Consider the following 69,767-nt stretch of genomic DNA (forward strand, 5'->3'; position numbering starts at 1 on the left):
GATCCGATTCCAATTGCATAGATCCATGAACATCACAATATATTCAACCAACATGCAATATAAAGTGATAAAATGTCAAATAATAGTAATAAGTAAAAAGACTACGTGTCAAGTCATACATGTCATCACTCACGTGATTGGCTTATAGGGCACCTATGGCTAGCACTCATTTACCGTATACCTATAGTCCCTCATCTATCTAATATCTTAAAGACTATATTTCAGGCATGGTATTGTTAGACCCAAATGATTTTTACTCGAGTCTCGCTCTAATCGGATTCTTCCAAAGAACTCTTTCTCCCTCAATCTGAATAACCCTAGTGTTAGGACTCTAGCTAGGAGAATCCTAATTGAGTTTCATTGAAAGGGGCATTCATGTAAAATCTACCTAGCCGACCCATATTAAAGAGGTAAAGAGGCTGGCTAAGGTTAGTATTAGTTTGGAGGTTGCTTCTTAGAGAAGTATTAGGAGTTGGTTAGAAGTAGGAGTCTTGAGTAGGAGTCCTATTAGGAGTTGGTTAGAAGTATGAGTCCTATTAAGAGTTGGAGTTTAGAAGCCTTATAAATAGTCATGTATTCATCCTCTTTTCTCAAGGAATATACGAATCTTTTTAGCAGTCTTTGAGCAGCAACCTGGAGGAAGGAACCCCTATAGAGTTCCAAGAAGGTCGATCCCCTAAAGAGATCAACCCTAAGCTTAGAATCTGCAAGGGTTCTAACACTTGGTATTAGAGCAGCATTCTTGATATCTCGCTGCCCTTCCATAGCCATCCATCAGCCCTCCACAGCCACCCAAACCAATTCCCACAATGGCTTAAAAGATCGTCGTCGAATTCCACCGTCATCTCCACCATCGCGGATCATCCTTTGATCTCCCCATGAATTGCAACAGGTTCTGGTTTCCTACCTTACTACTGATACAATTTAGTTACGCTTATTCGAAAATCTAAAAAATAAATTGTTCCTATATTGCTGCATAAACTTTTCATCGCAAAGTTTTTATCTCTATGACGAAAGATGCACTGCAGAATTCTAACCACATAGCATAGTTTGTTTGATCTTGTTACTGCATTTTTTCTATCCAAATCTCTATGAAATTATTACGACAGTTTTGACACTTCTTAACAGCAGATTTTCCTTTGGTTTCATCAAAAAATTATCAATATAAACCACTAAACTTTTACGTCCAAACTGCTACACTTTAGACGTAAAAATCTACTGCAGTACCTTTCCGTGATCCTTAATTTTTCCGAACCTTCCACCACCCCATGCCATTAACCCGTCAATAGAAAAAAGACAGGGACATCTCTGATCTACAGGCATATACTATGGCTTTTCAAGATCCAATTGATGCCAAATTTAAAGCATTGGAATCTTGGATTGAATCGCGGCTTGAATCACGCTTGGAGGACAAATTGTGCGCTTTGTTTGTATAATTCAGAATTGGACAACCGTCGAGTCAAACCAAATTTCAATGAGGAGAGAGTTCAGAGAGGCCTCCAGAGAAGAAGAGACATCCCTCGAACATGCTTCAACCATGCACGAGGTTGGACTTCCCGCGATGGGAAGAAGGAGACCCAACGAGGTGGATTTCGCACGCCGAACATTACTTTAGCTACTACCGAACATCGGATGATGCTATGGTGGAAATTGTTGTCATCCACCTTGAAGGAGATACTATTCAATGGTATAATTGGCTAAAATACAATCATGGGGCTCCGACGTGGAATCAATTAAAGAACACACTGTTGAATCATTTCGAACCTACGGAGTATGAAAATATCGATGGCCAACTCGCAAAGATTCGACAAACCTCTACGATTCAAGAGTACCAAACTAGGTTTGAGAAGCTATCATACCTTGCTTGTGATTAGATTGACTATCAATTGTTAGAAACATTCATCAAAGGACTCAAGCCAGAGATAAAAGGGGAGGTTAAGGCGCGGCAACCCCGTACCGTGACAGCCACGATTTCTTTCGCCCAAATGCAAGAAGAACGGCTTAACCAAGATGCTTGGATGATAAGAACCTCTCTTAGGCCCATGGCATATAAACCTCCTTCTTCTCCCAGTCATCCTTTGCTGCCAAAAAATTTTACAAGAGAAGAACTACGTGACCGATCAGCAAAGGGTCTTTGTTGTCATTGCGACGAGCCGTGGAACCGCGATCATCGCTGCAAAAGGGACCACCTCCTACTAATTGAACTTCTTGAAGACATGGAGGAGGAGATCCAGGAGCATGAGGAAGAGGTAACAGATGAAGAATAGTAGCCGGTTGATATTACGATGCATGCCCTAGCCGGTTATGCGAACCCGTAAACGATGAAAGTGGGAGGACTTCTGAAGCAATAACCTATCACCGTTCTTATTGACACCGGGAGCCCTAATAATTTTATGAACAGTAAGGTTGCTGTCCGGATGGCTTTACTATTGAGAATTGCAGTAGGTTTGACATTAAAGTCACCGACGGACGAATTTTGAAGTGTGATCATAGGTGCTCGCGGGTGAAACTATTGCTGTAGGACCAAGAGATAATTGCATATTTCTTCCTCCACCCTCTTAATGATTATGAGGTTGTGCTCAACATTGAATGACTGATGACATTAGGTCATGTTTCTTAGAATTTTGTGAAACTAATTATGAAATTTTACAGTAAGGGGAAACAGGTGATACTACACGGGAAACGTGGGGGCAACGTAGCGACGATTTGCACACAACGAATGAAGAAGGTTTTGCACAAAGCATGCAGTGGCTTTTTGGTACAACTTGAGCAGCAAACTAAGGGAGAGCCAACAAAATTTGAAGATCCAAACCTACTTCCTTTTTTTTGCTGAATTTTAAGATATATTTGACGAACCGTGCAACCTACCTCCTACCCGTCGGCATGATCATTATATACCGATTCTTCTGGTTAAACCTGAAGCAAATACTCAGCCATATCAGTATCCACATCTCCAAAAGGAAGAAATAGAAAGGATTGTAAAAGAGATGCTCGAAACATGAGTTATTCAGCCAAGTTGCAGCCCCTACTCTTTACCGGTGCTCCTCGTACGAAAGAAGGACGGAACATGGCAAATGTGCTTAATTACCAAGCTCTCAACGGCATAACTGTCAAGAATAAATACCCTATTCTAGTAGTAGATGAATTTCTTGATGAATTAAAGGGAGCACGAGTCTTCACAAAGTTGGACCTTATTGAATCTCATATTTTGATGATGAAACCAATTGATAAGTGTTTATGATTTAATCTGTGTTTTGAGTGACGCAAGATGCTTCGATCAGAATGAGACAATTAAAGCAAGAAGAATCATGTTGGGCTAGTGGAACATGTCAAAAGATTGGACGTCGAGCCGGAGAATCGGTCGTCGTATCGACAGAAGGCTTCGGGCCATGGATTCGGGCATCGGGCCAAGAAGAGCGGATATTGTGCTAAGGATATCGGAGTTACGGAGTCAACTGGCCAATTGGGCAATAGGCCGCAAGAGAGGACGATGCGCCGAAGAATCGGACGAAGCGCCAATGGACCAATGATATGCTAGACAACATGATTCAAGCTTAATAATAATTGTAGATCGAAGTGTGTTTTTACATGTGCAGGATTAACTAAGATAGCAAGGCATGAAGCAAAATGAAGTCCCGGAGTCAAGAACGTAATTTCATTGGGAGTTCGAGAGTTCGTCGGAAGTCCGGACATTTGTCGGAAGTTCTGTCGAGAAGTCCCGGAGCCTGCCAGAGAAGCTTATCGTAACTCACCAAAGATATCATCGTGAAGTCCAGGAGCTTGTTGGGAGTCCGCTGGAACATTGCTAAGAGATCATCGGAAGTTCATCAGAAGATCGCCAGAAGTTCACCGGATGAAACCAAGACCTAGGGACTTGTTTAGCTTAGTGTATGCCTGAAGTTTCATAGTTAGCACGTAATTGGGGATTTGGGCCAACCCAATTATGGGTCAATTGGGCCCATGTAAGGACTGTGTTGGGCCTAATGAAAGGCCCAAACAATGACCCAAGGGATGGCACCGTCGTGGCATAGTCTTCGAGACTATGTCAGACGGTGGTACTGCCCAGTGGCTCAGTGTCAGGCGGTAGTATCGCCAGACTGGGCGGTGGCACCGCCCAATGCAGTGTCAGTGTCAGATTGACACTAGCGGTGGTACCGCCCGGACCCAGGAAACCTGGGATGAGATGTTTTTAGGCTCCAAGTTTGAATCAACTTGAAGCCTATAAATACCCCTCTCATCCCTAGTTAACATACACAAGCATAAAGAGTTTTAAAGTGAGAAAACACTGTAGAAATCGCTTAAGAAATCCTCCTCTTCTAGTCTAATTGTAAGAATAGTTTGAGAGAGAAGTGAGTGCTTGTAAGGGTTATCTCCTAAACCCGGTAAAAAGAGAAGAGGGGTGTAAGAAGGAGGTTGATCTTCGCCTATTAAAGGAAGATCGATAGTGGATGTCGGTGGCCTCGACGGAAGAGGAATCAACGGAGTGGATGTAGGTCACGATGCCGGAGTCTGACACTAACACTACAATGGGCGGTACCACCGCCTGGGATGCTGTGCTGGGCGGTACCACTGCCGGTAGCCTCTCAAAGGTTGTGTCTGGGCGGTACCACCGCCTAAACCGGCAATACCACCGCCTGACATAGTCTCGGAGACTGTGCCACCTCTTGGGTCACTGTTTGAGCCTTTCATTGGGCCCAACACAGTCCTTATATAGGCCCAACTAGCCCTTAATTGGGTTGGCCCAAATACATTCCCAATTACATACTAACTACGAAATCTAAGGCATACTTAAGCTAAACAAGTCCCTAGGTCTTGGTTTCTTCCGGTGAGCTTCCGACGATCTTCTGGCGAACTTCCGACGATCTCCCGGTAATGTTCCAATGGACTTCCGGCAAGCTCCTAGACTTCTCGGTTGGTTCCTACAGAACTTCCGACGAACTCTCGAACTCCCAATGAAATTGCATCCTTGACTCTGGGATTCCATTTTGCTTTATATCTTGCTATCATAGTTAATTCTGCATGTGTAAAAATACACTTCGATCTAGACAATTAATACTAAGCATGAATCATGTTGTCCGACATGTCATTGGTTCATCGACGCTTTGTCTAATTCTTCGGCGCATCGTTCTCTCTTGCGGCCTATTGCCCAATCGTCCAATTGACTCCGTAACTCCGATATCCTTGGCTCAATATCCGCTCTTCTTGGCCTGATGCCCGAATCCATGGCCCGAAGCCTTGTGTCGATACATCAACCGATTCTCCGACCCGACGTCCAATCTTCTAACATGTTTTCCTCCGTCCCAACATGATTCTTCCTGCTTTAATTGTCTCATCCTGATCGAAGCATCCTGCGTCACTCAAAATACATATCAAATCATAAACATTTATCAATTAGTTTCATCATCAAAATCTGAGATTCAACAATCTCCCTCTTTTTTATGATGACAACCAATTGATGACGGAGTTTAAACAAACTCCCCCTATCAATATATCATATTGATAGAAACTCTTGGATTCAAAAATCCAAGCAACATATTATCATAAAACTTATGCATAACATCATACTTCTCCCCCTTTGTCATCAACAAAAAGAAGAAGTGCATCATCTAAGCAAGTGTTTAGACATACTTTTAAATCATTGCATAACAAACAATTTTATCATCATGCAAGCTAGCAAGTCTTAGTGATGTTCAAGATAGCAAGTTCTACATCATACAAGCTAGTAGTAATTAGAGATGTGCAAGTTTAGCATGTTTGCTTTTCTTTTGCAATGTGCAAGTTGCAAGTTTTTCTCTTTACAATTTGTGAGCTAGCAAATTTTACATATATGAAAGTTGGCAAAGTTTTACAACTTTTAAGATAAGCAAGTTTTTTGCTTCTTTTTATGATGTGCAAACTAGCAACTGTTGCTTTTCTTTGCGATGCTTAAGTTAGCAAATTTTGCTTCATTCTTGAATTGTGCAAGCTAGCATCTTTCTCTTTGAGATGTGCACATTAGCAACTCTTTCTCCCCCTTTGTCATTAGCAAAAAGATGGGAAGAATATAATTTTGTAGTTCTTTTCCCTTTACATCAATTTTCACATTATGAGAATAATAAATTTACATTATAAACATAATATCATGTTTATCATTCAAGCTAGCATATATTTTTTGTTCTCTTTTGCAATGTGCAAGCTAACAATCTCCTTTTTCTTTTACAATAATAATTCAATCATATCATGCGATATACAAATCATAAATATTTCAAATCATGATGGTATCAAAAAGTTAAATTACATTACATCCTACCATACATGATCATAACTTCACATTTGTATGCATCAAAATAATATCAAGAGTGTTTCATGCATAATTTTATATCATCACATGAAAAATATCAAGAGAATTTTGGTGATAAAATGCATAAATAATGAAGATAAATTGTGAATATCAAGAGACATATTATGATTCCTTTTTTAATAACTCAGATAGTGAAAAGAAAGAATCATAGTGGATAATTTTGATTTATAAAAAGAATTTTCAAGTTATAATTCCGAGAAATCAAGATAAAAATCATGGTTAGAAGAAACTCATTCAAATCATCAAAATCACTTTCAAGAGGTTCAAAATGACATAAACAACTTTATCAATCTCTTAGTGAAAAATTGATAAGATAGAGAAAAAGAAATTTTCAAGAAAAATATTTTTCTCTTTTTAGTTGTTTCAATTCATGTGATTTATTTCATTTATGCCAAATAAAAATATGCATCAATGTTTAAAAATCGAAAAAACCACTTTCATTACCGTAAAAATCGATAATTCATAAATCTCAAGAATCATCATGCATAATTTAGAAATTTATTAAGCATGATCATTATACATGACATCAAAGCATGATTTTAAAATATTTAATATTTTCATTACATAATTACATCATTATGCATCATCGAAAGTGATTTCATCAAACATAAAGTATTTCCATCAAGATCATTTTGTTTGTTGTAGTCGTGCATTTTTATTTTTAGGTGAATCTAACTTTTCATGCTTAGTTTTCCATACAAAAGCCATGCATCATCATTAAGCATGATATCAAACCTCTTAATATTTTCATTAAGACATCAAGCATGGTTTCAATCAAAACGGAAATATCAAGATATACTTTATTTCTTTTTGAAAAGCATACATAGGATCATCATTAGATTTAAATCTAACATTTTATTATTTTAACATAAAATATATAATTTTCATTATCATTTTCAAAATTACTAGCATGATCATAATTTTTAAACATGTAATTTTTAAGAAAAATAATTATTCTAAACTAAATTAAAAATAACTCATGAAAAGCATCATGTAATTTCAAAATAAATTAAGGGCATTTTAATTATCTTATCATCGAAAGCTGTTAAGGCGTAGTTTGCCACCTCGCCTTTGTTGATTTTCTCCTCGTCTTCGGAGGAGCTCGATTCATTCCAATTTTTGTTCTTCTTATTGCATTCATAGCAAATAGTTGTATTCTTTTTGTTCTTTAATTTTTGTTTCATAAACTTTTTAAATTTCATAAGTAGTTTAAGTTCATCATCACTTGAGCTTATGCTCGAGTGGTCTTCAATTGTTCTAAGTTCAAAATCCTTCATGTTCTTTGGAAGGTGGTTCTTATGTTCGTCAAGTGCCACATTAGTCATTACGTAGGTCATTAAAGACCCAATTAGTTCTTCAATTGGAAAATAGTTCAAATCTTTTGATTATTGTATTGTCGTTACTTTCGAATTCCAATTTTTAGAAAAAAATCTTAAAATCTTGTTAACGAGTTCAAAATTTGAAAAGCTTTTACCAGGAGCTTTTAAACCATTGACGACATCCGTAAAACGGGTGTACATGTCAACAATGGTTTCGCTAGGCTTCATTCAAAAAAGTTCAAAATCATGCAATAAAAGATTGACTTTAGACTCTTTAACTCTATTCGTGCCTTCGTGTGTGATTTCGAGAATGTGCCAAATATCAAAAGTTGTTTCGCAAAAAGAAACCTGATTGAATTCATTTTTATCTAAGGCACAAAATAGAGCATTAATAGCTCTAGCATTTAAAGAAAATGTCTTCTTCTCCAAATCATTCCAATAGTTCATTGGAAGAGAACACCTTTGAAAACCAAATTCAACTATGTGCCATAAATCGAGATTCAATGAAAGTAAGAAAACTCTTATTCCAGTTTTCCAATAAGTGTAGTCTGTCCCATTGAAAAGGGGAGGACGAATGAGAGAGTGGCCCTCTTGAAAGCTGAAAAGAATCATTTCTCTTTGGGTGTTAAACTAAATGAAAAAACGAGGCTCTAATACCAATTGTTAGGAATAGGGGTCAGCACTAAGAGGGGGGGGTGAATTAGTGCAACGGTCAAATCACGTCGGTTACAAAAATTTCTTCATTTCATACGATAAAATCGATTTTGAAAATGCTTAACTTTGAAAGCAATAAGAGGAGCGTAGCAAGTAATGAGAAGGTAGTTTACAATTTAAAGTAAATTGCTTAAAGTAAAGCAAACCATATTTTTATAGTGATTCGATCGTCGTGACCTACATCCACTCCGCCGATTCCTCTTCCGTCGAGGCCACCGGCATCCACTATCGATCTTCCTTTAATAGGCGAAGATCAACCTCCTTCTTACACCCCTCTTCTTCTTTTACCGGGTTTAGGAGATAACCCTTACTAGCACTCACTCCTCTCTCAAACTATTCTTACACTTAGACTAGAAGAGGAGGATTCTCATAAGAGATTACAATAACGTTTTTCCCTCTTTAAATTCTCTGTGCTTGTGTATGTTAACCAGAGATGAGAGGGGTCTTTATTGGCCTTAAGTTTATTCAAACTTGGAGCCTAAAAATATCTCATCCCGGGTTTCCTAGGTTCGGGTGGTACCACCGCCTGTGCTAGGCAGTACCACCACTAGTGTCAGTCTGACACTGACACTGCATAGGACGGTACCACCTCCCAGTCTAATGGTACCATCGCCTGGGAGGCTGTATTGGGCGGTACCATAGCCTACACTAGTGGTACCACCACCTACAGCCTCTCGGAGGCTATGTTTGGGTTGTACCACCGCCTAGACCGACGGTACCACCGCTTGAGACAATATCGGAGACTATGCCACGACGGTGCCATCTCTTGGGTCACTGTTTGGGCCTTTTATTAGGCCCATCACAGTCCTTACATGGGCCCAACTGGCCCCTAATTGGGTTGGCCCAAATCCATTCCCAATTACGTGCTAACTACGAAATCTAAGGCATACTTAAGCTAAACAAGTCCCTAGGTCTTGGTTTCTTCCGGCAAACTTCTGACAATCTCCCAGCAATGTTCCAATGGACTTTCGACAAGCTCCTGGACTTCACGACAATCTTCTTGGCGAGTTCCAATAAGCTTCTTCTAGCAAGCTCCTAGACTTCTCGGCTGGTTCCTGCAGAACTTCCGATGAACGTTTAGACTTCCGACGAACTCTCGAACTCCCAACAAAATCGCATCCTTGACTTTGGGACTCCATTTTGCTTTATGCCTTGCTATCATAGTTAATCCTACATATGTAAAAACACACTTTGATCTAAACAATTAATACTAAGCATGAATCATGTTGTCCGGCATGTCATTGGTTTATCGACGATTTGTTCGATTCTTCGGTGTATCGTCCTCTCTTGTGGCCTATTGCCCAATTGCCCAATTGACTCCGCAACTCCGATATCCTTGGCTCAATATCCGCTCTTCTTGGCCTGATGCCCGAATCCATGGCCCGAAGTCTTCTGTCGATACATCGACCGATCCTCCGATCGGACGTTTAATCTTCTAACATGTTTTCCTCCGGCCCAACATGATTTTTCCTGCTTTAATTGTCTCATCCTAATCGAAGCATCCTGCGTCACTCAAAACGCAGATCAAATCATAAACACTTATCAATTGGTTTTATCATGAAAATATGAGATTTAACATAAATGTGATAATACAATTAACTTATTACTTTGCTAAAATTTTTCACAACCAAGATAAATGTTTCTCATATTTCATATATTTAATGGTTGCTCATTTTATTTTTTTTCTATCAATTAAAGTCAATGGGATATATAGTTTTTGTTAGGATCAAGAGCACTAAGAGGGGGGTGGTGAATTAGTGCAGCGGAAAACTTTCTGCGATTAAAACGAAACTGCGTTCAAACGATAAAAATGATTTCTGTGTGAAATCCGATTCTAAGATTACTTTAACTTAAGATCAAGCAAGATGATGTTAAAGTCAATCTATGAAGGCAGTTTGCAGTTATGATGAAAACCAGAATATAAGCGCAAACTGAAATACGACGTTCGTACGAAGAAACTGATTTACGTCTAAATGTTGATTCGTAAATCACTTGATTATGTGAGATGCAGTTTAAGCAAGGGTATAAAGGCAGTTTGCAGTTATGGTAAAAATCAAAACGTAAACGCAATCTGAAATATGATGATTGTACGAAAAAGCATATTTACGTCTAAACGCTGATTCGGAAAGTGAAAGGCTTGAAACCCGATTGTATATGCACAGAAAGCAGTAAGCTTCAGAGGAGGTTTGCAGTAAAGATAATATGCTCAAAGTAAATGCAAACCGAGATTTAGAGTGGTTCGGTCAATCTTGACCTACTCCACTTTTGGCTTCCTCCACCGACGAGGTCACCGACGTCAACTAGAGGCCTTCCTTCAATAGGCGAAGGCCAACCACCCTTTTACAGTTTTACTCCTTTTGACGGGCTTAGGAGACAACCCTTACAGAATTTTCTCTCCTCTCTTTACAACTCAGAACTTGGAAGAAAAGAGGGAGAAGAACTTTTGGCCTTTACAACAATTTTGATCTCTAAGAATCACAGAAAAAGATCAAGATTTCGGTGTATGTCTGTGCTCTTTCAATGCTGAATGGGTGGGGTATTTATAGGCCCCAACCCAGTTCAAATTTGGAGCTCAAAACTGTCAATTCTCGGAATTCCGGGATCAGGCGGTTGCACCTCCTGACTGGAGCGGTTGCACCGCCTGGCAGAGCTCGAAGACTGAGCCTCTGGGCGGTGCTACCTCCTGTCAGGGGCGGTTACACCTCCTGCCAGAGCTCGAAGACTAAGCTCAGGCGGTGCAACCTCCTGACTAAGGTGGTTGCAACGCCTGCCAGAGCTCGAATACTGAGCTCAGGCGGTGCCACCTCTTGTCAGGGGCGGTTGCACCGCCTAGTCTCGCTCCGAGACTGAGCCTAGGCGGTGCTACCTCCTGGCTGGGGCGGTTGCACTGCCCAGTCTCGCTCGGAGACTTAGCCTAGGCGGTGCTACCTCCTGGCTTGGGCGGTTGCACCTCCCGCCAGAAATCAGGGTCCGAATGGGTTAATCCATTCGGCCCAATTTGGGTTTTTCAGGGGCCCAATTGCCCCAAGATTAAGTTAATGGGATCACCTCCCATTTCCAACTTAATAATTGTGCTAACTATGATTTTTCCTAAGACATTTACTGCAACTTGCTCTAGTGCGTCAATCGCTTCTTCCGGCGAGCTTCCGGCGAACTTCCGTCGATCATCCAATGAACCCTCGGTGATGCTACTGAGGACTTCCGCAAACTCCTGGACTTGCGACGATCCACTTGGCGAGTTCCGACGAGCTTCTTTGGCAAGCTCATGGACTTCTCGGATTTGTTCCCGCAGAACCTCCGACGACTGTCCGAACTTCCGTCGAACTCTCGAACTCCCAACGTGATCATTGTCTTGACTCCGGCGCAACTCCTATTGCATGTCTTTCTTCCATTGTAGTTAATCCTGCACACTTAAAACAAAACTTCGATCGAGACAATTAATCCTAAGCAATTAACCAAGTTGTCCGGCATGTCATTGGTCCCTCGACGCTTCGTCCGATTCTTTGGCGCATCGTCCTCTCCTGCAGCCTATTGCCCAATCGACCAGTTGACTCTGCAACTCCAATATCCTTGGCACAATACCCGCTCTTCTTGGCCTGATGCCCGAGTCCACGGCCCGAAGCCTTCAGTCGATACGTCGACCGATCCACCGGCCCGACGTCCAATCTTCTGACATGTTCCTCCGGCACAACATGATTTTCCTGCTTTAATTGTCTCATCCTGATCGAAGCATCCTGCGTCACTCAAAACGCAGATTAAATCATAAACATATATCAAGTGGTTTCATCATTAAAATTCTAGATTCAATAATCTCCCCCTTTTTGATGATGACAACTACTTGATGACGGAGTTAACCTTAACTCCCGGAGTTTAAACAAACTCCCCCTATCAATATGCCATATTAATAGAATCTTGAATTCAAACTGAATTCATGTCATTGCAATATTCATCATGAATACTTGCAACACGTCATCATGAACTTATGCATAAACTTATGCATAACATGTCATGTCATCAACATACTTCTCCCCCTTTGTCATCAACAAAAAGGAGAAGTACCACAATGAAGTGTTTGTGATATTGGTTCAACTCATTGCATGAAAAACATAATATCAAGTTTTATCATTATGCAGTTTTGAAGCTAGAAAATTTAGCAAATGTTACATCATGCTTAGAACATTCAAGCTATCAAGTTTTAGATATGCAAGTTTTACAGCATACAAGATAGCACTTTTAAAACATGCAAGCTAGCAATGTTACAATATTTTAGAACTTGCAAGCTAGCAATTTAAAGATGTTCAAGAAGGCAACTCTTGCTTCTTGAAATATGCAAGTTGCAAGCTAGCAAATTTTTACGATATGCAAGTTTTGCTTCTTGAGATAGGCAAGATAGCACTTTTGCAATTTTTGTTTGGCAAGCTTGTGATGTTCAAGATAACAAGCTCTTTTTTCTCTTTTGAGAAGTGTCATTTTTGCTTTCTTCTTGAATTATGTAAGCTAGCTAGTTTGCCTCTTTTCATGATGTCCACACTAGAAATTCTTGCTCCCCCTTTGTCATTGTCAAAAAGAAGGGAAAACCTTTTTTTCAATTTTCATATTATGACAAAGGTAAGTATCAATTTTATTTGTGCATTATTATATATTCAAATTAAAACATACACAATTTCAAAAGCCTTATTTTTTATGCACGATACCGAAAAATAAATCAATCATCATTAATGGGTATATCATACATGATACACAAATATTAAAATTTTTAAGTATTTATCAACATGTTGATCATGATACCAAACATTCATCATTTAAAGCATTCATGATACATAGCATATGCAATACATCATGTACATCATTGTCATAAGTATTGCATGCATCATTTCAGATTCATGAATATTTCATCATTGCATGCATCTTGCCAAATCATAAAATATACGATCATCATTAATGCATGATTCCTAATCATCATTTATTTTGCAACATGATGGTACCAAATTTGTCAAATTACATCCTACCATACATGATCGAAACTTCTTATTTGTATACATCAAAACAAATTAATGAATATTTTATGTATTCTTCTCATCACATAAGGAATATCAAGAAGAATTATTAGGAGATGAGATAAACATTTCATGAATACTAGGAATTGCATAAAAATCATATCATAAGTGTTTCATGTATTCATATTATCACATGAAGCATACAAGACAACAATGCAAAGAAATCATGTCATGAAGAATATCAATGTGAAAATTCAACAAAGATCACATGATACAATCGCAAAGCATGATATAATTATGCGATATGAGATGATAATTTATCATATCAATAAAAGATATCAATGAGGATCAATTCATGAATACCAAAGATATGATTCATGGTTCATTAAAATTCTTCTTAACAAGTTCATGATCAAGATTCATATAATTCTTAATAAAGCAAATTGATGTACAATCATCACACAAGACATACAAGGTAAAGAATTCTTGTTATTTCTATATTATGAAATATATGATATCAAGGCTCATGATTCATTTGAAAAGATATAGTACAAAGAGCAACTTGAAACATTCTTATCAAGATCACATTTTAAAATATTCCAAGTATCAAGATATCAATATGACACTTCATTGAATTCTGAGAAATCAAAAGACAAGTTACATTTCATTTGAAGAACTCCTTTTTTATAAATGTAGGGAGCATAATGAACGATCTTGATTTATAAAGAGCTTCATGTTATAATTATCAAGATCATGATTTTAATAATTATTTTCTTCAGCAAAGAATCACAAAAGCACTTTATTTTTGCATAAGAAATCGCATTGTATTATGATTTATAAATTCTTTCTCTACACATGAATCATAGGAGATATGTATGTGAAACAAATCTTTGCAAGTAAAAACACTATCATTCATATTTCAAGATGGAATTTATAAGCAGGAATCATTTCATCAAATCCATTTCAGAAAAATATTTTTCAAATAATAAGTGTATGAGAAAATCCGATGGTTAGGATACCAATTGTTAAGCGAATCCGAAAATGAAATTAACACTTTCATGCATTCGGACAAGATTTTGCAATAGATTTTCAAGTTCAATCATGAAGATAAAACATGCTCATGATCATAAAAATTTATGTATCCAAAACATATAATTTCCAACATGTTATTAAGGCATGTAATAGTGTAAAATCATCATGGCAATTAAGTGATTTGAACATTAAATCAAGAAAGTCCGAAAAATAATCTTAACAGGTTCATGCATTCGAGCACATTTTTGCCATAGTTTTTCAAATACACTCATGAAAATAACACATGCTTATCATCAGCTTAAAATCTCATGCATAAAATTGTTAATCAAAATATTTAATTTCATCATTATGCATTTCTTCAAATCAAACATGATTTAATATACTCAAAATCGAGAAATAACAATGGACATCAACATGATACACATTATTACTTCTTAACCATGATTTTATATTTTCAATCAAAATCATTTTGTTTGTTTATGCAATATTATCATTTTCGAAATTACTAGCATGATCATAATAATTTTTTTTTAACACATTAATTCTAAACTAAAAAAGAAAATACATCATGAAAGCATCAAGTAATTTCAAAATAAATTAGGGGGATTTCGATTACCTCATCATTGAAAGCGGTTAAGGCGTAGTTTGCCACCTCGTCTTTCTTGATTTTCTCCTCATCTTCGGAGGAGCTCGATTCATCCCACTTTGTTTTCTTTTTCTTTGGCCTCTTCCTTCGTTCAAGTTTATTATTTATTTTAGATTTTTGTTTAATAAACTTATTAAGATTTAGTGTTTGAAGTTCAAGTTCATCATTGTCCCCATCACTTGAGTCATAACTCAAGTGGTATTCATTTGTCAGGAGTTCCAAATCCTTCCTGTTCTTTGGAATGTGATTTTGTTCATCATGTGCATTATGCACCATTTCATATGTTATCAACGAACCAATTAGTTCTTCAAGTGGTAAGTTGTTTAGGTTTTTAGCTTCTTGCATTGTAGTTACTTTTGAATCCCACTTCTTAGAAAGAGAAAGCAAAATCTTGTTTACGAGTTCAAAATCCGAAAAACATTTTTCAAGAGCTCTTAAACTATTGACGACATCCGTAAAACGGGTGTACATGTCACCTATAGTCTCGCTTGGTTGCATTCGAAAAAGCTCAAAATCATGCAATAAAATGTTAACTTTCGAGTCTTTGACTTTACTAGTTCCCTCGTGCGTAATTTCAAGTGTTCGCCAAATGTCAAAAGCCGTTTCGCACGTAGAAATCCGATTGAACTCATTTTTGTCCAAAGCGCAAAATAAGGCATTCATAGCCTTTGCGTTTAAAGAAAAATACTTCTTCTCCAAATCCGACCATTCGTTCATCGGTTTAGAGGGAAGTTGAAAACCGTTTTCAACGATATTCCATAAATCCAAATTCGTAGAAATCAAGAAAACTCTCATTCGAGTTTTCCAATAAGTGTAGTCCAATCCGTTAAACAACGATGGACGAAAGACCGATAAGCCCTCTTGAAAGCCATGAAGAGCCATTTCTCTCGGGTGTAAATCCGAAATGAGAAATACCGGGCTCTGATACCAATTGTTAGGATCAAGAGCACTAAGAGGGGGGGGGGGGGTGAATTAGTGCAGCGGAAAACTTTCTGCGATTAAAACGAAACTGCGTTCAAACGATAAAAACGATTTCTGTGTGAAAGCCGATTCTAAGATTACTTTAACTTAAGATCAAGCAAGATGATGTTAAAGTCAATCTATGAAGGCAGTTTGCAGTTATGATGAAAACTAGAATATAAGCGCAAACTGAAATACGACGTTCGTACGAAGAAACTGATTTACGTCTAAATGCTGATTCGTAAATCACTTGATTAGGCGAGATGCAGTTTATGCAAGGGTATAAAGGCAGTTTGCAGTTATGGTAGAAATCAAAACGTAAACGCAATCTGAAATATGATGATCGTACGAAAAAGCAGATTTACGTCTAAACGCTGATTCGGAAAGTGAAAGGCTTGAAACCCGATCGTATATGCGCAGAAAGCAGTAAGCTTCAGAGGAGGTTTGCAGTAAAGATAATATGCTCAAAGTAAATGCAAACCGAGATTTAGAGTGGTTCGGTCAATCTTGACCTACTCCACTTTTGGCTTCCTCCACCGACAAGGTCACCGACGTCAACTAGAGGCCTTCCTTCAATAGGCGAAGGCCAACCACCCTTTTACAGTTTCACTCCTTTTGACGGGCTTAGGAGACAACCCTTACAGAATTTTCTCTCCTCTCTTTACAACTCAGAACTTGGAAGAAAAGAGGGAGAAGAACTTTTGGCCTTTACAACAATTTTGAGCTCTAAGAATCACAGAAAAAGATCAAGATTTCGGTGTATGTCTGTGCTCTTTCAATGCTGAATGGGTGGGGTATTTATAGGCCCCAACCCAGTTCAAATTTGGAGCTCAAAACTGTCAATTCCCGGAATTCTGGGATCAGGCGGTTGCACCTCCTGACTGGAGCGGTTGCACCGCCTGGCAAAGCTCGAAGACTGAGCCTCTGGGCGGTGCTACCTCCTGTCAGGGGCGGTTGCACCTCCTGCCAGAGCTCGAAGACTAAGCTCAGGCGGTGCAACCTCCTGACTGAGGCGGTTGCACCGCCTGCCAGAGCTCGAAGACCGAGCTCAGGCGGTGCCACCTCTTGTCAGGGGCGGTTGCACCGCCCAGTCTCACTCCGAGACTGAGCCCAAGCGATGCTACCTCCTGGCTGGGGCGGTTGCATCGCCCAGTCTCGCTCGGAGACTTAGCCTAGGCGGTGCTACCTCCTGGCTTGGGCGGTTACACCTCCCGTCAGAAATCAGGGTCCGAATGGGTTGATTCATTCGACCCAATTTGGGTTTTTCAGGGGCCCAATTGCCCCAAGATTAAGTTAATGGGATCACCTCCCATTTCCAACTTAATCATTGTTCTAACTACGATTTTTCCTAAGACATTTATTGCAACTTGCTCCGGTGCGTCAATCGCTTCTTCCGGCGAGCTTCCGGCGAACTTCCGTCGATCATCCGATGAACCATCGGTGATGCTATTGCGGACTTCCGCAAACTCCTGGACTTGCGACGATCCACTTGGCGAGTTCCGACGAGCTTCTTTAGCAAGCTCATGGACTTCTCGGATTTGTTCCCGCAGAACCTCCGATGACTGTCCGAACTTCCGTCGAACTCTCGAACTCCCAACGTGATCATTGTCTTGACTCCGGCGTAACTCCTACTGCATGTCTTTCTTCCATTGTAGTTAATCCTGCACACTTAAAACAAAACTTCGATCGAGACAATTAATCCTAAGCAATTAACCAAGTTGTCCGGCATGTCATTGGTCCCTCGACGCTTCGTCCGATTCTTCGGCGCATCGTCCTCTCCTACAACCTATTGCCCAATCGACCAGTTGACTCCGCAACTCCGATATCCTTGGCACAATACCCGCTCTTCTTGGCCCGATGCCCGAGTCCACGGCCCGAAGCCTTCAGTCAATACGTCGACCGATCCACCGGCCCGACGTCCAATCTTCTGACATGTTCCTCCGGCACAACATGATTTTCCTGCTTTAATTGTCTCATCCTGATCGAAGCATCCTGCGTCACTCAAAACGCAGATTAAATCATAAACATATATCAAGTGGTTTCATCATCAAAATACGAGATTCAACCGTTTTGTTACCTATCTTTTCACTTTAAAGTGATTTATGAAAGTATAATCATCACCCTATGATAATATTATTTGATCCTATTCATAGTGTTTATAAATAGTCAACTTATTTTAAGGCAAAATCAAATTGACTAAAATAGATTTCTTTTAATCTTGATAAACAATAAGACAAACACCTTCAAACAAATAACCTAAAGAAATTCAGTTACTAATATTATGATGATAAAAAAAGATCATTTTTTGAATAGATATATAATTATCAAAACTTTATTAATGAGCTATTTATCCATCACAATGATAGACAACCATTTATAATATTATTTTTTTGTGAGTTTATTAACTTATTTTTAATTATAATCAATAAAAGAAATAAATTGATCAAATGTATATCTCTATTTTATGTTTCAGTATTTGTAAGTGATTTATGGGAGTATAATCACCATTATAACACAATATTATTCTAATACATTTGTATAATTTGTTTCAATCATTTAAAATAATAAATAAATAAGTAAATTTAATATGAAGAATTTTGCGATGAGCAAATGAATATAACGGCCATACAATCTTCATGATAAAGCAAAGAGAACAACATCAATATTTTTTTATTAATGAGTTAATTTCTTTAAGATTTATGTGTTTATTTACTTATATATATATATATATATATATATATATATATATATATATATATATATATATATATATATATATATATATATATATTATGATCAAGCATATCTATCATCCTTCTTTTATAATGAATTCTTTATTAATGGTTGATTTTTTCTATAAACTATCAATATCTATAGTTTTATTTTTATTATTTTATCATAATGCTTTTTGATTGTATGATAATGCAAAAAAAAATATAAATGAATAAAATATAAGACACGACATAAATAAAAAAAGATAATTGAAATTATGACATTGTAAGTAAAGGCAAAAGATGAGAAAATAATCCCATAATTCAGTCCATCAATTGCATGACACTTACTACACTACAAAACACATTAGTATATATTTCACTAAATTATTATTAATCTTTTTAGATACAGACATTCAAAATCAATTCATAAGATGATATTATGTGATAATACAATGAATTTATTAAATTATTATACAGCAAAGGATTGTTACACTTTTAATTCATAAAAGTAGCTTTCTTATTCCTGTTTGATCATGATATTAATTTAAATAAATTATATGGTTGATTAGAATATTAATCCATTGATTCTATCTATTTGAGCTGGAGCTGTTGTTAGCGTGACGACTAAGACAACTTCGGCTGTTAGAAATATGAGGACAAAGGAAAGTTGCCCCTCAAAAGAATCCTATGATACCTTTATACTTTTTTCTAAAAAAAAAAAAAATTGCAATGAGAGGAGGTTGATAAGAGAATATTTCATGTTTGATTATTCACGGTATAAGAAAGCAAAGGTAGCCATCCTCTAATGCGTCTGATTAATCCCATGCTGTCATTGGTCAAAGTATGCATATGTTGTTTCATCTTTCCGAGGATTAATCCTTGATGATTATGTTCTTTTTTTTTATTGTGTTCTCTCATTCATATAAATGAATGCTGATGGATGACCATATGATGAGCCTTCCACTCTTATTGGTATTATAGCTCTATTTTATTTCAGAAGCTATCTAGGAAGACCCTTAAAAGGAAATTTAGCTGGTTCTCGACACCTTTTTACTGAAAAATAATAAAAATAAAATCCATTTATGTACTGTTTCATGCAACTGGCACCCACCTGCACAGAGGCGAAGTTGGGCCCGATAGTATCGATCGATGATCTTTAAATTGACTGTGCCGTGTATCCAAATTCCATATCCATCTTAATTGTGGAAGTGCCAACTTATCTAAAACAGTTTCTCCATATCCAACCAACAAGACTACATTCAATGCGCTTTTTAGTTATTTTTCATAGTGAAACCGGATTTAGTTGCTTCGCTTGTACTTGGAATATTCTTGCATACATCCAAGCCTCCTCCACTAAATAACACCCATTACTTTAGAAGCCACCATCGTATCATGGTGTGCCGGAAACAGAGTAAACCATATGCAACTTATGAAGAACTTTAACAAGTTGTAATGGAAAATTAAGTGAAGAAAATGAACTAAGTCAGATGCCTGGAAGTCTTTTGAGAACCTAACAGCACCTGTGTACCAATTAGAGTCTTCAAGACTTGGAAACCAATGAATGTGCTCAGAAAGTTGGAAGAACCATTTGTCACGTCACAGTCAATTATATACGTTAAAATTAACTTTTGCACATCAAACTACTTTTTTTGTGAAACAACAATCCAGTTTATCCATGAGAAAATTTAACAGTCGATTAAGTTAAATAATTATCTTGGAGCACAAATCAGACGATAATATGTTTTTAGCTATATTATTATGACACCATCTATAGCCAAATAATCAAATACACAAGGATAAATGACAAGATCATACCACTAGAGCACCGAGAATAATGAAAAGAACAAATCAGCAAATGAGCTAAACGAGAAAGAGCAGGTTAATTCGTTTTTCTGCAATATAATAACAAATTCTTCTGTAGTTTGTCTTATGCATCATCTAAATATTTAAATCAACTATTCATAACAAGTTCCGAAAGGGTCATCTATTCTTAGCAACAACAAATAACATCAATTTTGCGGTAAAAGTTGTTCCCTCAAACTTGAGAATCAAGGATAAATACATACATAAAACAGACTTCCCATACATACAGAATGGGACCCGTCGTTTAACACTGTGTTCAAAACACCAAATACTAAATCCTGATCTATAATTTCACACTGCGATGATAAGGTATAATTCAGACTTCAGCTCCACTAGCCATCTTTATTTATTTCTACACACAACTTCACAGTTCCAGTAGTAAAACTTTAGATCCAGCCTCAAAATAAGACGAGAAGAATCTTCTCCAAGAGTCACTCGCTAACAAACTCTCAAATCTGTGTCAGCACATTGCTTTCCATCCCAAGATAATATAGATTCCAGGAGTGTTACAGAAAGAGCCACTCGAGATAACTAAGTATCCTTCACTTTCTAATAAATTTGACCTAACTCCATTACAATGTCCTCGAACATGATGCTCCCAATTGCATATTTCAAAACTTAATATTATAGATGAATGACAATCATCTTTAGTCCTTACGACTCTGTTGTTATCTTATGAGTCTCTTTCTATCAGATATAATGTCTTCATTCTACAACCAAACTTCTAGAGCCATAGTTCACCAAAACTAAAGTCTGAACTTCCTGTTTCAGCTTCTGATTCGACTGATAGTCAAAACATTTCTAGAATGTTGGCAGTTTCAATCGCTTATTGTTCAGGTTTTGCATTTTTAATTTAAACATACTAAATACCTGGATCAAAAACAAAACATAATGGAAAAAAATATTTCGTTGATATACAGACAAATAACAAGGAATATGAATACAAGCTCATCAGATTCAAATAATAATCTTTTATGTTCAATTCAAAAGTTTCTTTCAAGAAATCAAAGATCATATAGATCTTTACTGATTATTAGGACAGAAAAGAGTTATCTAGTTCAGAGATATCCTAGGAATTTACTGTTTGATATTTTCTTTTAATTTAAAAAATGAAGCCTCGGATCTTTGTTAGTGTAGATCTTAGCAAATAATTCAGCAAAACAGGCTACCGACATTTTCTCCACCGGCACCAAATCCTGCTAGGAATATTCTTCGAATCAAGCCTGATACAATAAGTCTTCCATAATCTATATGGTTAGGGCTGTAGCACTACAAGAAGGGACCTCTCCAGGTGACACAGGCACACTCTCCCCCACATTAAATACTAATTTTTCCCCCATTAGGTTAGTCCTAGCTACTGTCTCAAGTGTTGCAAGGGCCTCATTAGTTTCGCGGTAACCCATGACCTAGGGATAATCCACATCAAAAACTCAAATCTCAATCTTACGTATCAGGAAAAATTCAAGTTGGGAGACCACATCAAGCTAAATGCTCAAACTCAACATTCAATCATGACATTTATTTTTAAATTAGACCAGGACAGATCAGTCTCAGCACATCAGGCTGACAATCAAAATTGACATTAAAAACATGGAAGTAAAAGTTAGCTTTTAAAAACATTCACCTCTTCTTTTTCTAATCTTCCTCCTACTTACACTTCTCTAATATATATACTATGTCTTTGTCTGCATAGCTGCTCAAATAGACAGCAGATCAGCAATGAATATATATACAACAGCAAAGAATCCCTTGATAGTTAAAGCAACAACGTGAGGCAACTCATCCTCTAATTCAATGCTTCCAGCTGCAGATTGGATTTAAATACAAGGCAAATATGCTGATCTTGAAAGACATCCTAAAGAATGGTGATAGATGAAATAAACTTGAAGTACAAGAAAAGATTGAAAAGTAAGGGGAAAAAGGCTTTGTAGAGATGAAGCCTTGTAAATGGAAGATATAGCCATCTATATTAGCCCCATGTATCATATCATAGGACGAAAAAAGAGAGAAACACTAAGTTCAAAAGCATCATGTATCTACAACCAGAAAAATAAACATCTAGAGAAGTTAATCAAAGATCAACTCCCACCATCAATTAACTAGTAGATTGCGCAGCAAATGTTTCAATTGTGAATGAAAAAAGTCAAAGATCAACTCACACCATCAATTAACTGATAACTATGACACAATATATCATGTAATAGATTATGAGCAACCAAGGACTGTATGGAGATTTAACCAAACAAACACAGGGCTCCATGTGCAAAGAAATGAAACATGCACTAATTCTTTTGTTGAAAAAGAGACATGGAATAGAATACTCATTAGAGCACCTAATTATACTTTTGGTTGAATTTCATCAAGCAAATTGCAAGAATACATTTAGTAGCTTTGCACAAATAATGGTATATAAAAAGCAAAGGCACCTAAACAGAAGCAGCAGGGCTAGTTCATCAAAACCCATCAAACGTTTAAAGAGCTATAGTAATTCAAACAGATCCAATCAACATTCACTTGTTTGACAACATATTAAAAATCTAAGAAGACACCAGTAATTCACACCCACTAGACCTATACATTATTATAACAACACATTGAGTTATTACGACATCTATATATGATAATTGTTACTATGTATAACCAATACAAGTTCTGCAAAGGGTCATTGCAAGTTCACATTCAGCAATATATCTGAACTCTGCATAAAGGGACCACTAATGAGATTCAGATCATACCTGCGCCCTTCCACGGGCTAAGCTTTTTTTCTCGGAGTGAGTCCAGGCAAGCCTTCGAACAAATCTGAAAGATGGTACTCTAAATCATCTGGCATGTACTTTATATATTTTGTTGCATGTCTTCCGCCCTCAAGTTGACTACCAAACCTCCCCATAAAAGAGCGATAAGCTGGGATAACCTTCTCTGAAATAGAAATCCGCAATTCTTCTCGAAGCTGAGGATCTGGAACCTTCCAAGTTGTCTGAACCCTATAAATTTCTTCGAATGCCAAGTTAAAGTTCTTGAACTTTTCCTTGAGAGCAACCTTTGAAACGCTACTGGAGCTCCCACTCCCATATCCATCATCCTTCAGACAAGACAACACTTTTGTCCAGGAAGTCCTCAGGTAGCTTGTGGCATACTGCCGAATTTGGCTGCGGTGCTTCCTTATCCAGTCATCTCCCAAAAGCTTCCCAAGTTCTGAATCCTTCACTTTATTAACTATGTAGAGTATATTGTTCATCAAAAATATATGCCGCATTGCTCCATCTTCATAAACTTTAGATTTTTCATCCAGGTTAGTTTCTAAATGTGAGATTATCAAAAGCATGCGACGACCTAGTGGAGTCATACTCTCCAAATTCTCTCCGTTGGTATTCCTATTCTCACAACCTTCAGAATGAGACTGATCACTACCACACACTCCATCATCCAAAAGCAAATTTAATGTATCATTGTAAACCACCAGCAATTTCACATAGTTCATCACATAACGTGTCATGGGATGGATCTCACCTCCCTGTGTTGGCTTCCGCGATGGCTCCTTCTGGATTGCATTTCCAAACTCCGTAAGAGTGCCTTTTACAGCATCACCTAACCTCTTCAGAATCCCCTCAGCCTCTTCACATAGGAGGTCCTTTGGGTCTCCGGCATATAAGGCCTGGAGATCTGGCAAAACATCTGCGAGGGCCTCATACATATCCAGAATACGAAAGAGCTTTTCTGAAGACCGCTGACATATCGCAATGGCATCCCCAAAGTTGAGTAGCTGCATGACACACCCTTTGGTGGTCTCTGAAAAGCACTCGTCCCTAAGCTCCTCTGAGGCAGCAAGAATTTGGTCACAGAGCCGTCTCTCTCCCCAGAGCAGAGCCCGAACAACGATCTTCATAGCCTGAATCCACTTCTTCAGCTTGTCATCAAGCATCCGCCACTCAGTTCTCTGTACCTCCTCAATGCTCATTCGATCGATGCCGAGGATGGAGAGGCACTCATCGAGGATGTCCCGTCGGACAGTGCAGTAAACATGGTGGAGCTCTCGATCATACTTGGCCCAGATCATTTTGTCTGCGATGGCCTTCAGATCAGCGATGACTTCGGGATGGATCAGATCTAAACTCCGATCGTCTATCAGACTGCTTCCGGACCTATCCTCAGGACTGCCCTCTTGCTGTTGCGGCGGAAGCTGCAGCTGGTGTTCGTCATCAATGGAGCTCTCAAAGTCCTCCATAGTCTCACCGCCATCAGATGCAAAGGAAAGGGAGAGGCGGCGAATGGAGGAGCAGAGCCCGTTGGAGTCAAGGGGGACTGCATTGCGGACCATCAGGTGGCGAAACTCCTCCTCAAGACGGGACATTGCCATCTGAAGCGCAACCTCCGCACGACTAACTAGGTCTTCCGCAGCCGCGGCGGCACTCGGGGAGGTGCCAGGGTCGGCGAGGAAGATGAGATCATCGACGGCGGCGAGGTACTCCTCGGCCTCCTCGGGGGAAGACTCCCAGAGGAGGGAATCGGAGGCGTCCCAGCGGAGAACGACCTTCTGGGCTACCTCAAGGCGCAGCTCAGCCTCGGACCGGTCGACGTCGACGCCGTCGCCTTCGCCGTCGCCTCCTCTAGCGGACGAGGAGGAGGCAGGGAAGAGGTCGTTGATGGTGGAGAGGCGGTTGTCGAAGCCGGAGAGGATGCGGATCATGTCCTCTGCAGCGTTCTTCGAAGTAGCAAGGCTGCTGACGATGTGCTTCGCTGCGGCAATGACCTTCTCCTGGCCATCGGCCCTCGCCGCCGCCGCCGCCATCACTCGGTCGGAGATCCGGTGGCAGTGGAGTCGGGAGTGTGGTGAGGGGTCGGAAGCGATCTAGGGCTAAGGTCGGGGGATCGGGGTCGAGGATGTCAAGGTTAGGGTTAGGGTTCGGGAGAAAGGGAGGAAGAATGGAAAGGGGCAAGGTTGGAGATGGATTCGGCTTGCTTCTTCGCAACGACAACGGACTCGAGCCACTTTATTCTCTTCTATCTCCTAATCCATTGTCCCTTAACACACATATATATATATAAACCAACAACGGGTCTAAACGTGAAGGTTGGGTGACGCCTGGGATTTCGTCCGACCCTATTAAAATTCAGGTGGGTCCGAGTCCAGGCACCTAATCTAAATCGAACCCATCTTGACTCGATCAAACCAGGTCCAACTTCTTGCTTTGATCATTATAACTCACGGTCCAATTAGGTACGTTACACTTGACCCAACATGCTCACAAGGGAATCACCAAGAATGTGTTTGACGAGGTCTCTCCTATGATTAATCATCCAATTCAGTGTCCAACTCTTGCATGGTGCACGCCAATGATTCTATGAATCATCGACTCAATGAATGTTTTCTGTAGCTGATTGGCTCGTTTTGCCATTTTCTCATATATATATATATATATATATATATATATATATATATATATATACACACACACAACACATTAATGTGCATACATATGTTTGCTGATTCTAGTTGTACTAAAATTGGAGGAGTTTGGTTAACCATAACTCTATCCTAGTTAAAGTATAGTTGAAAACTCTCAACCAATTCTATCCCAAAATAAATCCAGGCAACACAAATAATCCTTTCAACGGGACAACAAGTAAGAAAAAATTTTACAAATATTCAACTAAAATAGTCCTGACCATAATTTGAGTGGAACTAAAATCAAATTGAATTGGAACCGAAACCGACCCTGGATAGTTTTTCGATTCTAAACAAAGCAGACATTGACCCTGGATAATTCGGTTCCAATTCCTTATTTTAAAATATCAGAATCGATTATTCTAGTTTCAGACAAATTACATATTATTAAAAAAATAAAAATATATCATCTACTACTTATGATTTAATGGTTAAATTATTAGATTTAAATTTAATTGAATTGAGTTCAAATCTTCTCATGAAAGAGATATTAAGTTGATTAAAACTTTTATAATTTTTTTTTTTTCAAAAGAGAAATTTAGTTTGATTATAAATTTTATAATTTTAACGTTTCTATACCATCTTTTTTTTTTAATGTCATTTTGCTCATTAGAGTTATACATCCATTTTTTAAAATTTTAAAAATAAAATTCTTATTTTTTATATTTTATATTATTTTAATTAAAAATAAAAAAATTTGACAATTCCAACCGAAATCAGAACCTATGCAGTTTGGTTTCGATTGCTAGTTTTAGCAAATTGAGCCTGATGAATTCGAAACTGAAACTGACGGTTCCATAGCCACGGAACTAAAGTATAAATGCATGCTTATAAACTCTCAATAGCTTCAAGTCTTATCAATATTCTACCGCATGCTAAGGTGAAAAATGTAAATCTAAATCTAGGCAACTGCTTCAACAAAGATCATGAAAGCTCTCAGAATACAAGAAAAGATCGAACAGAAGAAAATATAATACATGCAATTTCATGTTTGTGCTCTAAGATGCAACAGAAAGTATAACCCAAAAAAAAAGTAAAAGAACAGAAAAAGAAGATGAAATTTCCTATTATTTATGACAATAGGCAATTTTAACTGAATAAACAATGCCAAACTAGATACCTTGAATTTAAACTGAATCAAAACACAAAACATGGCTCTCTTATCAGACTAGGAACCTGGAGGAGATCATTCGCCAGCGAGCTAGAATTGTTTGAACTTTCCATGCAGGATCAAAATTTTGGCATGATTTGAGCAGCTAGCAAGTCAGCTTCAAACAGTACGGAATTCAACTTCAACCTGGTTGGTGACACCTTCTCGGAACTTTGTTGATTTTAGCCATAATGACGACATCGAGTCAATCATATGTCTGGGACAATACATAGCATTCCATTTCCAGTGTTTTTCTCCAGAGGATAAGTAGTTGCACCATTCATATATCTCTGATGGTTGATAGCAGCCTCTCTTAGGCCTGAGATACTGGGAGACTTTCCCGTGCTACGTTTCTTTATAATAGAACACGCACTAAGTGGGTCATCCATCCCAGCTCCAATCCTCCTGAGAATAACAGGACGGACCAGGCAATGAGCTTGAGCATAGTACTTAGTTGCAGAATTTAAATGCAGGCTAAAGGGTAAAACCATGAAAAAATTGAATTAATGATAAACTTAAAACAGGGAAATGTTTTCCATTTCCTGGTGACAACAAAAGCATAACAATTTGCTAAAGAGATTTTACATGCATGTGCTACATTTCAAAGTGCCATAATGACTGCTAAAATTATACGATGTAAATACTTAAATTAAGACTTCACCCAAGGATTTATCCCCCAAATAGAACGCAGGCTGATAGCTCATTTAATACAGTACTGAATAATATCAATAAATAATCATCACAAGCTGCACCACTTTACCCTATCTTCACCATTAAACACCATGAACTTATCAGGAATCTCATCTTAGAAGTAAGCCAGCACACCATGTTACTAACATGTATACCAGGAAATATTAATAAATTTGAGCAAGCCCATCATATTCTTCAAATATATTCAACAATCTGATTTCTACCAAACCAAACTATTTTCTCCTCGGTGCATCAAGCAGGCACTCCAATAACTAAACTTGCATAAAGGACAAATGGGTCCAGTGAGGATTAATATATGCAATCTTCTGTTTCAAATAACTAAACTTGCATGTCTTCCAAGTTCTAACAAGACAATTCTGTTCACCAATCAGTGCTGGAATCAGAAAAGGTAGAAAGTCATCGTTGCTATGCACAGTAGAAATAGTGGTTTTTTTATCCAGCTAATCCACTTCACAGGATAATGTTTTCACATTACATTAAGATATTCTTTCTTCTCCAATTGCATAAATAATTGGTAAATCATCATATATGTACTTACAGCCAGTTTTTAGCTAAAATCTTTTTCTAGTTTCATTGCTTTCAAAAAATTCAGAACCACCATCCAATAAGTTCCTCGAGTATTACAACCAATATCCGCTTTTTAGTCTCGTCAACCATGGACATCTTTTTTGCTGGAAAAAGAAAAGAACACAGAAATCTTTCTTTGGTGACCGTCTGGACAGCCATTGTCCTCCAGCAACAAGTCTTGGGTGCAAAGCAAGGCTGACAAGTCATGTCACAGACTCCTCTAAAGTCCATATCCATGAGAAATACAATATATTAGGTCAACCGGTTCAAACAATGAACTGATCTTCCACTTAATACAAGGTTTGAGATTATCATTGATCATTATGGTCCATCCAAGAATTGATATAACTAAAACACACAACATAGTTTGATTGTCCAAGCGTGTCAAAACAAATAAATTAAAGAATAAGATTATAACTTTCACAGAGGGAAGAAGCTTTCTTGAACCAGATGAAGGTAGCCTAGTTGTGGAGGTTTCCACATTCCTGTCTCACGCTATTGAGTACACTATTGTTCAATGTTTGATGGACTGTTACATTCAAGTATATACAATGAAGAAAGAAACTGTGACAACATTGAGTTGTTCAATATAAATTTATAACTAAAAGTTTTTGAAGGTTTCTTCACAGCATTTAGGTCTAATAAGGGCAGCATCCTTCTAATAGTTTTAAGGACATCGGATCCTTTCACATTTTCTGATTACAACATTTTCACTAATGTCATTAAATGAGAGAGAAATTGTCACATACTGCAGAATATTTTGTACCCAGACACATTAAATTTACCTTGCAATATTGTTGAGGAAAGAAATTCAAGATATGTTTGAGTTTGCTAGGAATTAGTGCAAAGAGATGTATTAGCTGTGCCAATTTGGAGACTGAACTAATAATCAAGAGTCAAAGAAATAAATTAAGGCATTGGAAAATAAGAGATACTATTGAGATTAATATAGCACTTGAAGCATCAGCCATTATGTGTAAAGTGAAACTAAACAATAGACAAATCACTGAAACATACTACTGAGTGGAGCAGCAGTTATGAACAAGTATGGACCTGGACAATTTGATTTTCCATGATGATGGTAGTTAATTGGAAATCATGTTAAGCAGTTAGCCCAATGAACCAACATGAACAAATTTTAGCAAATTTTAGACCCAATACTGTACCAACTAAAAGTGATTATCACAGCTTGACATAATTGTCAATGATAAGATTGAAAAAATCAACTTATTTATAGCTATATAACATCATAATTGGTAATTGCATAGGTAAAACCAAGGTCTGCCATACCGAATCATACCACCCGGTATGGGCGGTACGTACCGGTCCGATAGGCTACCGGTACGCGGACCGTCCGCTACCGGACTGTCACGGACAAACTTCTAAACAAGATGTTTGATGTAATGCTTATGTATGTCCGTGTCTTTTGGCATGTTCATGCCTTGTACAGCATGTAGAGGGGCGGCCGAAGACATAATAGTCTCATTTTAGTTGGGTTGGTGGCCTCTTTAGGCTTGTAAGTAAAGGTTGTGTCATGTGGACACGTGCGAGAGATTTTCGGTCTGTAATGAACCATTTTACCCTTTGTTGTGCAACTGTTCAGAGCTGGTAAAGTCTGTTTGTAACTTGCATTGTCTATGAAGTGTTTTTCAGAGATGTTTGCTTGTGGATCCCGATTGAGGCGTTCTCTCTAACCCATTCTCTCCTTTGTTGGTCCTAAGGGACAATGGGAGGCTTCGGGGAGGCTGACCTTTGCGGACGGACACACAAGGGTGCCGCACGACTTAGGCAAAACCAGCTAAGTCCATGACAGATGGTATCAGAGCGGGACAAGCACTCATAGAAACACTTAGCATGCAAACGTGGGGGACCTAGCGGGGCTCCGTTGAGGGCAGTCAGCACACGCGCGACCGTTTGGGGGAAAACGGGCATGGAGATATAGGGAAAAGGAGTCGCTCGGAGGAGCGGGCATTCAGAGGAATGGCCAACCCTTCGCGCAAGAGGCACCACGAGAACAGGCAAGCTTGGAAGAATGCGGAGCGCACAAAGGTTGGGATGGCTGAGTTTGAGCTATGGCTCAACGTTGACAACCATACTTGATGGTGCTCAAGACAAGCGAGGCGCTTGGTAAAGGATGAGACCATGCAAGGTGGAATGAGTTGCTCAGCGATCGAAAGAGCTGTGCAAAGCTTACAGAGGTGAGGGGAATTGCTAACTCAAAGAATTCGGTACTCATGCATGGGCTTGTATGCGGACGATGGAATGTTCGCGGTCATCCCAAGGCGACCGAAACTCGCCGCCATGGAGCATTGAAACTTTCTATTCGGCATGTGAAGGATATGTCCGTAGGAGGCTGAAGTGTGCAACGAGTTCAGCATGTTGCTAGGCCTTGAGTAGTGCAGCGGGGGCTATATTGACATGGAGTAGCAATCTAGCAAGTGCGTTTGCAGGAGGCAAAACAATGCACAGTTTGTTTAGCAGATCGGAGTAGTCCAAGGGGGTGGTGGTCTCCGAAACGAAGAGAGATGTTGCTCCAACGGGATAGTTATCCAGGAGGGATAAGTCCCGGCTCTCCAGAGGGAGAATCATGTGGGACGGACCTCACATGTTGAGGAGGAGTACCTCGACAAACAACAACTCCACGAAGCTCAATGGACTGAGCAAGCGGCGAGGAGTCGTCGCATGATCTCGCTTGAGAGAATGCATTGGTGGATGCATTGCGAGATCAAGTGGGGGAGCGACCCAAAGCAACTTAAATGAAGGCACACTTGGAGTCGATATGGGGATCGGACTCAAGGGAGGGCTGACCCGTGGAATGGTGGGCACGAGGGCCACCATCGACTCAATGCAAAAACGAGGAGCGGAGCAACTTGGGTGTAACTTGGCGAAGTACCCAAGCCGCATGAAGAGAGCCAGTATAGAAGTTGGAACATGGAGCAGAGGCACAGTGCTTTCCTTAGACAGAGGTCAAGGACATGAACTCTTGCAGAGGCAAGAGTAGGACCATGTTGTTCTATGGGTCCTTCATTCTGACGGAGCGGACTCATCTTGCATGGTGCCGAAGACGAAGGGAGCTTCTGGGCACATGCACCTTATCTCGGAGAAGCATTTGATGGAGGAACTAAGGCGACTCAATTTGCGGAGGCGAAATTGGGTTCAGAAGGCCTTAGCACGGGGCAAGAGGACTCAGAGGTGGGTACTCTTGAAGAATATGCCACAGTGTTGTCATTCAAGTTGCCATGAAGGAAGCAGTACGCAGCGGAGATTGTGCTGGTAGGGGCAGAGGCCCAGGATCCAGACAATGATGCACTAATTGTAGTGAAGTCAGTGGACTTCAGGAGCTACTAGGCGACGGACTGTCCTAGAGCGGTGCTTCATCTAGGTGTGACCCAAGAGTGGATGGACGAAGGTCGATTGCCAAAGGAGCGAACAAAATCGAAGGTGGAAGAGACCCTGCGATGTATTGGCAGAGGCCACACATGGAGGGTTCACAATTCGAGTTTATTCCACAAGGATCAGAATGCAATGGAGATGTCACCAGGAGGCGACATGGTGCAGCGGATCGTGGTGGAACAGTTCGTGGCAATGCGATACACACGACATAGTCCCGCGAGGGACTAGATCATATGGAGGTATGATCGGGAGCTACTGGAAGCTCCACTTCGGTAAACAACACGACGGCAAGAAGAGCTATGGATTCAAGGAGTGAAGGCCATGGTACCGCAGAGGCGGGTCTTCCATGCGTGCATCGATTTTTGCATCGGATGAAAACCTTGGTCATCAGCATATGGGGGCTGGGTTCCACCAAGGGAAAAGTTCGAATGCAAGTACCAGTGAGTCCCATGGGAGGGACTTGATCATGCAGAGGTATGATCGAAGCAGCTAGAGGGTTGGACTGCTCCAGAGCTCATATTCGCTTAAGGGAGCCCGGCAAGTCAGAGGACAAGGTCGAGTAAGCGAACGTTGCTACCAAGGAAGCTAAGGAGAACAGAATCGGTGCAAACCCTATAACGTGATGGCAGAGGCCATGCATGGGAGTTGCAGTCTGTCTTTCCATCGACCAAACGGACTGCTTGGAGAACACAGAGGTGTTGAAGCAGGGGGTCGAAAGGGGCGAGGAAGCGACGACGAGTCCAGAGGGACTTAGCTACCCAAAATCAAGCATCAGTTAGAATGGAGGTGGACTCAAAGGAGTGTCACGGAGACATATCTACTGATCATGAAGAAAAGGGATGTAGATGCGAGGCGACGGATAGTAGGGCCATGGGCATGACAGCGCCATGGTACCGCAGAGGCGGGACTTCTGTGAAAGTCATTGATCCCTTGCTCTCAATGAGGGAGAGCGCTTGGTCGTGAAAGGGGCCGAGGAGGTGGAGCATACAGAAGCAATCTCCAAGTACCGAGACAAGGCTGAAGGGCAGAGGCCGAGGAACTTCGTAAGACCGGTGTCAATAAGCTTCTCGTCAAGATAGCCGAAAGTGAAGGACTTCGGGTCATGCAAGAGTGCATAACCAAGGAACGAAGCAAGCAGTACGCGGTGTTGTACCTTTGCTACTCAGTGGAGTAGGCGACAGGGTTGATGGAGAAGACGGTACAATCCCAGAGGCGACCAAACCTATGAGAGAATTACTCCAAGTTGGGATGAAAACTTCCTGCATTCCAGAAGTTCGATGGCATTGAGAAGGTGAATCACAGTAACTAACTCAACGCAAGGAGTGCAAACACTTGAAGTGCTTCAGAAGTGTGAGCAAAGAGCAGGCGAAGACCAGTAACCAGCTCGATGCATGGAGTACAACCTCGAGGAGGCGGGCGAAGTCAAGTGACCTATGCCTTCTCAACTCTTAAGAGAATGGGCGAAACCGAGTACCCCAATTCTCTTATCTATCCAACAGAGGAGCTCTGCACAAGTTCAAAGACCCTTCGAAGATAATGGAAGACAATAGTTGTCAAATCCTCACCAACGGTGATCAGTGCTACTGAGAGTAGATTGTCCGCTTCATTTCCCAACGAAATGTCAATCGAAAGTGGAAGTGATGCGAACCTACTTGGATGTGACAACTAAGTGAAAGAAGAGTCAATGAGCAAATGTTGTAGAGAAATGACCCAAAACTTCAGAAGTTTGCGAGACGATGCTCGTTAAAGCTCCAACAAGCATCCACCCAGTTCAAGCAGCATGAGGCATTTGAGAGACTGGCGCAGTAAGGATGGTCTTTTCCTTCATCTGGGGGGATCCGCAGGAATCAACAAGGTTCAACACAACTCAGCCAACCCCACACTAGAGTCAGAGTCATTGGTGAGTTGAAGCAACATGGCGTATCAAAGGTTCAACTACTCAAAAACAGCAGCGGAGAGCAGCTAGGAGCCAAGAGGCGCATTGTAGCTGGAGTAGAAGATTGAAGACTCAGCAAAGGCGAGGAGTTGTAGTGTCGACAAAGGCTTCAACGAGGACGTCGAAGGAATAAGTGGGGGAGAATGTCACGGACAAACTTCTAAACAAGATGTTTGATGTAATGTTTATGTATGTCCATGTCTTTTGGCATGTTCATGCCTTGTACAGCATGTAGAGGGGCGGCCGAAGGCATAATAGTCCCATTTTAGTTGGGTTGGTGGCCTCTTTAGACTTGTAAATAAAGGTTGTGTCATGTGGACACGTGCGAGAGATTTTCGGTCTGTAATAGACCATTTTATCCTTTGTTGTGCAACTGTTCAGAGCTGGTAAAGTCTGTTTGTAATTTGCATTGTCTATGAAGTGTTTTTAGGAGATGTTTGCTTGTGGATCCCGATTGAGGCGTTCTCTCTAACCCGTTCTCTCCTTTGTTGGTCCTAAGGGACAATGGGAGGCTTCGGGGAGGCTGACCTTTGCGGACGGACACACAAGGGTGCCGCACGACTTAGGCAAAACCAGCTAAGTCCGTGACAGGACGGACCATGCTACAGTGCTACAGTGTACACTATGGCAGTGCTACAGTGCTGGTGTACCATTCGGTACACCCTAATGTACCGCTCGGTACGCCGATACTGTACCGTACCGAGCCAACTTCGAAATACCGGTATGGTACGGTATTGCATACCTTGGATAAAACAATGATTATACATATAAATTAATGCAGAATATTTCCATTGATCATAGATGCATAGAAAAACAGAATATAAAAAGATTTAGCAACTGGAGAGTTACATCAAGTAATCAATCCAGTTGTCAGAAAAGGCTTAGGCTGTTTAACAGATGTAAGATGCATAATTTTCAGATACCTCAGAACTTTCTCAGATGCAGTTCGAGCAGCATTAAGTATGCTTTCACTTGGTAACCAGTTAACTACTCTACTAAAATCGGCTCTCATTGGAGAATGGATCTTAACAAGCTGCATAGGAGGGCAATAGGGCATTCAGAAGTTGACCTTCACTGCTTAACTATTACAAGTTTGAAAATAAGAAAAGAACTTACTCCTAGACACTCCATCATCTGATAATATGCTCTCCCATGAAGTGGAGTATGCCCCAGCCTAGACTCTGAAAAGTATCTTGTCCTACAAACAAACAAAGATGACTACAGCTAAATAAGAATTATATTCCTCTGTTTAAATTCAAGCCACGAATAAAGGATTCTGCTTTCTACTCTACCATTCCTTGTATCCTGGATCCACGGTGAAACCATACATATCAACAGTGTCACAGATGGATAGAGCAAACTCAAGAGCCTTAAGCCCTGTTCCTTTAGCTGAAGAGCCAAATGATGCACCTAACATGAGATATACTTGATTCCCAATTGGGACTTCCTACAAAAGAAAAAAGGTTCAAGTTTAGTGTGTCAAGAAAGTTTAATTTTACCTCTAACTGATGCAAGGATTTTGATAATCCTTGATATATGAATCTATTAGGAACTGAGGTTCATTCAAGTAGGTTAGACTTGCCACACTTCAAATCTATCAGAAAAAACGGCTGTATTTATTGTGACACAGTTGTTTATGCAAAGGTGTATATTATGTCGTAGGTGCCATCACTACTAGAAATTGAGCTCAAGCGGTTGATTGCACATTCTGGAAACAAGTATAAATTAATTTTGTGCTCAAAATATGGTTCATATCTGAGATACAAACTTTATGAAACTGACATTCAAGCAAAAGTAATTTTCAATTCTTAATACTTAACAAACACTCAAGCAACAAAATCCAGCATATGATGTGTGCATGTGAACACAATAAAGTACAATGTCAAATGTGCCACAATCTGCTATTATGCTAGATAAGTTGACCCTGCTAGTTAAAAGCTTGGATTAATGAGGAATTGGGGATGTTATTATTAAGGATTGAAATATCGTACCGTACCGGAGTTTCGAAATACGCTCGGTACGATACGATACTATATACCGAGCAGTATATTTCGGTATACCGCTCGGTATATATATACACATATATATATATATATACACATATATATATATATATACACATATATATATATATATATATACACACATATATATATATATACACATATATATATATATAAGTAAAAAAATCTTATATATATTTCTATATAAAAGTAAAATAAAATCTACGACATCGCCTCTTTTCTCCCCACACAGGGCAACATCGCCTTTATATATATATATATATATAGTCCGTGTACTAGTCTGTTGGCGAACCGATACGTACCGCCTAGTACGGATGGTATTATTCGAAATTGAAGACCTTGGTTATTATTATTAATATGTATGGAAAGTTAAATAACACCACAAGAATGACATTCTCTAATTTCCAAATGTCTGATTAGGCTTCTTTAAATCAAAGGCAAGTGGTTCCTCTGAGAAATCACTATATATATATACACACTTACAGAAATATATTATGAAGAAATTGAGAAGTTTATTTGTACAAAAAACATATAAAATGCTGCAATAGTGAGAATGACTCACACAAGTATATAGATTATGATTAGTGCACAGGTAGTGGCATTTACACCAATTTATGAAGCAAACTTAGTAACTGACAACCATGTCAACGAGAAGCCTATGCCCATGAACTACAAAAACACCCTTGACAACTTGGACCATTTGTGACCTCACTATCACAAACTTAGTTAGAATTGCCTAAGTCGTGAGGCACCCTTGCGGCCAAGACGTGAACTTAACTTGTGTTGCCTAAGTCGCAAAGCACCATTATACCAACTTCTCGGACTTAGCGGGGATTGCCTAAGTCTTGACGCACCCTTGCGATATGCGTCCACAAAGGTTAGCCAATTTGCAACCTCACTCAGGTCCCGAAGTACCTGTAAAAGAGAAAGTTGATTAGTTCGAAGAACGAGTGACAGACAAGTCCCGACGTCTCACGAAGAGGGAAGTTTTACAAGCAATTCAACGAGCATCTCGTGCATGAGAGAAAACAGAGAAATAAGGAAAACAAGGACTTTAGCAGGTTGAACGAACAGCTGCAAGTCCACAAACAACTGCTCACCGAGTGCCGGGCGCGAAGGCAAGTTCCCGTTAAGAAAACGTGTGAACTTGTAAAGATTGTTCAACGCCCGACAATATACCGAAGCCCCATCCAGCCCTGTGCCACCCAGGGGGTTCCAGGGTGCTGAGATGGCTAACATTTCGCGCGCTGCATCGGGTTGCAAAAAACGGCCCGCGGCACGTGAAAATGGAGTCATTTTGGGGCTTTTTGGCCGGGCGCAATGAGCGGTCGCACTGTGCACTACAACCTGTTCGAACATGTAATTTTACAAGCAAAAATACACAAAACCAAGGCAAAACAGGCTACCATGTCTCTATTCAAGCATGCAAAAGCGATGAACGGTTCGTTGAACGAAGTTGTTGCGAGTGCGCGACGACCGTTCGTGCATTCTCCCCCACTTAAACTGTCGACGCCCTCGTCGACGCTTGTTGGTAGTTGTTGATAATTGCTTCTTCATGTCGTAGGGCGTCTTCGGGCTCCCAACTGGCTTCAGTTCAGGGAAGTTTTCGCCACTTCACCAAGTACTCGGTCTACTCAGCTCCATTGGGTAGCTTTATCTTGCGATCCGCCAGAATGGTTTCAACTCGCTTCTCGTAGGAGGCTCTGGTGGGGGGTAGCCGAGTTAGAACACTTCGGGAAGCATCTTATGGATCTGAGTTGAAGGCTTTCGAGTTGCTAGCGTGAAAAACATTATGAATTTTGAGACACGCCGGCAGCTGCAACCTGTAGGAGACGTTGCCCACCCTATTGATAATTAGGAAGGGCCCTTCATACTTGCGCACCAATCCTTTGTGTACTTTGTTCCTAAAGAATTGGAGTGATGCTGGTTGGAGTTTCACCAACACCAAATCGCCGACTTTGAACTCTTGCGGTCGCCTTCCGAAGTCGACCTACTTCTTCATCTTTTTGGCAGCCTTTTCCAAGTAAGCCCGCGCAATATCTGTATTTCGGTGTCATTCTTTGGCAAAGTGATATGCTGACGGACTACTCCCAGTGTATCCAATAGCTAGGGTGTGAGGAGTCGACGGTTATTGTCCTGTAATGATCTCTAAGGGGCTCTTGTTGGACGCAGAGCTCCACTGCAAGCTGTAGGAGAATTGGGCCATGTCCAACAGCTTCACCCAATCTCATTGGTTGGCACTCATGTAGTGCCGAAGATATTGCTCCAAGAGCGAGTTTATCCTTTCGGTTTGGCCATCTGTCTAGAGGTGGAGGCTTGTGGAGAAGTATAACTTAGACCCCAACAATTTGAATAGCTCAGTCCAGAATCGTCCCAGGAACCAAGCGTCTCAATCACTGATAATATTGTACAGGACTCCCCAATACTTCACCACATTCTTCATCGTCAGCTTAGCCGTCTCCTCTGCTGAACAGTGTAGGGGCGCAGCAATGAAAGTTGCAAACTTTGAAAATCGATCGACCATTACGAGTATCGATCCCAGTCCCCCTACTGTCGGCAAGCTTAATAAGAAGTCCAAGGAAATGCTCTCTCACGGCCTTTCTGGTACGGGCAACAGCTCCAAAAGCCCCACCGGCTTCCGCTGCTCCACCTTGTCTTGTTGGCAAGTGAGGCACATTCGAATATACTCCTCCACATCTGTCCCCATCTTTGGCCAGTAGAAGGCCCTCTCCACGAGAGCCAAGGTTCTATGAATGCTCGGATGTCCAACCCAAAGGGAATTGTGACACTCTCTTAAGAGTTCATGCCTTAAATTGTCCACTCGAGAAACATAAACCCTATTCTCTTTTGTGTAAACGAGTCCCTCCTGGACCCAAAATCGTCATGTCTTGCCTTCTTTGATGAGCTACAATAGGGTTACTGCCTGGGGATCACTATACAGTCCATCCCTGATCCTAGAAAGGAAGTTAGAGTGCAACTGACTTGCTTGGCCTCTGCCCTCCAATTGTATGGCGTTCACTCGCTCCACCTTCAGGCTCAATGCATCGACCACGACATTTACTTTTCCGGGCTTGTACTCCATTGTCATATCAAACTCAGCCAGGAAGTCCTGCCATTGTGCTTGCTTTGGGGAGAGTTTCTTCTGAGTTTAGAAATAGCTCAAAGCGATGTTGTCTGTCCTCAACACAAATCGCGATCCCAGAAGGTAGTGCCACCAAACTCATAGATAGTGGACCACCGCTGTCATCTCCTTCTCATGCACCGGATACCGCCGCTCGATCTCGTTGAGCTTGCGGCTCTCGTAGGCCACCGGATGACCCTCCTGCATGAGTACTCCCCCAATAGCGAAGTTTGAAACATCTGTATGGACTTCGAAGGGCTCCCCATAGTCCGGCAACTTGAGCACCGGTTCTTCCAACACAGCAGCCTTCAGATCTAGGAATGCAGCTTCACATTTGTCAGACCGCCTCCAAGGTTGCTCCTTCAGTAACTCCGTTAGTAGAGTTGCACGCTTCGAATACCCCGCTATGAAGCGTCGATAGTAGTTGACGAAACCAAGGAAGGATCTCAACTCTAGCACCTTCTTTAGAGTTCGCCATTCCGCAATTGCTTGCACCTTTGATTGGTCCATCCGAATGGAGCCATCACCGATTCGATGCCCCAAACACACGATCTTCGTTTGAGCAAAGAAGCACTTCTCCCTCTTCACGAACAAAGTGTTCTCCTTGAGAACTTTGAAAATTATCCGAAGGTGCTCGATATGCTCCTCGAGCGTTTGGTTGTAGACGACGATATCGTCCAAGTAGACGACCACAAACTTATCCAAATAATCTTTGAATAATTGGTTCATAAGAGTGCAGAACGTGGCCGGAGCGATGGTTAAGCCGAAAGGCATCACCAAGAACTCAAACGCTCCATACCTGGACATACAGGTAGTCTTCGCTTCGTCGCCTTCAGCAATGCGCACCTGCCAGTATCATGACCGGAGGTCGAGTTTGGAGAAATACTTGGCCTTGCCCAATTGGTCGAACAAGTTCGCGAAGAGTGGGATTGGATACTTGTTCTTCACCGTCACTTTGTTGAGGGCTCGATAATCGACGTATAGTCGGAGGCTCCCATCTTGTTTCTTTTAGAAGAGAACTGGAGCTCCGAATGGTGCTTTAGAACTACGGATGAGACCACTGCTTAGCAGTTCATCTAACTGCTTTCTGAGTTCTGCCAACTCAAGAGGGGGCATGCAGTATAGTGGTCTCGTTGGAGGCTTCACTCATGGCTCCAGCTCGATATGATGATCCACGCCTCTGCGTGGCGGTAAAGTCTTCGGCAACTCAGGTGGCATAACGTCTATGAACTTCTTCAGCACGTTATCCACCACAGCAGGTTCATGAATGGCCTTCTCGTCGAGTGGCTCTGGCTTTATAGCAGCCAAGAATGTTAATTCGTCTTTTCGTACCCCTTTCTTTAGTTGTAATGCCGATATCTGTTGCAGTACCCTGGTTCCCCTTTGAGAGACAGGAACCACATAGGGGTCGTCACCTTCCATCATAGATAGGGAGTTTAGGAACGGCAATGGCACTGCCTTCGTTGCGTACATGAATTCCATTCCAAGAATCACTTGGAAGTCGTCCAATAGCACCGTCATCATGTTAGTACTCCCGCTCCACGTTCCGATCTTGATGGGAACTCCCTTTGCCAACCCGGAGATTCGCTTGGCCTCCAAGTTCACCGCCTTCATTCGACTTGGGTTCTTCTCCAATATCAGCCTAAGTCGCTTTTGCTTCTCGATCAGCAATAAAGTTATGGGTAGCGCCCGTATCCACCATTGCACGGGGTGTTTGGCCATTGAGCTTAATGTCCACATACATCAGCTCACTACTCCCTGCATTCAATGGCTTTTCCTTCATGTTCTTGTTAAGATCGAAGCGGCACTAAGAGGGGGGGGTGAATTAGTGCAGCGGATTAAAACTTCGGTTTTAAAAAAATCTTTCGTACGATAAGAACGGAACTTGAAAAGTTTAACTTGAAAGCGTATTCTTAAAGTTGCGCAGCAAGGGTAATAAGGAACTAAAGCAATAAGAATATTTGCAGTAATGTAAATGACAATAATGAAATGCAAACCAGAGATTACGCCGATTTAGAGTGGTTCGGTCAAATGACCTACATCCACTTGCGAGGCCCCTCTTCGATGAGGCTCCCACCTTCCACTAGCAAATCTCTTGAAAGTGAAGGGTGAATACCCCTCTTACAACTTTTACAAGCGGTTCACTCTCTTACAGATTTTCAGAAAGAAAGAAGGAGGTGAACACTAGCAAATTGAAAACAAGACAAGCTAACACTTTTCTAAGGCCTTTCTCTCAAACACTTGCTGCTCAAAAAGTTGTTCTCTCAGCTGAGATTTGAGGGGTATTTATAGGCCTCAAGAGGATTCAAATTTGGGCTTCAAAATTTGAATTCTCTTTGGGTTCCCGCTGTTGGAGGTGCCACCGCCCAGCCAGGAGGTGTCACCGCCTAGCTCTCGGGCACTGGGCGGTGCCACCGCCCAGCCCAGGCGGTGCCACCGCCTATAGTGTTTTCAGCCCACTAGTTAGGCTTCAATCTTGCCCCAAACTAGTCCGAACTTGGGCCCAATTGGCCCCTACTTGGGTTATAGGATTAACACTTAATCCTAACCCTAATTAACGTGCTAACTACGAATTTAAAAACATTTTCTAAGCTATTACAAAGTCCGCAAGTCAAGACTTCTTCCGGCGAGCTTCCAGCGAACTTCCGACGGTCTTCCGATAAACTCTCGGAAACCATTCTGCGGACTCCCGGCAAGCTCCTAGACTTCACGATTTGATCTTGGCGAGTTCCAACGAGCTTCTTTGGTAAGCTCCGATCTTTCTCGGCGAGCTCCGCAAACTTCCAACGAACCTTCCGGCGAGCTTCCGAAAAACCCTTCGGCAAGCTCCCTACTCATTCTCGGCTAGTTCCGGCAGCATTCCCGACGAACCTTCGGACTTCCGTCGAACTCTCGAACTCCCAACGAATCCTTCGCGCTTGACTCCAGCACTTTGTTTCGCTTTATGTCTTCATCGTTATCGTAGTTAATCCTGCACACACAAACCAAAACTCTACTCCGATCTAGACAATTATTATAAAGCGAATTGACATTCTGTTGCTCGGCACGTCATTGGTTGGCGCTTCGTCCGATTCTTCGGCGCATCGTCCTCTCTTGCGGCTTGTTGCCCAATCGGCGGTTGACCTCCACAACGCCGATATCCTTGGCGCAATTCCGCTCTTGGCCCGATGCCCGACGCCCGAAGCCTTCTGCCATCCAATATCCTGACGTGATCTCCTCCGACGCAATGTCAATTCCTCCTGCGTTAATTGTCTAATCCTGATCGAGTAGACCTGTATCACTCAAAATGTAGTCAAACATTTAAACACAATCAATTAGTTCATCATCAAAATCCGAGATTCAACAATCTCCCCCTTTTTGATGATGACAACTAATTGATGACTAACGGAGTTAACCTTGACTCCCCGGAGTTTAACTAAACTCCCCCTATCAATATGCCATTGATAAAACACTTGGATTATCCCAAATCCAAGTAACATTCATCACATATTATGAAAAACATTTAAACTATCATGCAAATATATAAAATATTTAATTCAATGCATGAAGTCATCAATATACTTCTCCCCCTATGTCATCAACAAAAAGGAGAAGTAGCTCTAGCTATTTTAAAAGATATGCAAGTTTTTGCAACATAAAGCTAGATTTTCATCACAACATATAAGCACAAAAGTATAGCAAGATTCTTAAGTTCAATCATGGCAATTCAACACTTGCTTCTTGTGCAAGATTGCACTTTGCTTTTCTTTGCAATGTGCATGATAGTATTTCTTTGTAATATTCAAAATAGCAAATTGTACATCATGCTAGCTAGCATATTAAAGATGTTCAATACAGTAAGTTTTTCTTCTCTTTTGAGAAGTGTTATTTTTGCTTCCTTTACAAAGTGCAAGCTAGCAAAGTATTTGAAAAAGTGAGCAAGTTTTGTAACATACAAGCTAGTAAAAATTTCAAAAGCAAATACAAGATAGCTTTCTTGTTGAAGTGTGTAAGCTATCGATTCTTACTTCCTATTGCAATGTGCAGGTTGCAAGTCTTGCTTCTTGAGATGGGCAAGATAATGATGTTCAAGAAGACAACTTTTGCTTCTTGAAATAAGCAAGTTAGCAATCTTTGCTACTTAAGATAGGCAAGCAAGCAATCAAGTTTTTGTATCTTCTTGACTTGTGCAAGCAAGCTATCTCCCCCTTTGTCATTGTCAAAAAGAAGGGAAGACCCATTACATCAATTATGACAAAGGTAAGTATCAATCTTAATTGTGCATCATCATATTTTCAAATTAGAATATGCACATTTTCAAAAACCTTATATTCATTCATGCATGATATTGAATAAATCGATCAACATTATAAGGATATCATACATGATACTAAAATTTTTAACTATTTGTCAACATTTTGATCATGATATCAAATATTCATCATTTAGAGTATTCATGATACAAAACATTAAATCAATATTTATAATACATCATTTTAGCAACAACTCATAGTATTTTAAATCATGATTTACATCATATGTAATACATCACATCATAATTAGAAAGCACAAGTATTGCATATATCATTGCAAATCATAAATGTTTCATATCATGATGGTATCAATTTGTCAAATTATATCCTACCAAAAACTTATCCCCATTTGTATTTCATGCATAATTTCACTTCATCACATTAGGAGTATCAAGAGGAATTAATTGGGTGATGAGATTAATATTTCACGAATACATGGAATTGTATAAAAAATCATATCATAAGTGTTTCATACATTCATATCATCACATGAAGGAATATAAACAAAAATTAGTGATGAGATCTTACTACATGAATACAATAAAATTCATATAGCATATCATGGTTTATTAGAATTAGTCTTCCTTTTGGTGAATAGCAAAAAGAGTGGTAGGAGAGCAAGATCTCAATTCATGCATATCAAATATTCAATCATCAAAATCATGAACCATCTAGAAAATTCTCCTCTTTAAATATTCAAAGAGAGAATCATGATGAACATTCTTGGTTTACATAAAGTTTCAAAACATAATTGTCAAGATTATGAATACTAAAAGACTATGAAACATTTCGACAAATCTCCTTTTAAATAGAAAAGAAAATGTTGATTCATAAAGGATTTCATGTTATGAATTTCAAGAGATCAAGATCATGATTTCAATAAAAAATTATTCAAATTTAAATCATCAAAATCATTATCAAAATCCAAGAGATTCACAAAGATGATACAAATGGATTCATCAAAATCAATAAGATTGAGCAAAATAATTTTCAAGAATGTTATCCTCTTTTCGATTATTTCAAAACATATGATTTTGTTTCATTTATACCAAATAAAAACATTTATCATGTTTAAAACCGAAAGAGTAAGATTTATTACAACAAAAATCAATAAGGTACTTTGATTATGGTAAAAATCAATGATCCATAAATCGTAAAAGATTCATCATCCATAATTTCGAAATTTATTAAGCATGATCATTATGCATGACACTAAAACATGGTTTCAAAATGTTTAATATTTTCATTGCACAATTTAATCATTATGCATCATCATATTTTCAAATTCGAACATGCACAATTTCAAAACTATATCTTTTATTTTTCATGCATGATACAAATAAATCAATCATCAATATCGGCATATCATACATGATATTCAAGCATTCATGATAAATCATTTTGGCAACATGATCATAGCTATTCAAATGATAGTATCTAAATGTCAAAATTCATTACATCCTATCATGCATGATCATTAACTTCTTATTTGAATTTCATGCATTATTTTGTTTCATCACATAAGGAATATCAAGAAGAGTTATTGGGTGATGAGATAAATATTTCATGAGTACAAGGAATTGCATGAAAATCATATCATGAAAAGATAATAATAGAAGACACGTTTTGTTTTGAAAAATCTCCTCTTAAATAATCAAGAAAAAATCTTAGGAGATCATGATATAGATAAAATTCATTCAATCTTAGAATAAGATATTAATTCAAGCATATAAAATTTCTCAATTCATTATGAATCATAAAAAGAATTGTGGTTCCGAAATATCACGATTCATTTAGAAAAATTTTCTCTTTAGTGCACGATAAGAAGAAATATAGCAATGATACCAATCATAATTCATTTGGATAATAGATGCTAAAAAGGAACATTGAGGATACAAGATCTTGATTTTTATAGAGTAAATCTCAAGTTATAAATCTCGAAAAATCAAGATAAAGCTCATTTAAATTCAAATCATCAAATCAAAATCATTTTCAAGATATTCATAAAAAGATGATAAAATAGATTCATCAAACCAAGAATTTTCAAGAAAAATACTTTTATCTATTTAGTTGTTTCATATAAGTATGCCTTTGTCCTTTTTGTGCCAAAAAATATATATATATCATCAATCATTTAGGATCGAAAAACAAATTTCTTCATAACAACCATCAAGATCATTATGTATAACTTTTAAAATCTCATACATAAAATGGTATTAAAACATTTAATATTTTCATTCCATCATTTTGCATTTTTATTGAACATAATTTTGAATGATTCTTATAGATAACTAAAACTTCTTTAGTTTTAATTTATATGATTAACTTTATCTTAGCATGCTCAAATTTTGTTCATATGTCAAAACCATACATCATGTTTGAAAACCAAAGACAAAGTTTAAAAAAAAATCATCAAGCCTTCCATTCAAAAGTCATGCATCGTCATTGAAAATCAATATGGAAATCGTCAAAATACAAATTCTTGCTTCTCAATCACATATATAAGATTAATCTTACTAGGTGTATAAGCATTAGATTTATATCTAACATTTTACTGCATTAACATAACACATGCAATTTTCAAGAAAATTAATCCTAAACTAAATTAAAAATAACTCAAGAAAGTATTATGTAATATCGAAATAAATTAGTGGGATTTTGATTACCTCATTGTTGTAAGAGGGTGAGGCATAATTTGCCACCTCGCCTTTCTTGATTTTCTCATCGTCTTCGGAAGAGCTCAATTCATCCCAACTTTTATTCTTCTTGCGTTCAAAGCAAGTAGTTCCATTCTTTTTGCTTTTTAATTTTTGTTTCATTTGTAGTTTAAGTTCACCATCACTTGAGCTTATGCTCGAGTGGTATTCATGTGTTCTATGTCCCAAATCCTTCCTATCATTTGGAAGGTTATTCTCGAGTTTCTTTTTTGTCACATTGTTCATTTCGTAGGTCATTAGAGACCCAATAAGTTCTTCAAGAGGGAATGTTTTAAGGTCCTTGGCCTCTTGAATGGCCGTAACTTTTGGATCCCAACTTTTTGGAAGGGATCTTAAGATTTTAGTGACTAGTTCAAAATTAGAAAAACTTTTACCAAGAGCTTTGAGTCCATTGATGACATCCGTGAACCGGGTGTACATGTCTCCGATGAACTCACTTGGTTTCATCCGGAAAAGTTCGTAAGAATGCACAAGAATATTGATTTTGGACTCTTTCACTCGGCTAGTGCCTTCATAAGTGACCTCTAGAGTTCTCCAAATATCAAAAGCCGAGTCACACATCGAAACACGATTAAATTCATTTTTGTCAAGTGCACAATATAAGGCATTCATAGCCTTTGCATTTAGAGAAAACATCTTCTTCTCCAAATCATTCCAATGATTCATTGGGAGAGAAGACATTTCAAATCCATTTTCGACTATGTGCCATAAATTCAAATCCAAAGAAAGTAAGAAAACTCTCATTCGAGCTTTCCAATAAGTGTAGTCCATCCCATTGAAAAAGGGAGGACGAATGAGAGAATGACCCTCTTGAAAGCCATAAAGAGTCATTTCTATTTGGGTGTTAAACCAAGGTAGAAAAACGTGGCTCTGATACCAATTGTTAAGATCGAAGCGGCACTAAGAGGGGGGGGTGAATTAGTGCAGCGGATTAAAACTTCGGTTTTAAAAAAATCTTTCGTACGATAAGAACGGAACTTGAAAAGTTTAACTTGAAAGCGTATTCTTAAAGTTGCGCAGCAAGGGTAATAAGGAACTAAAGCAATAAGAATATTTGCAGTAATGTAAATGACAATAATGAAATGTAAACCAGAGATTACGCCGATTTAGAGTGGTTCGGTCAAATGACCTACATCCACTTGCGAGGCCCCTCTTCGATGAGGCTCCCACCTTCCACTAGCAAATCTCTTGAAAGTGAAGGGTGAATACCCCTCTTACAACTTTTACAAGCGGTTCACTCTCTTACAGATTTTCAGAAAGAAAGAAGGAGGTGAACACTAGCAAATTGAAAACAAGACAAGCTAACACTTTTCTAAGGCCTTTCTCTCAAACACTTGCTGCTCAAAAAGTTGTTCTCTCAGCTGAGATTTGAGGGGTATTTATAGGCCTCAAGAGGATTCAAATTTGGGCTTCAAAATTTGAATTCTCTTTGGGTTCCCGCTGTTGGAGGTGCCACCGCCCAGCCAGGAGGTGTCACCGCCTAGCTCTCGGGCACTGGGCGGTGCCACCGCCCAGCCCAGGCGGTGCCACCGCCTATAGTGTTTTCAGCCCACTAGTTAGGCTTCAATCTTGCCCCAAACTAGTCCGAACTTGGGCCCAATTGGCCCCTACTTGGGTTATAGGATTAACACCTAATCCTAACCCTAATTAACGTGCTAACTACGAATTTAAAAACATTTTCTAAGCTATTACAAAGTCCGCAAGTCAAGACTTCTTCCGGCGAGCTTCCAGCGAACTTCCGACGGTCTTCCGATAAACTCTCGGAAACCATTCTGCGGACTCCCGGCAAGCTCCTAGACTTCACGATTTGATCTTGGCGAGTTCCAACGAGCTTCTTTGGTAAGCTCCGATCTTTCTCGGCGAGCTCCGCAAACTTCCAACGAACCTTCCGGCGAGCTTCCGAAAAACCCTTCGGCAAGCTCCCTACTCATTCTCGGCTAGTTCCGGCAGCATTCCCGACGAACCTTCGGACTTCCGTCGAACTCTCGAACTCCCAACGAATCCTTCGCGCTTGACTCCAGCACTTTGTTTCGCTTTATGTCTTCATCGTTATCGTAGTTAATCCTGCACACACAAACCAAAACTCTACTCCGATCTAGACAATTATTATAAAGCGAATTGACATTCTGTTGCTCGGCACGTCATTGGTTGGCGCTTCGTCCGATTCTTCGGCGCATCGTCCTCTCTTGCGGCTTGTTGCCCAATCGGCGGTTGACCTCCACAACGCCGATATCCTTGGCGCAATTCCGCTCTTGGCCCGATGCCCGACGCCCGAAGCCTTCTGCCATCCAATATCCTGACGTGATCTCCTCCGACGCAATGTCAATTCCTCCTGCGTTAATTGTCTAATCCTGATCGAGTAGACCTGTATCACTCAAAATGTAGTCAAACATTTAAACACAATCAATTAGTTCATCATCAAAATCCGAGATTCAACAGTTCTCCCCCACTTGACCCCCCCCAATGCATTTAATAAATGTATTGCTCCCATTCGGGGACCCTACGACTCCTCGTCGTCGCTGCTAGATTCTGAACTGCTTGAACTAAGGGCGACGGCTTTGTCCTTATCTGATTTAAGGGGATGGATGGAAGCTGTTAAAGCATTGAGTGCATGTTTCTATGGGCACTCCCTCACTATGTGCGACCCTCCGCACAAGAAGCATCCGCCAGGTTTCGGGGCCTTGCCTTTTGAGCTTGGCCCTTTGTGGGAACTCTTCTTCCTCTGTTCGCCTCCGAGCTCCTTCCCTCCAGAATATTTTGGAGGGCGGTTTCCAGAAGATTGCCTTCTTTTTCCCGGGTCCTCAGATGAAACAAAGTCGGTGAGCTTTTCTGCGGCAGCAATTGCCCCGATCACATCGGAGACATTCCTTCGATGCAGTTCTTGTTAAGCCCATGGCTTCAAACCATCGAGGAAGCTGAATAGCTTATCCTTCTCGGACATGTCCTGTATGTCCAACATTAGCACAGAAAATTGCTTCACATAGTCATAGATGGAAGTACTTTGGCGTAGTTGTCTCAACTTCCTCCTTGCGACGAACTCTGTGTTCTCGAGCAGAAACTGAGTTCTCAACTCTCGCTTTAAGTCCTCTTATATGTTCACCCGACACCGACCTTGTTGGATCTCCTCCCAACGGGTTCGCCACCAAAGTTTTGCATCCCCATTCAAATACATGGTTGCTATTGAAACTTTGGTTTCTTCAGAATCAGGCCTCGTAGCTCGAAAGTATTGTTCTATGTCGAACAGGAAATTCTCAATCTCTTTGGCATCTCGAGCACCTTCATAACAATGCGGCTCGGGAGCCCTTAAGTTTTGTGGCGGCGTAACGTGGGCATTTCTTCCTCTCGCATTCAGTGCCCTTGTGAGCATAGTCACCCTGGAAGTAAGTTCTGCCACGACTTCCTGCAGATGTTGCACGGAGTCTTTGGTGTCGTCCGACAGTCAATCAACTAAGGCCTCGACCTTGTCGATTCGGGATTTAGCTTCTTCTTGCGAGCTCTCTACCCAAAGAAGCCTTTGTTGGCCTTGGTAGAGTTCCTCCAAGCTCGCTTCAAGAACATCCAAGCGGGTTTCCACCGCTGTGAGTCTCTCCTTATGGCTCTTCTTCACAGTTGGCGCTCCAGATTGCGCCTCCTCCGCTAGCGGAGAGTAGCCAATTTCTCGCTCATCATGTTCGCTGCCACGATCCTCCAAAGCGGCTCCAACGACATAAGAGCGAGTTTGCATTTGCAGCCCACCTGCGGCTGCTTGGGGCAAAGGTCAAGTTTGCCCCGCCCTACTTGATTCGCCACGATACTTTGTCATGGCGAAATTGCGAAGTTCCTTCGCTGCTTGCTCGAATTGCTTACCCGCTCTGATACCACAATGTCACGGACTTAGCTAGAATTGCCTAAGTCGTGAGGCACCCTTGCAGCCAAGACGCGAACTTAGATTGTGTTCCCTAAGTCGCGAAGCACCCTTGGGCCAACTTCTCGGACTTAGCTGGGATTGCCTAAGTCTTGACGCGCCCTTACGATATGCGTCCGCGAAGGTCAGCCAATTTGCAACCTCACTCAGGTCCCGAAGGACCTGTAAAGGAGAAAGTTGATTAGTTCAAAGAACGAGTGATGGACAAGTCCCGACGTCTCGCGAAGAGGGAAGCTTTACAAGAAATTCAGCGAGCACCTTGCGTGCATGAGAGAAAACAGAGAAATGAGGAAAACAAGGACTTTAGAAAGTTAGAACGAACAGCTGCAAGTCCACAAACAGCTGCTCACCGGGTGCCGGGCGTGAAGGCAAGTTCCCGTCAAGAAAACATGCGAACTTGTGAAGATTGTTCAACGCCCAACAATATACCGAAGCCCCATCCAGCCCTGTGCCACCCGGGGGGTTCCAGGGTGCTGAGATGGCTGACATTTCGGACGCTACAGTGGGCTGCAGAAAACAGCCCGCGGTATGCGAAAATAGAGCCATTTTAGGGCTTTTTGGCCCGGCGCGGTGAGCGGTCGCACTATGCACTGCAACCTGTTCAAACATGTATTTTTACAAGCAAAAACACACAAAACCAAGGCAAAATAGGCTGTCATGTCTCTGTTCAAGCATGCAAAAACGACGAACGGTTCATTGAACGAAGTTGTTGCGAGTACGCGACGACCGTTCGTGACATCGCGGTAGAGTGAGTCGTCTTCAAAGGAGAATTAGATCAGAACACTTTTCTATCAGGATGTAAGGCTATCCTTAACACTACTTTCCAAGTCATGGAAGGAAGTGATGAATTGCTGTTGAAATTTGACCTCAAGGGCAAACCCACTTGAAGAGTTCTCAACTGTTATCGAGAACTTGATGAGGGGAAGGAGAAGCAGAACGGTAAGCATATCTTGTGGAACCTCCCAATTCCCCTAGGGAAAAGACATTTTGATTGATGCCATTGCCTCTACAACTTGAAGCTTCCCTTGAGGAGTCTTTCCTTATGCAAGATGCAAAAGTATTATCCACTTATTTAATTGATTTACATGTATTAACTATATAAAAATCCTAGGAGAAACTTAAAGAACTACATGATAAAAAAAAGTGATGGTATGTCTACTTGGTGTTAGAAAAATCTTCATCCTGCTGATGTTGATAAGCACTCTCCAATTAGAGGCTTTATCACGAGGTGAGTTATGCTTACAAAATTTCATTTCCTGTCAATAAATAAATGTGTTCAACCATAGTACACGCAGAAAGTAAAAAAGGTTAACATAGATCTAGTATATCTGAAGATTAGTCATAAGGAAAATCTTTCTTCATCATATGAATAAAGACGAAAAACTTATTCTTCCTTTCTTTTTTTAGATGTTTATAATTATTGGATTCCACAAGTGCCTCATCTGCTATCATAAAATCTGTGGTTGCAGTGATACATTTTGCTTAAGATACATGGTTTCTCTACATTCCAAAGGAATTGAATATTGGTAAGAATGGATCACTTATTTAGAAGGATATATCCAATGCTCGGTAATAAAACCCAAACTCTTGTCATGTATTGCTTAATTATTTACAAGAAAAGAGTGTTTCATAAACATAGCTTTGTTTGTGAGAAAGCCTATTTGGAAAGAGTGCTCATCACCACTAATCAAAGGTTTAAAATTTTTGTAACACCAACTCGATTGTGTATTATCACTATTTAAAATAATTTGCCAATTTGGACCTAGTTAACCCTAACTTGTCATGGAACTCAAACTGACAAGCCTAGTGATGCTTTTAGCCAGGTGAGACACATGTTATGATATCTTAAAAAAAGCCAATTTTGTTAATATTCTCCAGTTCCATTTTGTGATGAAAGAGGTAGTGGTACCATTTTTGTGATGAAAGGGAGGACCTTATTACTATAATAAGAAGGTACTAAAATTTTACAAGATTCAATGAAGTCATTGTCAACTGCAAACGTAATTTCAATCTCATCATATACGAGATTCACTCCCATTATACTAATCCATAATCAATTTTAAAGGGTCACATTTTGTGAAGCCAGATCTACAGTATGTGTTATTATAATAAGACCTCATATTGCTCTTCCCGTCTGTACAGGTGTGGTCACTTAGAGATATCAGCTTCCGACTTTGAAACTATATCTTGTATGAAGGTTTTATGTTGCTAACCAAATAAAAAGGTCATCTTCATGAGTGACTAATACTTAGGGGAGAGCAAATGTCCTTGGAGGATCAAAATCATTGTTTGGAATTGTAAATAAATGTCCAGGTACTTTGGCATTTATAATTTTGGACATATACATATAATATAATGTAAAAACAAATAAGCCAATGTTGTAGTCAATGAATCTTGCGTCTTAGTGTCCTTTTTCCTTTTGGACTTCTTGATGAAGCTTACAGTAAAGTTCTTATTTTGTGTAGAAAAATATTTCCTATCCATCAATGATCCCTTTTGTATAGTTAGTTTTAGGATCCTCTATCAAAGTACATATAAACAACAGTAGCTAAATTGAGAGACAGTAAAAAATAAACAAATAATGATTTAAGTGAAATTGAGGCTGTTTCTCAAAGCATCAAGGATGGCTGGCACATGCCAAGGAATTGACAATGATAAAAACACAACTTTTTGCATTTGATGCAATAGAAGAACCAAGTAACAAGTAAGGTGAGAACAAGAAATATCACTATTATGAATGACATTTTAAGAAAAGAATTATCCAGAAAGAAAATATATTTATGGCAAATAATAAATGGTTCATGAGGATACAAGGATTCATTTTAAGGACTTTAATTTTTCCCAGGCCGACCATACCAGCCAGACTGGGCATGAACCAGTATGTGGACCGCCACATTTCGGCTGGTCCGGTCGAATTTAAAGGAAAATAAAGAACTTTTATTAATGCCGATGCCCATTAGGGCTTGCCAAACGTGAGCCTCCCTAGCTTAAGCATCATTGCCTTACCACGGCACCCATCCACCCATTGCCTCCCTCTTGGCTACCAATTCTCTTCTTAATTTCCTCCTCTTCATCCATCGCCCTTCCTCCTCTTCTTCCTCTTCCTTCTTCCTCCCACCCTCTCCCTGCCCCAGCTGATGGGTACCATGATACATTCCATTCTACTGCCGATATGCTGGAATGGACTAGACCTGTACCAATATGGCCATGGACCAACACCAGTTTGGTACCTAAAATTGGAAACCTTAATTCATATACTGTAGCTACCAGGTTAGCTTGCTATGAACATGCCTAGCATAACAAGATGCATCTGTTCTAAAGAAAAAACAATTTACGTCAAAGTTATTTTTAGGATGATATAGTTACCCGGATCATTTTATTCATGATGTCATGAATAGTGGTTTTGATGATCAGCACCTCCCTCTTAGTTTCTGCAATATGCAAAACTCACAGTGATTTACATATAAAATGAGATACACATGAAAAAAGGTGCAGATTTCATACCATCTAATTCTACAACTTTGTCAAGTGCCTTAGCAGATCCTCTATTAAGAAGGCGAAATGTACTTTTCCGACCAACATATTTTGTGTAGTTCTGAGATATTGGAGAGGGGAAAGAAAAACTTCTAATAAGAGAAGTACATACCACTGTGACAAAGTAGGAGAAGTATTCATTAAACCTGGATGGGAGCTCCATTTTCTCTAACAACAGCATCATAGCCATCTATTTCTTTTCCAAAATTTGTTTTTAGAAGATCCCCAGAGTTACCAACAACAGCACATCGTCCAAATTGCTTGGGCACAAAAGGTGGTGTTTCTGGAAGTACTAAAGAAAGTTTTTCCATGCATAATGTCCTATTCTTGCACCGATCACTAGAACAGAAAATGAGAAGGTTCCACTTGTGTGATCATTAGCAATTTCTTGAAATAAAGTTTTCCTCAATTGGAGCACCTAATACAGGCGAAAAGATGAAGAATGTACTATAACACAGCTTTTTTAGCTGAATCAAGCTGGACAAATTGTACTCACAGTTGTATTCCTTTGTTGATCCTGCGCCATGCATATTCCTCCCATCCGTTTGGCAAAGCATCAATAAACTCTTTTGTGAGTATGGAAGAACTATTGCGAACCTACAAAAAAGTTATCAAGTATTTATTTGAACCAGAAGCAAGAAAATTGTCCACAGGTCATTATACCTAAAACCATTATCAGCTCGACCACACACAATAGATGATATATCCAGGAAAGGGAAAAAAAAAGCCTAGTAGAACTGAAATACATATACCCTACAGGATTTCCAGCATGTCTAAACTATAATATATTGATTTCATTTTAAAACTTCCTAGAAAGGTTTTTAATGCTGTTGGTAATTACTGACAGAGCTAACATCGGCATTTGGACCACCCCTTACAAAGCGGTACTCTAGTTCATATCGGGCATGCTGCCCAGTAAAACATGAATATTAATCAAACTTTCTGGTTTTCATTTTGGATCCTCTGTTACTAGGTGGTCAGCAGCCCCTATAACTTTTCATTCAAATTGGTTCTCTTCTTGGGAAGCTTTCTTTCCCAAAGATTTCAAGTTTCAATCTCAAGGAAATGAGGCCTTTTACACCAAACTAAGGTATAAAATCTTTGACTTGAGCTTTTTCTCCACTTATTTGATTTTTTAATGCCTCGATTCGTGTTTTTTTTGTGTTATTCATGCTTGGATTGATATTGCTTGCTTCTCTAGATCTATATATTGTTTTCCTTACATATCTTATTTAAACAAGGATGGTTGACGAATCCATGATACTCTAGCATAGATACACTTAAATTTATATCAGGTCTATGTAGATCTAGCCAAAATGCATATGTATCCCAGTTGCATAGATCTAGAGTAGATTTGACCTAGGGTACCATGGATCCAAGCAGGACCCTTTCAGACCCAACCTACATTCAAGTAGATCTAAGCTAGATCAGATATACATAGGCTATATTTGTACGAATCTGGCTAAGATCAACAAATCCAGATTAACCCTGCATGGATATAAGCTACATCAGCATGAATCTAACCTGGGTCAGTATATCATGTGCTAATATTAACATTTTCAGAATTGTATTTTTCAAAAATGGTTCATAATAGATTTTTCATACGTGTTGATTCATTATCAAAGAATTATATGAAAAATCGAGTTTAAGAGGGTTTGAGTGTGTCAGAAACTAGACACAGCCAATCTGGTTGGTACCTGCACATATTAATTCATAGGAATGTTGGTATGGTATGGTATGGTATGGTACCATTCCGATCAATAAGCAGGACCAGTACTGAATTGAGATCCAAAGCCTTGTTACCAAGTATTACTGAGTGGATCACAGAAAAGCATAATTTGTTTATTCTCTTGGATGATGAACAATTTCTGATGCTCTACTTTTGACAAAAATGACAAATTCACCTGCTCCCATGTAGCAACTGCTTCACAAAGGTTGAAATCAAATGATAAGCCTTCAAGTTCTCCAGTTTTCGGATCTCTCTATAACAATATTTTAGAAATATATCAGATACTGATGGATTTCAATAATCTAGCTAAAATATCAAATAACACCAGCTCAGATGAACAAATAAATCATGTATATGCTCATTTATATTCCTCTAAAAATCATCATTAAAATAAGTTCTTTTAAATTTTAAATTATAAATTATTTATGAACAAATATGAAAGTCACACAGGATCTCTAAGATGGATAAATGGCATGAAAATGAAACACAGAATGATAAAACTGTTTATCTACCAGAAATAGGCTGATTCCTTGGGTTCCATGACAAGAAGGAGACCACCATATGAAGACAGAACTGTAAAAATTTAAAGATGGTTCTAGCATGCTTCTTTGCACAGGTAAGGTAAGATAGTTAACTCAGATTTAGGAAGAGAATAAATGGTTGAATGAGAAAATGGTCCTTGATTGCTGGAGGATGTTATACAATAGATGAACGAAAGGATCCATGTAGTGGACCAAAATAGTTCAAATACAAGTGCATTTTTTCTTCTTATGATTCTTTAAAGTTCAACAAGTTTTTCTTTAACGAGCAATCTATTATCAAAAAACAAATTATGAAATGCACAAAAATGTTTAGCAAACTGTCAAGGATGAGCAAGTAAGACAAGAAGACCAACAGCTTCACAGAACTAATTGAATGAACCATGCCCCTTGGAAAAATTTACAAAGAAAAATATAACATATTTTACAAAATAAAAGTTTCATTGATGGAAAGTTTGAATGGTCCTTTCAAGTTTGACAACCTCCTAATGGATCAATTTCTTGACTTGCTTAAATGAAATGACTATCGCAGAACAACTAAGGTTGTATAATGCTTCACAATCATATTTCATACATGGTACAGAATTTTGTTCCCAACTTGTTTAAAGATGATGAAGGAAATACTTCAATTATTGGATACAGAAAACAAACTCACCCACTTTGGCACTGTATCTCTAGGGTACTGAATTGTGACATGACAATAATCCTGGCTGATCAGAGCTTGCAATCCTAAACCTTTAGCATCCTGCATTTTCAAAGGATAATGGTCAGTTATGGAACATAACAGGAATCTGCAAATTGTTCTAAGATATTCGTTTGCTATTTTACTAATATCAACAAGTACTACGAGTTGCTACGAAAAACCACTTAGAAGCATAAGGAGGCTTAAGTTGTATTGGCCTAAAAGCCATCTGAAGGATAGTTTGTAATAAGCACTTATTGTTTGGATGAAGCTTGGAGAAAGGTTTGAAATTTCTCTTCCACATTCATATTTACTGATGGAATTTAATGTGTTTACCAATCATTGTAGTCTCACATGTAGGGAGGACAAAAACTTGTAATTTTTCCCATCCATAGAACCTACCAGGCCTAGCATAGATACGTATCACAAACAATTTTATCGCACAATATGTGTTATTTGAATTGGCATGGTGTTAGTTGAATAGGATGGTCAGCCATACCTTTTTTATTTTGCTTTTTCATTATTGATTTTGTTGTGCTTGGTGGCCAGAAAAACCATTCAGCCATGCAAAGGCACATAGTAGCTAGTCATCTAATGGATTATTATCTTAACATAGCATAGACTTAGAGGGTTGGACATCAAACATTATATTACCAACCATGATTGCAACAATAATATGACAACTTAAGCAGCCATCAGCTGAGATTATGAAGCTCTTTCTGCCTCCACTCAATTCTGAATTATAATGCTTTATGTAACAATAATTAACTATTTCTCTCCATCCAACGATATCACAATCCTATAATGGGTCAAACACAAGAATTAATAAAATAAATTGACCTCATATAGAGGATCACTAAAATTGTTTTTCGATGTACAGTGGCAGCTATCCAACCAACAGAATTACTTGTGCCTGAGAAGTTTTCATCTATTGTATCCATGGCCAAAAACCATAAAGAATAGATGGAAGACTAATAATTTTCATGAGAAGAGGTTGCTATTGTATCTCCTAAGAGACTAGATCCATAAATAACAATATTTGAATGGTCTATTAGGAGTGGGCCCATCCACGATGAATGTGTGTTTTTTACAAACAAATACATTCAAACCATAGAATCCTAGTGTTGTAACTTATTTGAAACATCAACAAGGATAAAAATTAGTTCTAACATCCATGATCCAACCTCAGTGGAATACAGAGTAAAAAAAAATGTCTAATCACATTTATATCTCTAGAAGACAAAAGAAATTTTGTTTGCTTCTATTAGTGAATTTTCAAGAAAATTTTTATGAATTTCGAACTAGTAACTATGTCAAAGTATCATCCACCAGTATTTCTGACACTTCAAATCAAGGTTTGCGATTTCGAATCGTATCGCCCGTACCAGCCGGTACATACCGGTATGTCACGGACTTAGCTGGTTTTGCCTAAGTTGTGCGGCACCCTTACATGTTCGTCCGCAAAGGTCAGCCTCCCCGAAACCTCCTATGATCCCTTAGGACCTACAAAAGATAAAACGGGTTAGAGAAAGCGCCTCACTCGGAATTCACAAGCAATCATTTCAAAAAACACTTCATAGCCAATGCAAATTACAAACAGACTTTATAAGCTCTGAATGGTCGCACAACAAAGGATCCAAAATGATCCACTACAGACCGAAATCTCACACAAGTGTCCATATGACACAACCTTTATCTACAAGCCTAAAATGACCACCAAACTCAATTAAATTAGGATTGTTAAGCCGTCAACCGTCCCTCTACATGTTGTGCAAAGCATAAATAAACCAAAAGACACGGACATACATGAGCATTACATAAAATACCATGTTTACAGGTTTGTCCTACCAGTCAGCTCGTGAACCGGTACACGAACCGCTCGCTACCGGGCAGTCCGCCCGAAACAGCCCCATATCGAACGTTTACAATTTTGTCCTACTAGTCGGCCCGTGAACCGGTACGCAAACCGCTCGTTACCGAGCAGTCTGCTCAATATAGCCCTGTATCGGATGATATGGGGCTGTTTCGGGCGGTAACGATCGAAATTTTGACCGTTACCATCTGCTACCGGGTGGTATCAGCTTGGCTGCGACTTGGCTGTGGCGAGGTTAAGGGAGAAGCGTCGAAGAAGGAAGAAGAAGGAGAGGGCGTTCAAAGAAGAGGGAGAATTGGGAGAACCTCGGCATGAACTTGTTTCCATGCCTTTTCTTATTCCCGATTCGGTGCCACCCTCCCTCGACGATCCTGATCCAAGAGATAACGACGAGAAGAGTCGTAAAGAGGAGGATCTGGAGGTGTGGGGATCAGGGGAGGCGACGACTAGAGCAGCGGAAGAGGCAGTCTCCTTCATCGCCTCGTTTGCGACTTTGCAACCTCCTTCGCCGAAGGCCAGAGACGTCTACGGCCTTCGACATCTTTGCTGCCTTCTTCGCCGAATGCCACAGAGGAAGCAACGAGGAGAAGGAGGCGACGTCGCCGAGGCTGCATACGTCTTTTTTAAAATATTTTTATATTATTTTTTATATTTTTATATATTAATTTTTATATTTTTAAAATTTTATATATTAATTATATATATTTATTTAGGCATACCACTCGGTACACCCTAACGTATCACTCAGTATGCTGTACCATACCATACCGAGCAAAGCTCGATACACCGATATGGTACGAAATTTCAATCCTTACTTCAAATACTATAGCATAATTATAAGTAGAGAGGCTTGTGTCAACCTTCATACAACTGTCTTCATGAACATCACTCTGAGACTTGAGTTTTAGTGGTTACATCAATCTGAGACTTGAATTTTAGTGGATACATCAATCTGAGACTTGAGTTTTAGCAGTTACATCAATCTGAGACTTGAATTTTAGCGGATATATCAATCTGAGACTTTGAGTTTTAGCCGTTACATCAATCTGAGACTTAGCGGTTATATCAATCTGAGACATGTTTTAGCAGTTCAACAACAATTTCTAAATTCACAGTCAACTCCAGCACTATCAAGCAAAATCTAGGCAGAATTGCATCTTTCCTATATATCAAGCAATAAAAATTTTGTCGCTATCTCAGAATCAGGACGACAATATTACATTTTTGCAGTTAGAAAGTTCAAGCCAAGGAAAAAAGAATAGAAGACACGCATAGAAAATATTGCATTTTCGAAATGTAAAATTCCACTTAATTTGTATACTAATTCGCACAGTAATCGTAGATGAATAAGAAAAATATTGTAGATGAATAAGGAGAAACGTATAACACTCACCACGCATTTCTTAAAGCCACTCTGCAGTGCCCTCAACGCGCTCCGATCATCATCCGTAACCGTAAACCTATCATCTACAAAGAAAGGAAGCAAAGAGAAATGAACAAGAAGAAAGGAACAAGAACAGAAGAATAAAGGCATGAAGATCCGCCGACCCAAGCCCCCTAGGAACTAGAAAACTATAGTGGCGGAGCACCGAGGGCTCACAGGGATTGGAGAGTCCGACGATGTAGATGAGGATCGCGGCGACACTCGACGCGAGAGCAACCAGCAAACCCAGCTGCAAGATCCGCATCTGCTGGCGGAGATGACGCTGCTTCTGCTGCTGCCGCCGACGACGACGACGACGGTTTGATATAGCAGCGCTGAGGTTCTCAGATCAAATTCAGGGGATTGGTCGAAAGCACTTGCGGATCTGATATTCTTTCCGAGATCTCTCTCTCTCTTGCTTACAGCATCAGAGCGGGAGTGGGAGAGGCAGCAGAAGGGAATGGAGGGATAGAGGTTTCGACCGCCAGCTTCGTGGGCTTCGGTCGCGTTGTGCTATCTAATCAACAGTACCAGGTCTTGTTATATGGGCCGGGGCGGGCCGTCGCCGGTCTAAAGTGAAAAAGCCGCCGGGGGGTGTGTTGAGTTTGTAAGGTTTGAGAAAATGTCAAACGGCAAAGTACTATTAATAAATATTAAACATAGATGACAATTCAAGATAAAATGCAAATGATAAATATATAAAACTCGGGAAAACACTTCTTCTAACAAAGCCAATCTACAATCAAATGAGTTAGAGATGCTGAGAGTGAAATTAATCCAAATGCAGTAGACTCATTTAACTTGTAACTTGATTCCACCCCTCTTGGAGAACTAAACTAAAATGTCATGTGATGTGCTTTTGATCTCATCCGCAAGACAGTCAATGATCGATCTGTTTGGATATCAATTACATTGTCTGATCTGAACGAATAATTAGTATATTAATTTGATGGGTTTAAATGAATGCTTGAATCCAATATCGATTTTTTACATTTTTATGTTTTCTTGAGGACACCAGTAATCTCTCTCTCTCTCTCCAGAAGCATGTGCCAAAACCACAATGCCATTTTGAAGTTTAAACATTAACATATTTAGTTGAATCTCGGATTTTGATGATGAAACTAATTGATAGTATTTATTATTGGATCTATATTTTGAGTGATGCAGGAAGCTTCGATCAGGGAGAGAGACAATTAAAACCAAGAAAAATTATATTGGGCCGGAGAGAAACATGTCAGAAGATGGGACATCGAGCCGAATTATCGATCGACATATCGGCAAAAGGCTTCAGGTCATGGGTTCGGGCATCAAGCCAAGAAGAGAGAAAATTGTACTAAGAAAATCAGAGTTACGGAGGTCAACTGGTCGATTGGACAATAGGCCGCAAGAGAGGACGATGCACCGAAGAATCGGACGAAGCATCGATGAACCAATGACATGCCAGACAAACATTGTAATAATTGTCTAGATCGAAGTAGGTTTTAAGTGTGCAGGATTAACTACGTATCAATCAAGGCATAAAGCAAAATGAAGTTCCGGAGTCGAGAACGAGATTTCGTTGGGAGTTCGAGAGTTCGTCGGAAGTCCAGACGTTCATCTAAAGTTCTACCAGAATTGACCGAGAAGTCCAAGAGCTTACCAAAGAAGCTCATCAGAACTCACCAAGAAGATCATTGTAAAGTCCAGGAGCTTGCTGGGAGTCCGCTGGAACATTGTCGACAGATCGTCGAAGGTTCGTCGGAAGTTCGCCAAAAGCTCGCCAGAAGAAACCTAGACTTACCGAACTTATTTAGCTTAATGTATGCCTTAAAATTCGTAGTTAGCACATAATTGGATTGAAATTGGGCCAAGTCAATTATTGGTCAATTGGGCCAAGTTTGAGCTATGTTGGGCCAAGTGAAAAGGCACAAACAGTGACCCAACAGGTGAAACCATCGTGGTATAGTCTCCGAGACTTTGTTAGGCGGTAGTACCGTCCAAACAATCTCCGAGAGACTATCAGGCAATGGTATCGCCTAGTGGTAGGGTATTAGGCGGTGATACCGCTAGGACCCAGGAAAACCGGGATGAGACATTTTTAGGCTCCAAATTTTAATCCACTTGAAACCTATAAATACACCTCTCATCCCTAGTTAACACACACACAACTGAGATTAAAAAGAAAAGAAAATGCTGTTGTAATCTTGTGTGAACTCCTCTCAAACTCTAAGTATTAGTTTTGTTTAAGAGAGGGGTGAAGGGGGTTGTAAAAGTCACTCCTGAACCTGTCAAAAGGATAATCGAATTGTAAAATGATAGTTGATCTTCGCTCAAATATTGTTAGTGGAAGTCGATGGTCTCGACGGAAGAGGAATCGGTAGAATAGATGTAGGTCACGACGACTGAACCACTATAAAATGATTTACATTTTGTTTTGAACAATTTACCTTTACTGCAAACTGATTTACATTCTTATTACTTTCACTACGCTCCCATACGCTTTCAAGTTAATATCTTTACGAAACGATTTTCGTCGGAATCGGATTGAATCAAAACGACGATTTTTTAAACCGATAATTTTTCCGTTGCACTAATTCACCCTCCCCTCTTAGTGCCGACTCGTTCATAATAATTTTCACTTATTAGTGGAAAAATCATACATGTAAACAAGATATCTTAAGAACAGCATTTTCTATATATCCCAAGGTAGCAAGATGAAATGTTTTGGAAAAGTAACTATTACCGGGGACAGCAAAATAATGCATGAAGGAGAAAACTATCTTCGTGATCCTATAAGAAATCTTGAGTTTATATAAATGAAATATATATATATATATATATATATATATATATATAAACTCAGAAATCAGTTTATGTTCATCAGGAACAAGAAGGCTGGGCAGGCAAACAAGTGCTAAGAGATTCTGACAGCAAAAAGGCATTTAAACGAGTATGCTAACAGCAAATCAGGAACACTGAAGGCAATCAAAAGTGAACAGGGAGGGCATATGACATCTCATTGAAACTTTCCTGAACAAAAGCCAAATATAAAAGAATCTACATAAGCTAAGAAAGAAACAAAGATTACAAAGAGAAGTGCATTCTGTTATAGAATGTTGAGAAATCAAAGCACCAATTTTGCTCCAATACAACGCCATAAAAACAGAAACTTAAACAAGACACAGAAAGGTGAAAGGAGACTTTTTCACTTTCATAATCCAGAGAGCATATTAGAGAAACATGTAAACAAGAATTTACACAGATCAAAACAAGTTCAACAAAGTCATCCAACAGATTCTGATGTGCATCACTTTGAAAGTTTATAGTACAAATTGTCAAAAACAAAAACAAAAAAGACATTCACTACAGTTAAATTTTAGATAAAATTTCTTAAACAGATGATACTCCCTGTTTGTTTTGACCCTTCTGGTCAAGTTACACGTAAATCCCACATCCTACCTTCAACATAAGTCACAGAGACTTGCCTATACTACTGAATCAAATTAGCACACCGATGGTATCTCAGGTAAATTTCATAAACACCATCTATCATGACATTATTATAAACAAAAACACTTCTATTATCCGTAGCTGAATGAAAAAAGAATTTCCTCTCGACAGGAAAAAATGGATAAATTTTGTGATCAATGGGTAGAAGAGGATGACAAGGAGCCGACAGAGTGGAGGATGATGGAAGTGAGGAGAAGAGAGGGACAGGAGAGGAACTAAGACAGAAGAAAGGAAAGAGTGACATAAAAGTTTGTAACTACAAAAAGAAACAGTCTTTTTATTATTAGGCCTGTAATGAATGTATCAAATGGTCAAAGGGGAATACTTTACAGGAATATCATTTTAAGGTTGACAAATAATAAAGCATGTAGTTTTGTGCATTTCACTAAAATGTTCCAATTAGTTGTTGAAACCAAGGTTTACATTTTGTCTGAACTGTTACATGCAGATCAGTATATAGGGGTTCGAGCATAAACTGGTATGCAAAACACTCCGTCTTACACTTACCACTTGGTAAGCCTATTAAATTGAGCTTACCAACAACTTTTAAACTTTTTTTTAAAATTTAGGTTACCCCTCACCAGCCTCTCTTCCTCTTATCATGACCTAGTATAATGAGATAACCCAGTCGGATTTTTATCACTATGCCAATACTAAGTCGGGTTTTTATCATGACCTAGTATAATGAGATAACCGACTCATTAACTTTTTGAACCTAAACCATTTACCCGAAATGCTTAAGTTCAATTTAATAGCAGAACCCCTATGAACCTCTTTTAAATTAATTTAAGACTTTCCCACCTCGAAAGTGGGAGCAAACAACGTACTACAGAAATATAGTAGGATCTGTTTATCTTAAAATTAAATTAGATTCAAGCCGATAGGAATGATATCGGTTGTCATTAGATTAAAGTAAGAATATATACTTCTAGATAGAACCATTAGTATAAAGTTCTGACTTTATTACCTTTCGCCACCTCGGCCTAAACCATATATTATCTAAACTTAATAACATGGGGAGCATTATGAAATGGGAAATTTTTCTAATTTCATAGCAAAAGTGCCCCTTTGCTACGAGGAAAGAAGAGAAATAAGTGAGATGTTTTAAGAATGTGGAAGAGGAGTGGGAAAAGATTCTAATTTCTTAGCAAAAGTGCCCCTTTGCTATGAGGATAGAAGAGAGACAAGTGAGATGTATTAAGAATGTGGAAGAGGATTGGAATGAGAGGGAGCTGAATCTATCTTCAGAAAACCATTTTTATTAATTAAATTAACTTTAACCAAATGAGGTTTGTTTAACTTATACTAAGTTAAAAAAGTCACTTTCAAAATGACAGGCTCCATATAAGATAAGATTTCTTACACAAATAAGATCTTATCAACTAACACTTCAATCCATCTGAAATTATATGATCTAACTCCAAAGAACTGCAAATAATTTTGAATCTGATGTAGGCTCAAACTTGTATATTTGATTCTGCCATGAAAAAATTAGAACCAAAATACAAAGTGTAGGACAAAAGGTGAATTTAATTGTATCATCATGACTCAAGATAATCCTAGCTAGATCAAATTACCAGTGTCTTATGTCAACTTCTTTGGTTCTGCAAATACCAAAGTAGTTAACAGATGCAAGTTTCCTAGTACCCTTGAGCCTTTCGCTCTTCTGTTCAAAAGATAAACTGTTCATTCTTTAGTTCCTAGTTTATAGTTATCAGCACTACAAGTTTCCCATTGTTACCTCAAACCAACCATGGTCCAATAATGGAAAAAGGGGCACATAATACATTCGAGACTATTCCTGACACAGTGCTTCTACAAAAAGATAAAAACAATATAACCTGTTATGAGCATCAAAGCTATGAGGAGGATTAGGACTAATAGATAAGTATAAGGTGTAATGATTGTCATAAGATATGATATCAACCAATGATTCATGTACAAAGACCATGTAATAAATTTTGGACAGATTAGATACCATCATCCCATGTACAAAAACCATGCAATTATTTAAAATAGTTAACCAAGAAACAGAATAAATTTTTGATTAGATTAATTACAATGCATTCAATTGTACATCATATGACTAAATGACGATGGAATGACCTAGTGTCATTTTTACTACTCCAGTACTATGCAAGTATATGTTGCACATTAAGTTCATCTCAGATATATCAATGATTAGTCATGAGACACAAAGAGCTACTTAGGTTGTTGAGTTCCTGTTGCATGACAAAGTGTCAATGGTGCAACTCATTAGACAGCCACTGGCTTGGAAAATCATAACTGATATACTAGGATGGTAAATTTTGTATTCAACTCTTCTTTATTTTATTAAAGCCTCGGGTCATGAGAAAAAAATAAGTACTTGGCTGTATGCCATATATAGCAAACATGTAGATCATATTAATGTGGTCTCAACTGTCTAGTTTAGTATGGAATTCCAAGACAATAAAAAAGGACAGAAGTGTTAGACTACATAACAATTCAACTCAGCATTAGTTAAATTGAATTTTTGCTAGCAAACTAAAATGATCATTATAGAAATTCCTTTCCGTGTCCAGGAACTTGAAAAAGACAACAGACAGAAAACCTACAAAATACAACCCTGTCCATGTCTAGAAATGTATGGCAAATATTGAGAGCAATAAGTCAGTCTTGCATTCATGTGCTACCAGGAGCATCATTACCGGTTACAGGTTTGCGGTTGAGATAGCGTATGACAGCATCTTCAACCCTGTTATATTTTCACCAGTAGAATAATACAAAGTCAGAATATATGAGAAGATAGATCTGGGATAAGTTAAAATAAGTTCACACAAAGGAGAAGTCATACCATGGTTGGTTATAGAAGTCAGAACGGCGTTCCCTCTCAGCGTTTCGGTTTGCTTCACCCGCTATAAGTTTTAAGTCCCTACCCTGTGAAGCAATCAAAGCATTTATAAACTCCACAGGAGACTGACTGAAGCCAAGAAAGAAAGCCCTTCTCCTCCGGTGCTCATGAATCTTCTTAATGGAAGCACATATCACTTCCTCACAAGCCTCGATATCTCTGTGTTTCTCTGTGTTAGCAAGGAAGACTGACATTTCCTTCTGCAGAGGAAATGGAACATCAACTAGCACATCATAGCAAGCATTGCCCACGGCACCATTTCCTGAAAGCCTAATCTTATGCTCCAAATGAATGGGTTGTGGAGGAGATAGATGCGGTGAGATCTTCTGTGACACCATAGCAAACTTCATCTTGTCTTCTCCAAATACCTTCCTCAAAGGTGGATCACAAGCAAAATACGAGGGATCAGTAGGGTTCTGCAATTTCTTTGCCTTCACATACTGCCATATCCCAGCTATAATTCTAGCTCGTGTATCAACCTCTATTCCAAGCACCTCTATCAGTGGAGGGGATAATCTGAACTTTTCAGGATTATAATTCATCTCAAGCCTTATACTAGCAGTGAACTCCTTATCTCCCATCCGCTTGATCTCAAAGCCTTCATGTGCTGCTGGCAATCGTGCTTGCTCCCACAAGATCGTTGGGTTCTCTGGGTACAGAGATGGGTCCAACGCGATCGTAACCCTTTTAAAGAATGATGAGAACTTCGGGTATATGGGGTTGGGCTTAGGCAGCCCACCAACAGGATCGGGGTCAACACCGTCCTCCAAGATCCTCCCAACAATCTTCAGAGACCATGAGGGAGGCTCTGCATTCTTGGGCTCAGGAATAGTGCGTGTTTGGTTGGCGAAGGTATTGAAGACATAAATCCTAAGGGTTCTCTGCATGGAAGGAGGGCTTTTCAGAGCTTCTTGTATGTCGATCTTCTTCCTTGCGAGGGCCGCATCAACCCGCGCTTCAAACTCGAGCAACTGAGTGTAGAGGGCGGACTCGGGTAAGAGGGCTGCAACTCGGTCAGGCAGCTGCTTCTCTGGAAGCTTGCGCTTCTTTCTCCGGGCAGCGGCAGTTATATCAGCGGTCTTGATGCTTGGGCTGCCGGCAGCAGGGATGGGGACCGGGGGCCTAGCTGGGGGCTTCTGAGGGGGCCGCTTGGCGCCGGGGGTCGAGAAGGAGGGGGATGACGACCCAAGCGGGCCGAGATGGGACTGAGAACCCATATGGATCTGGAAGGGGGAGTGGACCTGCGGCTGGGCTTGGGATTGCGTTTGCGAGTGAAAGAGACCCTGGAAAGGAGACGGCCCAGGCGCCGGCGGGGGACGGAGATGGGACGGCGGGTTAGCTGACGCTGGCAAGCCCATTCCCGAGTTGGCGAGAGACGGCGATCCGCCGACGGCGCGCGGCTGGTTGTTGCTGTTGGACGCCATCAAAAGAAACACCGATTCCAGGCCTCAAGATCCTAGTAACATATCCGAACGTGAAAATAAGAGCCTTTAAATCGAATCTGAGTAGAGAGACCGAGATTACACCAAAATGGGGACAAACATCTCACTCTTTGGCGGAGAGAGGACGTCAATCTCCGACGGATTCCTGGTGGAGGGAGAACCGCTATTGGGAATTAGGGCTTAGATGGAAGAGACGAGGGAAGAGAGAAGAGAGAAGAGAGAAGAGAGCCGAGCTCTCCTTGCTCCTCCCTTCGCAATTGCTTTCCGTTCTTTTTCCTCTTTTTGATGGAACTTGCAGAAGGCCGAAGCTTCGAACCAAATCCAGTCCTCGAGTTGAGATTTTTGACCAGGGTTGAACCTAACCCCCTAATTTGGGTCAGATTGTGATTCGGGTGGTCAGATCTAAATAGATTTGATCAGCTAGCATTCGATTGAAAGAATAAGGACAGATTTTAAATAGAGAAAAACTGGATTGAGATTGAATGATGTCACTCACATGGATTCTCTTCACTTTCCTTCACAATTTTTTTTCTTTTATTATAATAAATCATGTACTGATTTTGTTTTGTCAATTCTATGACAAAAAGTGACGCTTCACAGCTATTTTTATTGTAAATATTTTAATCTAATTTTATTATAGAATTATCACTTTTATATGTGTATAATTTATTTTTTTTAAAATATTTTATACTAAATTTATGATCGAACTTACGGTGACCGGAGGCTTGATTGGGTCAATGTTCCACCTAAACGTCGGACTACTTGGTTATGGTTGATTTGAAGACATTAGTTTTGGATGAGAGTTTGATTATTGCTAGTTTGGAATAAAAGCTAGATTGGATTTCACCTTATTGGTTGATATTTTTATTTCTACTTCATCCATACCTCACTATCACGTGATTAATAAATTATTATCCTTGAATATTATGATCCTATTTATAATTTTGTCACGCTCTTCGAATTCATCTATAATGATAACATCTAATAATGATAGATGTTAGGAACGAGTCGACACTAAGAGGAAGACTGAATTAGTGCAATTGTAAAAACGTCAATTCTAAAATCTTTCGTTTTGAATAAACTCGTTTCGAAAAGATATTAACTTTGAAAGCGTACGGAAGGGTGTGCAACAAAAATAACGAGGAAGTAAAACGGTTTGCCACAAAGATAAACAATAAAATAGAAATATAAACCATTTTATAGTGGTTCGGCCATCGTGACCTACATCCACTCCACTGATTCCTCTTCCGTCAAGGCCACTGGTATCCACTAACGATCTTTCTTCAATAAGCGAAGATTAACTACTCTTAAAACTCGATTCTCCTTTTGACAGGTTCAAGAGACAACATTTACAACCCATTTTTACAAAGCTTCCCTCACACTCTCCCTTAGAATAGTCTCTAAACTTTAGAAGGAGGGACTCTACACTTTACAAGAGTTTTCAACTTTAGAAACACAGAGTTTTTAATCACCTTGCTTGCTACTCTATGTAGGAAATAACTGAGATATTTATAGACCTCAAATGACTTCAAAACTTCGAACCAAAATTTAAATCCCCGAGATTTTTAGGTACGGGTGATACCACCGCTTACAGCTTAACACTGGACGGTACCATCGCCCAGTCTAACGGTACTATCGCCTAGGAGACTGTGTATGGGCGGTACCACTGCTTAACAACCTCGAAGACCGAGTTTTTTGAGTTTTCCAACTCATAGATAGTTCCACCACTTGACCCACTTTTTGAGTCATTGAATGAGCCTCTTAATAAGCCCAAATCAATCCCAATTAAGGCTCAATTGGTCCCTAATTGAGTTAGCATGGTTACACTAAAAGTTAACTCAATTAGCCCCCTAAACTACTTAGATCTTAGACAAATGATTACAAAGGATGAATCCTTTGTCTGGCATATCATTGGTTCATCGGCGTTTCGTCCAATCATTCGATGTATCGTCATCTTTTGTGACCTTTTGCCCAATCGCCATGTTGATCTCCGTAATTTCGATCTCCTTTGCGCAATATTTGGTCCTTCGGCTAGATGCTCGAATTCATGATACGAAGCCTTCTACTAATACGTCGACCGATCCTCCAGCTCGACATCTAATCTTCTGACATATTTTTCTCTGGCCCAACATGATTCTTCCTGCGTCAATTGTCTTTCCCTAATCGAAGCTTCCCATGTCACTCAAAACGTAGATCAAATCATAAACACTATCAATTGGTTTCATCATCAAAATTCGATATTCAAACACTTTGTTGAAAACTAAAAAAATTAGGCATAATTATCCTAAACCTCATCATAAAAGATACCTCAGGCATG

General features: G+C 39.6%; 3 protein-coding genes across 4 annotated transcripts; all 3 read right to left on the minus strand.

Annotated features, from left to right (window-relative positions):
• Window positions 1-23,034: 23,034 nt before the first annotated feature.
• LOC135676582 (exocyst complex component EXO70B1-like) lies at window positions 23,035-25,602 on the minus strand. The gene has a single exon (XM_065187915.1). The coding sequence runs from the start codon at window positions 25,372-25,374 to the stop codon at window positions 23,338-23,340; it is 2,037 nt and encodes a 678-aa protein (XP_065043987.1). The 5' UTR covers window positions 25,375-25,602; the 3' UTR covers window positions 23,035-23,337.
• Window positions 25,603-26,987: 1,385 nt separating this feature from the next.
• LOC135676584 (sialyltransferase-like protein 4) lies at window positions 26,988-60,135 on the minus strand. Its single transcript, XM_065187916.1, has 12 exons — window positions 59,804-60,135; window positions 59,597-59,670; window positions 56,304-56,393; window positions 55,285-55,362; window positions 53,877-53,977; window positions 53,527-53,719; window positions 53,351-53,441; window positions 53,213-53,277; window positions 35,081-35,235; window positions 34,905-34,986; window positions 34,712-34,821; window positions 26,988-27,586 (listed from the first exon to the last, which is right to left on the minus strand). The coding sequence occupies exons 1-12, from the start codon at window positions 59,889-59,891 to the stop codon at window positions 27,391-27,393; spliced, it is 1,323 nt and encodes a 440-aa protein (XP_065043988.1). The 5' UTR covers window positions 59,892-60,135; the 3' UTR covers window positions 26,988-27,390.
• Window positions 60,136-65,613: 5,478 nt separating this feature from the next.
• On the minus strand, window positions 65,614-67,741 carry LOC135584689 (SWI/SNF complex component SNF12 homolog). Of its 2 annotated transcripts, none has more exons than XM_065187917.1 (3): window positions 67,558-67,741; window positions 65,952-67,464; window positions 65,614-65,852 (listed from the first exon to the last, which is right to left on the minus strand). In XM_065187917.1, the coding sequence occupies exons 2-3, from the start codon at window positions 67,430-67,432 to the stop codon at window positions 65,780-65,782; spliced, it is 1,554 nt and encodes a 517-aa protein (XP_065043989.1). In that variant the 5' UTR covers window positions 67,433-67,464; window positions 67,558-67,741; the 3' UTR covers window positions 65,614-65,779. The 2 variants fall into 2 exon arrangements, with proteins under 2 accessions (XP_065043989.1, XP_065043990.1); XM_065187918.1 differs by having other exon boundaries at window positions 67,551-67,721.
• Between the last annotated feature and the right edge of the window lie 2,026 nt (window positions 67,742-69,767).

This window comes from Musa acuminata, chromosome BXJ1-6 (genome assembly GCF_036884655.1).
Source record: "Musa acuminata AAA Group cultivar baxijiao chromosome BXJ1-6, Cavendish_Baxijiao_AAA, whole genome shotgun sequence".
NCBI lineage: Eukaryota > Viridiplantae > Streptophyta > Magnoliopsida > Zingiberales > Musaceae > Musa > Musa acuminata.

Excerpts from the sequence above, each read along its gene's own strand:
- LOC135676582 (XM_065187915.1), bottom strand. The coding sequence starts at position 25,374 with ATGGCGGCGGCGGCGGCGAGGGCCGATGGCCAGGAGAAGGTCATTGCC.
- LOC135676584 (XM_065187916.1), bottom strand. The coding sequence starts at position 59,891 with ATGCGGATCTTGCAGCTGGGTTTGCTGGTTGCTCTCGCGTCGAGTGTC. Across the intron at positions 55,363-56,303 it reads GAGATACAGTGCCAAAGTGG|AGAGATCCGAAAACTGGAGA; the intron begins GTGAGTTTGTTT and ends ATATTGTTATAG. Across the intron at positions 27,587-34,711 it reads GCATCTGAGAAAGTTCTGAG|GAGGATTGGAGCTGGGATGG; the intron begins GTATCTGAAAAT and ends TGTTATTCTCAG.
- LOC135584689 (XM_065187917.1), bottom strand. The coding sequence starts at position 67,432 with ATGGCGTCCAACAGCAACAACCAGCCGCGCGCCGTCGGCGGATCGCCG. Across the intron at positions 65,853-65,951 it reads GACTTCTATAACCAACCATG|GGTTGAAGATGCTGTCATAC; the intron begins GTATGACTTCTC and ends AAAATATAACAG.